General features: G+C 43.3%; 1 protein-coding gene across 2 annotated transcripts; it reads right to left on the bottom strand.

Moving 5' to 3' along the window:
* Nucleotides 1-12,482: 12,482 nt before the first annotated feature.
* Nucleotides 12,483-54,758, bottom strand: LOC129332787 (cytochrome P450 2J2-like). Of its 2 annotated transcripts, XM_054984037.1 has the most exons (9): nt 54,510-54,758; nt 48,601-48,763; nt 47,348-47,497; nt 27,343-27,503; nt 23,300-23,476; nt 17,436-17,577; nt 15,968-16,155; nt 14,461-14,602; nt 12,483-13,575 (listed from the first exon to the last, which is right to left on the bottom strand). In XM_054984037.1, exons 1-9 carry the CDS (start codon nt 54,675-54,677, stop codon nt 13,385-13,387), a joined length of 1,482 nt encoding a protein of 493 aa, XP_054840012.1. In that variant the 5' UTR covers nt 54,678-54,758; the 3' UTR covers nt 12,483-13,384. The 2 variants fall into 2 exon arrangements, with proteins under 2 accessions (XP_054840012.1, XP_054840013.1); XM_054984038.1 differs by lacking the exon at nt 47,348-47,497.
* Nucleotides 54,759-69,745: the final 14,987 nt, after the last annotated feature.

The raw sequence follows: 69,745 nt of genomic DNA, 5'->3' as shown, positions 1-69,745 counted from the left end.
TAGAAGTAGCTGTAGGAGGATACCAGCTGAACTTTGTTCTAGAAAACAAGGATGCAAAGAGAAGGACTTGCATCCTTTCCCCTAGATCAGCAGAATGTGTCAAGGACATGAAGAGCTCCCAGGCATCAGCAGGGAGCCTAAGTAGCTTCAAAGAACAAAATAGCATTTGCTTGCAAAGCACAAAATGTTGCTAATGCAAGAAGATGATCCTTGATAAGATGTTAAGAAGTATGCATATTGTAATGATGTCCAGAATCGTTTAGCCAATGTGTGACCACTGGACTAGTGGTTGGTCACTTGTTTTGACCAGTGTAATCCCAAGGTTGTAACTTATATAACTTATGCTAATTGACCCAAAGGTCTGAATTCTTATGTTGTAGTATCATAGCTTTGAAGAACTGAGGAGCTTGTACTGTTCTTCCTTTGCCTATAAGCAAATAAAAAGGCCTATGTTTATTTCCCTCGGTAGGACTCCTGCGTATTCTCCTTTACTAATTGAGCTAAAATAAGAAGGCATTGAATTGTGTACAACAATTTCCTCAAAGATGAATTTACTTGTTGTTTCCAGTTCTGAGCTAGAGTCATCTTAGCCATAATAACCAACTGCAAAAAGTGCTTTCTCAGATGTCTTCCAGTTCTAGCTGGTAGTTCACCTAAAAGTCTTTGGTGTTAGATCAAAAATATATTTCAATACAATGTATCTTTCTTTATGTACCCTGTTCCAGAATTTTTGTACCAATGTATAAGACCACAATAAATGAAAAAAAATATCCCCACACTTCCAAATTAACTCTGATTCACCTGAAGTTTAGGCTAATCACACTGGCATCAAATGTCATCTATAAAACTTTTTCAGACAGTTTTCTCTGATCCCTATATAAAACGATACTCTAGCTGCCTCCGGGAGTGCTTTTTCCCATGTCTTTAGTGGGATAATCTGCCCTGAATCCACTTTGCATAACTTTTATAGTCCCATCTTATTTTAGAATACTCTTGAAAGTATAAATACATCTTAGCTAATAAGTATTTTGACTGTCTTTGACCAATCAAACTTATTTCAGCTCCATTCAGTTATCTAAATACATAGTCATAGATCCAGAGGAGTTAGCCGTGTTAGTCTGTAGTAGCAAAATCAAAAAGAGTCCAGCAGCACCTTTAAGACTAACCAATTTTATTGTAGCATAAGCTTTCGAGAATCAAGTTCTCTTCATCAGATGCATGATCCAAACTGGTCAAATACCCCTCCTCTTCTGTATTTGACCAGTTTGGATCATGCATCTGATGAAGAGAACTTGATTCTCGAAAGCTTATGCTACAATAAAATTGGTTAGTCTTAAAGGTGCTACTGGACTCTAAATACATAGGGTTACCATCCTCTAGGTGAGCCTGGAAATCCCCTGGAATTACATCTGATCTCCAGACTACAGAACAGCTAGGACAATGGCAGCTTTGTAGAGTGGACTGGATGATGTTACAGTCCATTGAGATCTCTCCCCACTCCCAAACTCTGCCCTCCCTAAGCTTCACCCCCACATCCCAATGAATTTCTCAGGCTAGGGGTGGCAGCCCAATAAACACATTAGTTGTTCTTGATAAAAATTGAATGCCATGCTGACATAAAGGAATTTTAACCGGCATGATTCTTCTTTCCAGCTCAACAAAAGACATAAAACTTCCTCCAAAGTTTTGCATTTAAAGCATTTAGATTTTATTTCTGCTTGCAAATGTGGGTTTTTTAAAGTTGTTAAATGCAGGACTCTGGGAGAGAGGAACATTGCAATCCCTCCAACGCTCTGGGTGGAATTGCAAAGTTCCTCTCCTCCAGTGGTCTCGTGCCACTCTGTCTTTCAAAACTTTTATTTTAAGACCTGGAAGATACCACCCAGAGTGAGGAGGGGTGGGGAGTAGGGGTGTGGAAAGGCACACTGTTTCAGGATTCTCGTTTCGGGTATACCCAAAACGAGAATCTGTTTCGGCAACAGCTAAATCCGAAACGGCAAGCCGTTTCGGGTTTAGTGGTTCGGGTATCGTTTCGGGTTGTTTCGGGTTTCTTTTCAATGGGAAAATGCCTCCATTTTCCCAGACGTCTGGGGGAGGCATTTTCCCACCGAATCAAGCCAATATTGGTGAGGACCTTCCGCTAACTCCTCTCTAACAACCCTCCAAGTTTCAGACCGATTGGACTTTGGGGGGGCATGTTATGCCCCCCCAAACCAGGTCCCCTATCCTCGCCTAAAAAAGAGAAACGTGAACATATTTTTAGCTTGCTGCTGCTAATCTTCTTCATTATTTCCTATGGGGAAAAAATGAAGAGGCAGGCTTGTCTTGCCAGAGGTGGCATTTTGCATGCAAAATGCCCCCCAACCCTCAAGGGCCCTTCTCCAAACTTTCCTCCCACCCCCCACCAAGGCTCAGCCTGCTCCCACTTGGGGGGGCCATTTCATGGCCTCCCCAAGTAGGTGCTCTTTTCTCCACCGATTCCACCTGGGGGAGGCTTGTCTTGCCAGGGGTGGCATTTTGCATGCAAAATGCCCCCCAACCCTCTGGGGCCCTTCTCCCACCTCTACTCCCACTCCCCACCAAGGCTCAGTCTGCTGCCACTGGGGGGGCATTTCATGGCCTCCCCAAGTAGGTGCTCTCAGCCCCCAAAGTCCACCCCCCACAACCCCACACAAACCCAATCCCCCCCTGCAGCCACACACAGACTCAAATCCTGATTCCCCACATTAGCCCCTCACAGACCCAAATCCACCTCCAGCAGCCCCACTCCCATAACCCCAGGAACAGGCTGGCAAAGGCCAGCCCTCCCCCTTTGTTCCCTATGCTGAGAACTTCTAAACTCTCTTTCCCAGGGCAATTCCGCACAGCCCAGGGTTGCCACAATGGTGGGCAAACTTCTGAGTTGTCATGAGTCAGCCCCAGCCCCGACTGGCCACCTTACCTAGTGCCTCAGAGTCCTTCTCAGAGTCCTCCTCAGAAGATGAGCAGGAAGGGCCAGCAGGATCTCCTCTAGAGTCGGAATCCCCTGCAGAAGCTATGGGAGAGGAGGAGCAGTCAGAAACCACTGCTGCTGCTCCAGAGGGAATTCAGCAAGAACAGCCTGGAGCTTCTGCAGAGACTGTCAGGGACGAGGAACAGCCAGAAACCTCCACAGAGGCTGTAAGAGACAAAGACTCCCCCAGGGCAAGAGCGAAATCCGAGCCTCTGGGGCCAGCTGAAAGGAGGAAACTTAGAGATAAGGCAGCACTGCTGGAGAGGCGTAGGAGTGGCTGTCTGCAAGCACAACGCCGAGCTGAGCTGTTCGAGGGAGAGGCAACAGCTGGCCCTCATTAGGACAGCAATAAAGGAAGACGCTGAGGAAACCAAGCGTGGAAGCAACTCAGCTCGCCACTCCCTGCTACCTGTACGTTTGTGTACCCTGCTCTACTGCTTGCTTGGACTTTGACCTTGGCCTGCCTACTGACTACTCTTCTGCCTGCCCCCCTCTCTCTCTGACTGATAGCCTGACCCTGACACCTGGCCTGACTCCTGGACCCTGGTTTGCTGTCTTCTGTAATACTGAACTCCTGCCTGCTGTGTTCAGCCCTGCAGTACCAGTGAGCCTCCTGCCTGCTGTGCCCAGCCCTGTGCACGACATGAGTGCCAACTTGTCCCTGGGAAAGAGCACCTGACCTGACACACAGACAACCACCCCCTGACACCCCCACCACCTACAGAGAAGCCTGGCCAGCCTGCCGTACTGTTTCCTATGATGGGAACCAACTGCACATCAAAGAATAAAACACGAACAACACAAAATAAAATTTTTTAAAAATTATTTTCTCACTTTCAAAGTACAAGTAGGCAAAGCATTATGACACATTACACCAGCAGTCCCCCACACAGAAAAATAACATGACTCACTTAACATCAGAGAATCACAAAAACACAATTCCTGTCAAAAACACTTTATTTCTTGAACAGCTTTAGGTTACACAGCAGTGGGGCACACCAAAGGGTATGCCAGAAGTATCTTACACAAAAATAACACAACTCACTTCACATTAAAGAATCACCCGAAAACACAATTGCTTTCAAAAACACTTTATTTCTTTAACTGTTTTAGGTTACACAGTAGGAGAGCACAACAGGGCATGAAAGCAGCATACTACACAAAATAATACAGCCCACTTCACCTTTTTTGACAGCAATTGTGTTTGAGTGATTCTCTGATGTGAAGTGAGTTGTGTTATTTTTGTGTAGTAGACTGCTTTTACGCCCTGTTGTGCCTTCCTACAGTGTAACCTCAAGCAGTTAAAGAAATAAAGTGCTTTTGACATCAATTTTTGGTGTGATTCTTTAATGTGAAGTGAGTTGTGTTATTTTTGTGTAAGATACTGCAGCCATGCCCTTTGGTGTGACCCCCTGCTGTGTAACCTAAAGCTGTTCAAGAAATAAAGTGTTTTTGACAGGAATTGTGTTTTTGTGATTCTCTGATCTTAAGTGAGTCATGTTATTTTTCTGTGTGGGGGACTGCTGGTGTAATGTGTCATAATAATGCTTTGCCTACTTGTACTTTGAAAGTGAGAAATGTTTTTTAAAAAACTTTGTGTTGTTCATGTTTTATTCTTTGTTGTCCAGTTGGTTCCAATCATAGAGAACAATGGGGCTGGCTGGCCAGCCATCTCTGAAGGGTTATTTCCCAGCTGGAAATAGTACAGAAAGGGGGGGCACTTACTTTGGGAGGCCATGAAATGCCCCCCCAAGTGGGAGAAGGCTGAGCTTTGGTGGGGGGTGGGAGGAAAGGTAGGAGAAGGGCCCCTGAGGGTTGGGGGCATTTTGCATGCAAAATGCCCCCCCTAGAAAGACAAGCCTGCCTCTTCATTTCCCCCCCATAGGAAACATGGAGATCAGCAGCAGCATCAACAACGTAAGAGATCAGCAGCAGCAAGCAAAAACCTTTCCCTTTTAGGTGAGGATAGGGGGACCTGTTTTGGGGGGCCATAACTTGGCTCCCCAAAGCCTAATCTTTCTGAATCTTGGCGGGTTCTTGGAGGGGAGTTAGAGGAAGGTCCCCACCAATTTTGGCTTGATTCGGTGGGAAAATGCCTCCCCCAGGCATCCGGGAAGCCTGGGGGAGGCTTTTTCCCATTGAAAAGAAACCCGAAACAACCCGAAACGTTTTGGAAATCGCTGTTTCGGATTACCCAAAACATTTCGGGTTTTCTGCAAACAGGTTGTTTCGGGGGGTTTTCAGGTATCATATACCCGAATTGCACACCCCTAGTGGGGAGACTAGAGGCTTAACTACATTAGAAAAATGCTTCTAACCTAATTTTGCTTGTATTTTCAACTTTCACAGCGATCCCAAGTGACACTTTTAAAATTACAGATCCCAGGAAATATTGTGTCACCTGACATTTGAAGAACACATGCCAGATGTCTTGTGTACAGAGACTTGTAGATGTTCTGATATTAGTTCAACACTGTTTCTCCCTTAACAACAGACCGGGGGTCCTTCTTAGACCCCAACCCCCCTTTCTAAACTGGTCAGGAATTATTCTTCTTTTCCTAAGAAGAATTAAACCTTCGTCCTTTTTGGCTGGAAAGAGAGTTTCCACTTATGACCCAATCTCTCTGTTCCAAAACCCACCCCCAGCTCTATTATAGCTGCATAAAAAGGTTTCAGTTTGTGCTGGCTTTTATACTGGAAATTCGTCCCCCTCAAAACATTGATGTGACAGTTAGGGCAAATGTTCTCCTTTTCCTCACTTCAAAGGGGTACCAGTCTGACCTTCCTGGTCAGACTCCACACTCTCAACTAGAGATGGGCACAAACCAAAATATGAACCAAAGTTTGTCATGAACCAGGTCGATTTGTGGTTCCCAAACCAGCAGTTCATCAGAGCCAATTTCGGATGAACAGCCATAAACTTTAGGCTGGTTCATTTTTCAGTTCATAACTGCTGACAAAGAAATAAATGAACAAACAAACAAATAAATATAATCTGTGGCTAGGGAGCCTATCATAACAACCTTGTTATTACTTGGAAAACAAGGGCATGTATGGGGTTTACATTCTCAGGGCAGATGGAGATCTGTTTGGATGCAAATGACTGACTCTGTGAACGTGTTACTAGCTACCGTGTCAGAACTTGATTCTCTGGAACTCGTTGTTTATCCCTGCAATATGTGTTCTTTATTCATATCCTTTCTGATAAAGACTATAGGATAATAAATCATCCTTATCAAGAATTATGCTATACTGTGAGAAGATATTTATGCTGTTCTTTGAAAGCTGTAATTAAACAGCTCCTAAATAGGTCAATATGAGTGTTCCTCCTGCAACCATGCCAGGAACCAGGGACCTTTAGTGACACATCCACTGCCCAATTGGGGCCAGTGTCTGAAATGGCTTGTCAGGAATATTACAAAAAAAAATTGCAAAGCCCCAAGCAAAACAACAGAACTTGTATGATGCAGGCACCCGAAATTGAGAATTTGAGGTGTGTGGCTTAGTGATGGAGTTTTTACCAGAGAAAATCAATAAACGGAAAGCAAGCTGGGAAGGATGCTAAGTAATGAGGGGAAAGCCATGGCTTAAAGCCAGATCATGTCTTAAAGGAGATCCAACCAATCAGGGCATAATACAAATTATACAGTTACCTCCCCAAGAAACTTATGAGAAGAAATAAGACATGCTAGCACACAAGCCTTGCCAAGGATGCTGACAATTTGCCTGCTGAAAACTTTCTCAAGCATGTGAGACTGATGTTACTTATGAGACAGCTCTTAAAGCTAATCTGTCATAACAACATGTTTTCTCAGGCCCAGCTTCCCATTCTGACACCTGCAATTTCCAAAGAAAGGTTTTCAAAAAAGTAGGAGGTTGTCCAGAAAAATATGAGATCAGCCCCGACTGATAAACTGCTCTTAAAACAATTTCTGATGCAAACCTATTAACTGACGTAAAACATGATACAAAAGAGGAATGTACCATCCAACAGCTCAAATGGGCTTTAGATTTAACATCAAGTATTGGAAAAACATTCTCATTGAAAAGATGAATTGCTGAAACCTCCCGAGGGTGCAGGGAAAAGTAAGACAGATAAAGATAGAGACAGATATAAAGAATGAGGTAAACACAAAGAGAAAATACAGCAATGCAACTCAATGAAGTGAAAGCTTGAAAATGAAAAGCATCTAGAGAATACTTGGCCTGAAGAAACAATAATAAGTGATGATGTGATTCCAGAGAGAGATGGCTTAAGACACCCACAGTGCAATCCTAAGAAGAGTCACTCCAGTCTAAGCCCACTGAAATCAATGGGCTTAGACTGGAGTAGCTCTGCTTAGGATTTTACTGCCAGTAGTTCTTCTGAGCAGAAAACTGACTGGCACTGAGAAGAACTATTTCTTTATGCAAAAAATATTTGGCTAACAAGTTAAAGAGCTATATTGAGGGCCAAGCATTCATACTACAAACAGACCATCACTCATCAAAATGGCTGCAAAAATTGAACAGCACCAACATGTTATTACAGAGATTGTGCTATATCTAAGAGGACAAATTTTAATATCCAGCATATAAAAAGCAAAGACAACTGTTCCAGATGCTTTATCTCGATGTGAGCAGTTGACCAATGAGCCGATGCAAGTGCTCAGACTAGAGCAACCAATGATGACTAGTGACCAGTGATGAATGACCAGACCAGAGCAACCAGTGATGACCAGTGACCAGCAACAAATGACCAGACCAGAGCAACTAGTGATGACTAGTGACCAGAGGAAAATACCTGGACTAGAACTACCAGTGGTAACCAGTGACCCAAAGTAGACTTTCAGCCCAGACCAAGGAAGAATGATCAGTGGCCAAGGAGTCTAGACCAGATCCATGTAAGTTAAAGTCAGAAGAGAAGATCAGCAAGAGTCCTGAACTGATGTGTACCAACCAAAGTATTGCGCAATGAGGTCTCCTTGTAAACTGGGGAAATTTGCAACAAGGAGACACTTGCAAGAGGAGGGGTAATTTAGGGATCTTTTATGCCTATGTATACAAGGATTCCTTTCTCTAGAGAACTCTTTCAATAAATAGGCACATGTTCAACAAAAAGAGTTTTTTATTTATAAAATAACAAAAATCAATGGCATAAAACACACACAGCACAGACACAGACCTGGCTAGAGAAATAGTGAGGAAATCAGGACTAGAAATTCAAGGATTGGATCATATTTACCAGTTCCAGGAGATATTTAAGAGCAATGAAGTTTCCATTGAGGAGCAGTCTGGAGGACCAGCATCTCATGAACTGGGAGAGGTAACATCTAGACATGGGCACGAACCGCATTACGAACCAAAAAAACTCACGAACTGCCTGATCATCTGTTTGCAAACCGGCGGTTCATGAGCATCCATGGCCAACGAACCAGCGTTCGTTGGAAGCCCGGTTCATTGCGTTCGCCTGCGGTTTGTGAAACCAGACAGTCAGGCACCATCAATCAATTCCCTTGGAAATGGAAACGGGGGAATGCCTGAACTCTGTCTGCACCCTTCTGTTGCCCTGGAAACCCGAATGGAAGCCCAGCTTACCTTGATCAGCAGGTCTTCCTTCCAACCATGGAGCTGCAAATTGGTTACAATTGGTTACATGAGAGAAGACACCTGGGGGGAGGGAGGGGGAAGGGGATGTTCTGTAGCCATGGGCACTCCAATCTCATCCCTGCAAACCCTGATAGGCAGTTCTGACGGCCAACCCCTTGTACACTGGGCCAACATCTACTGGTGGCTCTAATTGTATCGAATGGGAGTTTCCTGGGGACCTCAGATTGGAGAGGATATAACTCCAAGATCCCTATTGCAATCTTGACCAAACTAGGATGCTGGCTGGAGGAGAGCCTGCTAAACACTCCCTGGGAATATGGGCTCTCTAAGTCCAACAGGGGCCATTCTGACGCCCACGAACCACGAACCTCAAACCGGTTCATCAGTGGGAAAAGTTTGTTGTGGTTCGCTGGTTCGGGTTCATCATCGGCACCGAACCATGAACCACTGGTTCATTAAATTTTTTTGGTTCGTGCCCATGTCTAGTAATATCAAGGTAATATCAAGCCACATACTGTCAAGATGCGATCATGTAAAGAAGTATACAGGTTTACATGAGAAACTAGATACACCCTGACAAGCACTCTATGTTTTCTTCAGGTTTCCTTTCATCAAAATGCAGGTTTTGGTTAATAATCAAAGTTTGCAGGGTAATAGCCAACCTTCTAGAACTATCCAGAAATCTGCCTTACAATGTAGTGGTGGTGGAAAGTACTGTCAAGTTGTAGACAACTTATGGCAACCCCACAGTATCTTTAAGGCAAGAGAGGAACAAAAGTCATTTGTCTTGGTGTAGCAACTCTAGACTCCCTTGGTTGTCTCCACACTACAAGTACTAACATGGTCAACCCTTAGCTTCCAAGACGTGACAAAATCATGCTAACCTGGGCCATCCAGGTCAGAGCTTTACTATGCAAACTTCTCTGCAAATTTGATCAAGAAAGTGGCCAAAGACATCAGCTCATCTTCTAGCCTTTATCAAGAGACATTTGTCAGACCAGAAATTCAATAATCTCACCAGATCCATCTCTCCTTCCCATTACCTTATCTCATATTTTTTTCAACCTACATCTTGCAAAAAGAGAAATTTGAATTCATCAATAGGACTTTTCCTCTAGTATCTAAAAGACTTCTAATATTAGCACAATAGGCTTGGTTCCCACTAGGAATTCTTTGATTGGATTATTGTTTATTATTCCCCACATGCTGGTATGATTTTATTTACTTATTTTATTTGTAGCCCGCCATTCTCATTGAGTCTCAAGGTATCTTACTGTAGTGTCGTAAACACCAGACATGCTAACTTTATATCAACTTAACAGATTTTTATACAGGCCTCTCTCTAGCTCAGGCTGCCTTTCAGTTGGCCTCTCTATCGCACACACCAGCACCCAAAATTGTCTACAGGAGCTCCACAGGCCAAAGCTGGATGACATTCAAAGCAGAAAGCTTCCCCCTAGAGGCTGATTGTATTCATTACAACAATTTAAAAATATGAAATGATGAAGACACCATAAGACAAACAATAAACAACATAATAGGTCTAAGATTATAGATTTAGAAAACAAAAGATATTATAATCGATGCAGAAAGTGGAATTACTAAGGTAGAAGATAATGCCATAAAAGCCAGATGATACCTACCAAAAAAATGAACATATTCTATTATAAAGGCATCCTCCTGAACTATTCCATTCCTCTACAGTTCTAATAGCTTTATAATATTTCTTTTTTAATTTCAGCTAAACAATAAAAGCACAGGGAGCCTTCTGGATCTCCATGGCCAGGCTGTTCTGTTACCTGGAATAGGTCTCCTTGCAAGTAAGTGAGGGGGGAATTAGCAGCAAGGACGGCTATGCAAGAGGGATAACGACCAGTATTTATGGTGTCCTTTCCCCAAGGCAGCAGATGAGACTTGGTGCTTTTAAGGTCACAGAGTATTTTCATTTAAAGAGGAAAAACCAACATACATACAAAAGGCAATTAAAATGGTTGGTATACACACCAAAGAGTCCTAGGAAGCTAGCCAGAAGTTGGAATAGAGTGAGGGAGTATATTTGCTGATCAGAAGAGCAGCGTGGTCCACGGAGGAAGAGAGTAGTTTCAAACATCCAGCATTCTCAGCCAGAGAGACTTAGGGAAGAAGTGGCCTCAAGGGAGCAGCACTTGTACACAATAAACGTGCACAGTTTGAATAGGGCAAGAGCCCTGGTTCTTATAAGGCAAAACATGTCCTGAGGCAGGAGAGCCCTCCCAGCTGTTGGGACAAAGACCATAAAGGTCAGTCTCTGAAAATTACAAAGGTTTGATTACCTTGCTTGCTGCTGGGGTGTGTGAAAGGAAATGCAAAGTCTCTCCTGGAGCTGCACAAAGAGGCAGTTTGCTAATGAATATTAGTTGATGAATTTAAATATGAGAGAACATAGGTTCCCGGAGAGAAATTAACTAATTGATGATGATTGATTGCTCCCAAACTTGGGGTAGGAAATGTAATCACGGGAAGAGGACATTGGAATGTGCTAATGGGATGAAAGGGTGAAGTCTGCTATTGTCATGATCTCAGGCCAGTTGCTGGGAAGATAGTAAATCCAATCACCCTAGTCCTTTGCATTTACATGACTATTGCAGGCATACCTGAATCTCATACCTGAATTTTCACACATATCCCTAGATCTCCAGGTAACAAAACACAGATAGTGCTGTCATTTGAAAAAGACTCTTCTCTGAATAAAACACTTCTCTCAATATTTAGGTACTTTTCAAATATTACAGCTACTTGCCATTAATTTCTCCTCATTGAATGAAAAACAACAGCTCTGTGCTGCATTGTACAACTCCAGCAAAGGCCATAGTTTCTGATGGAAATTTAAACACAGTCGGCGAGTCAATTTTTTCGTATTCACGGTATCAGACCAAACTCAAAGTACTTGAGACTTCTCTTGACAGTCCCTCACAGGATAAGAGGCCCACATTAACAGTACTAATTTATATGTGTATTTTAGAATAAAATATATTGGATCAAGCTTTCTTATACCTGTTTTATTTTCAGTAACTCTGCTTCTATGTGATGATTTCATTTTAATAGACCACGCACTCAAAAGTAGTGAAATAAACTTCCATTTATGTTCGTTTATCTTTCTGACATCTGCAGCTAGCTTTAAACTATAATTAAAAAAACAAGTTATGAAACATTACATGACCACTTATGGCTACCAAGATGGCTGCCCATGTTTGTCCCCTGACCTCTAGAGGCATCTCTTTGAGCATGCCCAAAGTGCAAACCAGCACAACAACACCAGGTAAACCTGTACCAGTAGTTTCCCATTCACAAGGTGATGTAAATGTCACTGTTAACCTCTAAGTTCTAACTTGAAACTTAATTAAAATAACATACAACATTTTTCCTTAATGTATCCTTATGAGTCTACCTAAGATTGCCAAATTAATCTCTGTGCTCGTATGTGAAATGCACTTCAGTGATAAAGTGGAGGAGAGTTAGCACCAATGCATGGTTGTGTCAGTGCAGAGTCTTCTTCCCCTTGCAGTTGCAAAAGAGGGTGAAGGTTGAAGCGTAAAGTTAATAAGGCATTTGGATGCTTTTAATGTAACACCGTTGTTAAGTCATTTAACCAAGCAGAGGTCTAAGTATTTGCATTTCCACAACACTTCAAATAAAAATCTACGAATATGTCAAAGAATGGCAGCTTTTTCTCACCTCAATTTTTCTAGAGTTTGTGAATTTCATCAGTACTCTGTTACTTTATTCCTAATTTGACTTATCATAATCATAGATACATTATTGTGAAATTTCTTCTCAATGTGTACATTTGCCTTTTTAGCAGAATCATTTTCAAAATCAGATTTGTCACTTCTAAAAGAACACAGAATGCACAAAGAGCTGATAAAGGTTATACAAGACTTTATTCAGTGAAAGGTGCATAGATACAATAAGCAACATTTAGTTTTGTATATGGCAAGCATCCTGTACTGAGTTTTTCAGCAGAATCGGCAAACTATAATGCATACAGTAGGTGATGATAAGCAAACAATGAACAACAATGTAGATCAGTCTGAATTTCTTCTCTGAATAGCTCTCATCAAATGAAGAAACTCAAGGATAGCATGAATGGTCTTCACCAAAGATCAGCAACTAAAAGCTGGAGGAACACTATTATCTGTCACCCAGCACCTTTGGAATTTACAAACTATGACGGGACCATATTTATCTCTGAGGCATGGAGAAAGCTGGAAGATACTGTAATTTGCTACCCAGCACCTTTGGGAATTATCTACCCAGTTATTATAGAAAACAGTCCAGAACTATTGGTTTATGTAAAACAGACCAGAACTATATTGAATTGAGTATATTGGTTATGTGTTGTGTTTAGACCAGAACTATCGGTTCATGTAAAACAGACTAGAACCACATTGAATTGAATATATTGGTTTATGTGTTAGATTACACATTGGAATTCTAAATTATTGTTTTTGTATATATCGCAATGTTGTACTATTGTTCACTGTTTACATTATATTGAGATAACATTGGCAAGAATTGCTTACTTGGAGAGCTCGTGTTTTACTTTCTTCACCAAAGATCAGCAGAATGCTAGGGTTCCAAGTATCTGAAGAAGGAAGCTTCCACTCTGAAAAATGTGTTGGTCTCTAAGATACCACTGGACCAAAATCCCAATGTTCTACTGCAGACCAACATGACTACCTGAAGCAGAATGGTAGATGACCTTTCAGTGAAACAGGATGAAATGGATAATAACAAATAAACTTCTCTTAATATGTTTGTGGCTTATGATCTGCTGCTGCGGGGAACAACATAGACCTTATAATTATGGGGAGAGGTAACTATTCGTAATACAGGGTCTTCGTTGATTTTTTTCACTCCCTGTGGTGGCTTAAAGGTGAATGACCTCAGCAGGCTGAGGAAGAAGATGAAGACCTCCATCTTTGCCAGCTGCTCCCCAAGACATATGCGGCCCCCTGCAGAGAAAATATGGAAATCAGCAAGTGAGTTATATCTACTTGACACTCCTCTGCTTGAAGCCAGGTGAATGACCTTGAGTCAGGCACAGCTCTTCAGAGCTCTCTCAGCCCCACCCACCTCACAGTGTGATTATTGTGGGGATAATAATAACATTGTAAACTGCTGTGAGTGGGGGTTGTCCTGAACAGTGGTATATAAATCAAACATTATTATTATTACTCTACCTTCTCTCCATTCTATATTTCCCTAACTAACAACTACTTTAGACTTAGAGGAGAGAATGTTAATCGTCACTCCATTGGCATCCCAGCAGTTCCCAGGCTCAGTTCAAGGTATTGATTATCACATGCAAATCCCTTCATGGCTTTGGTCCCTCTGCTCCACCAGGGCAGTGTTGCTCATCTGAACAGGGCCCTCTGCTAGTACCACCCTGCAAATGGGCAAAATGAATAACTGACCATACATGTGCATAACACACTGTTTAATATGTCATGCTCAATTCATTATGCCTTCTTTAATTGTTTCAGCTCTATATTGGACTTCTGCTTGCTTTCAAATCTCTGCTAGTTTTGCCGTCCACAGCCTATAGCGTTGATCATTGACAGTCCTAGCTTTTCATCACATTAACTTATACTGGGTAAGCCACCTTGTGACACAGTAAGAAAGATGAACTATAGACAGACAGACAGACAGATAGTGCCCCAACAACAATTCCCATTGCTACCACTTCTGCTTTTTCTAGAACTCTTTTTGATTGCTAGGTTGGCACCTCACTAGAGATTGACCAGCAACAGGGCCACCAATAGACAGACAGACAGACAGACAGACAGACAGACAGACAGACAGACAGACAGACAGACAGACAGAACTTCTGCATTTACCTGCTCCAAATGGAAGGAATTCTTCTTTCTCCACAAACTTGCCCTCCTTGTCCAAAAAATTATTTGGATTGAATTCCCGAGGGGTCTCCCAAAGCTTCGAATCAAAAAGAACAGAGCGTAAATCTGGAATAACTATTGTCCCCTGAAAGAAACAAACCATTGGATTAGGATGTATCCAGAACATCATATTTCATTTCTGTTCCTCATGAACAAAAATCTAAAATGTAAAAAAAAAAAATAGTGGGTTAAAATTCATCCAAAACAGAATGACAACTGACATTTCGCAAAATTTCATGATATCACATGATCAGTACTATGGAGTTGCCTAGAGACCAAGGCACTGGAGCCTGGGCCTAGGCAACTCCTACAGAGAGGGTTGCCTGGTGGTTTCTCCCCTCCCCCCAAAAAATGGATCCTGAGGAGAGGGGGGCCAACAGTACTCAGTTTAGGTAAGATCTTCTCGGCCTGGTGCACTGACATCATTTTCAGAAGTGATGTCATCGCACCAAGCCACGCAGGCCACAGCCCGTGAGTTTCTCAGTGGCGGCGATGCATGGCCAGGGCCAGTGGTGGGCAGCCAGCCTAGCCCTTCTGGTGGTGTGCCCTTCGATGGGCAGCAGAGAGGAAGGGACACCATCAGTCTGGCCTGCAAGTAGTGCTGGCCACCAGCCAAGTACTTCCTGTTCCACAGCAGTGAAAGGGCCAGCTTCTTGCTGGCTGCACTGTTCCTTCCCCTACCTCAACTTTCCTTGCCTCGTCTTCTCTTCCCCCCACCCAGGTATGTGGAGAAAAGACTGAGAGGACAGAGTGTGGGGGAAATAGGGGGAGGAAAAGTTGAAAAGAGTGGAGGGAATGGGGGTGGGAAGTGTGTGAAGAGAGAAAGGGAAAGGAAAGAAAAACCTGGGGGAGAGAAACGTGTAGAGGAGAAAAGACTGGGGAGAGAAAGGTCTTTATTTATAAAGGTCAATGCAGACTTCAAAAAATCATTATATTAGGAAAGCTATTTTGAAAATTTGGAAAAAATATAAATTGAGACTAACACAGAAGATACCACTTTGGATTTCCACACAGGAAGCATTCTACAGAAGGGAGATGACTTTCAAACAGGGATGGTTGACTTAAGGAGATTGAACAGAATTTTCACAAGACTGCAAATTGAAGACAAGAGAGGAGTTAATCGCTAAAGGTTATAAATGTCAATGGTTTGCATATGCTCAGTTTCTAGAAAGATTTAAATTAGATAAACTATGGGGCTTTGAGCAAGAAAAGACAGAGTTTGAAAAAGAGCTTTGTGCTAAATGCTGGCACTGCACCTCTGCAAACCACTTTTGTACTTATGCATGGAAATCTTCCAGGTGATTAAAAGGGAGGCTCAGTATGACAAAAACTGTGCATTATGAACAAATTGAGTCTGAAGGTCAACTGCAATTTTAGCAATTTTATCAGTTGAAGTGCTCTTGAATGGTGCTCAAGTTACATTCGATACAGGAGAGCAGTCTTCCCTTACCTTAGGGATGAGAAACCCCATAATGTTCACATCCTTTGCACATTGGCGGGGGATCCCAAACAATAAGATGTATTTGAAACGCTGGATCTCATGAATCACAGCACTGGTATAGGGCAGTTTCTTCCTATCTTGGTAGGAGAATGACTGAGAGGAACCCAAAACGTCATCTATCTCCTTCTGGACTTTTTCTAAGGGAAATGAAATCAAAGCTTTACTTTGGACATTGCACTGAGCAAACATTGAAAAATATAGATTGCAAATGAAATTATTCCAAATAGTTCCTTTAAAGAAGCCTGAATGTTAGCTCTACTGCAGGAACTGGGTGAAGAATCCCAACAGTAGCCAAAGAAGGAAGCCGGTTAAGAGAGAAAATGGCTTTTGGACAATTAATCAGTGGAGATACAAAGCACCTATTAGGAAAAATATATAAAATGTGATTCCAATATGACACAAAAACAGAGCAAGTAAAAAAGCTGCATGATAAAATGGATGCAGAACTTTGGAGAAAATATATGCATGAGCCAGCTGGAAAACCTATGGACTAAAGAAATTAAATTTACAGAATTTAAAGGAGAATTGATATAAAATGTTCTTCAGATGATATATTACCCCCAAAGACATCGTAAAAACTAACGAAAAGTGCTGGAAATGTCAGAATATGGATGCAACATTTTATCATATGTGGTGGATGTGTAAGAAAGCAAGGAAATATTGGCTAGAAGTATATGAAGCAATGCAATAGACATAAAAATTTCAGTTTGTGATGAATCCAGAAAATAACATTATTAAATATTTTACCAAGTACTATTACAAAAATGCATAGTGATGTATTTAAGTATATGGTGATGGCACAAGAATAGTATTTGCAGCAAAATGGAAGGCAGAAAGATGTCCAGATCTGAAAGAATGGAAGTTATATGAATATGCAATAACGGCAAAATTAACATCTTATATTGCCAAAATCCTGCAGAAGGAGAAACAAGTACATGTTAACCTCGGAGGACTTGCAACTAGATTTCCAGAAGCAGTTCCCTTGACCAACGCTAAGATGTCTTACTGCTATTTTCTGTAGATTAAGTTTAACCCATGAAATAATAACTGATTTAGGGACTTGATCCATGTCTTCCCTAATAATGGTAAATATATAGAGGGAAGCACCTCTCAGCAACAGTGTGCCACCCAGAAACAAATAGCGTGGTTGAAAAATTCAGTTTTTCAACTGCAGCAACCTAATACTAAAGAAAAAGAGGAGACACTGTTAATGGTTGTATTGTACTTGAAAAATCCAGTTCCAAATGATCTCTAAAGAGGATTGGAAGTGCATTATCCGACGTGTGCGGAATCAGCCTATGTGAATCGGTGTGTCAGCAATCTAATATGTAATCCATTGCATTAAAAAAAGCCAAAGTTAGCATCTTCTCTGTAAATATCAAAGAGGCTTTGTTTACATCGCACAACAGCTTCTCACCTTGGATATCTGGATGATTCGCCATGAGGACTAGTGCCCAGAGAAGTGTATTGGTGGCTGTTTCTGTTCCTGCAACAAATAAGTCACAAATGCACTGGGACAGGTTCTCTTCATTGTAGGTGGAGTTGGGATCTTTCTTGCTCTGTTATTGACGATGGAAAAAGCAAAATAGAGTTTACAATGAATACTACACATTATGCTATTCACATCAAAGCAGTATTCTAAGTTCCAGAAAACTGTAAAAACTGAAAATAATGGAGATTGAACAATCTGAACAATGAAAAAGATCTCAATTGTCTTTGCAGCCACAAATCTAAAATTATATATGATGGACCAAATAAATCAAAGATAAGCTGGAACTAATTAAGGCCTATATGACTTTGGTACTCGTCTTGGTTAATATGGAATAACTGTACTATCTGTACCCAAAGACATAACTGCTAGATCAGACTGAAATGACGACTTTGGCAAATTTCCAAGCAATCTTTTATTATCTCTGTGTGTTTTTCAAATTCCAGATACACTACAGGCCAGAGATTCTTCCTCTCTCGCTCTCTGCGTGCACGCACACACACAGTTAATCACCTGTGTTGACAACTGCCTCATTTCCATGTGTTGATTCATCATTACGATTTTATTCCATCGTGAAATGTATCAGAAATAGTTACAGTTGGCTCAGAGTAGCTTTAAGTAAATAAAGGAGCATTTTTGCAGTAAATCCTCACATTCTTTGTTTTTAAATGCTGTTTCATTTAAGGAGCCAGGGTGGTATAGTGTTGTGGATGACGTTTTTATGATTACCAAAGATGATCAATGCATTGAGGGCTTGATGAGATGGTCTAATGGTTTAAGTCAACATATAAAATTTACGTATCAGAGTAATTCACATTTCATCACCTTTCTGGACGTGGTTGTTTTTAAACAGACAGCCACACGATTGGGGGTTAGACCGTTCCGAAAGTCAACAGATCGAGCGGCGTATTTAGACTATTCGTCTTATCACCGCTCGAATCTAAAGAATAACATATCATTTAGTCAGTTCCTACGTATTAAGAGGAATGCATCATATTCACAAGACTATATGTATGAGGCTAGGAACATGACAGCTGCGTTTAGAGCACGGGGTTACCCTAGACAGGTGATTGTGAACGCAAGGAGAAGAGCGGAGGCTATTCCACATACTGCCCTATTAAAGTATAAAGTCCGTAATCGATCGCCTGATAGTCAGATTACTTGGGCTATGGACTTTTCGCCCATGGCAGGACAAATAGCGGGCATTGTAAAAAGAAACTGGCACATTTTGCAAGACATTCCGGGTTGTAATTCTCCTCCGCGAATTGGGTTTAGATGCACAAGGAGCCTCCGAGACATGTTGGTTCACTCGGACTTAAAGACACAGGAGGTTGCCTCTAGTCTTCCGCAGGGTCATTACCCTTGCAGCCATTGCAATGTTTGTTCACTCAGCATTGACCTCAAAAATATAGTGCACCCAAAGACCGGTCGCCCGATGTTTGCAAAACAGTTTTCAACGTGTGCTACTAAGAATGTGGTTTACCTTATCCAATGCTCCTGCACTTTATTATATGTAGGAAGCACTTCGCGACCAATCAGGTTAAGGATCCAGGAACATATCTCAAAAATTAGAACTCAAAACCAGGAAGCGCCCCTGTCAGATCATCACAGGAATGAAAGAGAATTCAGGTTTACGGTTTTAGAGGTAGTCAGCACTCTGGGCTATGCAAACAGGTTTTTATTGCAGTCCGAAGCGCGCTGGATTTTTAGACTCAATACTTTGACACCAGCGGGTCTGAACAACGAATTGGATTACTCGGTATTTTTGTAAATTTTAGCCTGCCCACTTTTTGTAAGTCTGTTTTATCAAAAAGCCACCAATTGGCAGGTTTACAATGTCATAGGAACGTGTATTAATTGATTATTTATGGAATATGTATTTATTGAATATTTATGAAATGAGTATTAATTGAATGGAGTATTTATTATATAAATTGTATTTGGGAAATATGGTATGTATGGTAGTACTTGTTCAAAAGTAATAGCAAGGGCACTGTCTCTGATTTACTGACATCTTGTATGGAGGTTGTAGGTCTCTTTAAGCACTGATTGGATAATTGAGTTGAACAGTATAACAGCTGTTACTGTGAACGCATGAGTACCCGTTCCATTGTATTATTGACTGCTGTATGTTCGGAGTTTAGATTCGTGGCTAGTAGATGGTGATGTAAGTATATGATTTAGCTACGTATCTGAAATTGACAGTTTCGGTTAGCAGCTTATTTTGTTATAGCTTAATCTGTTACGGCTTATTTTGCTATGGTCTATTATAGAATTAACGGCCTGAAGAAGAAAGTTGCTTGAAACGAGCGAAAAAGAGAAAAAGACCGGTGCAGCTCATCGCCGCTGTGGATATAATCTTTGCCGTGGACAGTTTTTCGGCTGCCAGAACTGTTAAACGTGGACATTATACCTTTGATTATGCATGTATATAGCTAATAGAGCATTTTCTCTACAATAGCAGAACTCATACTGTATGAATTTGTAGTATACCAGTTCATTGTTTGGGCACTACGGTTCTGCAAACTTGGGACTGTATGACATAGCTATTTATTTTGCACTGCATAAATTGCATGTTGCTGTGACTTCCTTGAGCCCGCGTGCTCTTTTGGTTTGGTTTGGAGTATATTGGGAAGTCGTTCCCTTCTGTTGGTTGATCCAACAGAGGTTGGCATGTTAACCTCAGAGGACTTGCAACTAGACTTCCAGAAGCAGTTCCCTTGACCAACACTAAGATGTCTTACTGCTATTTTCTGTAGATTAAGTTTAACCCATGAAATAATAACTGATTTAGGGACTTGATCCATGTCTTCCCTAATAATGGTAAATATATAGAGGGAAGCACCTCTCAGCAACAGTGTACCACCCAGAAACAAATAGCGTGGTTGAAAAATTCAGTTTTTCAACTGCAGCAACCTAATACTAAAGAAAAAGAGGAGACACTGTTAATGGTTGTATTGTACTTGAAAAATCCAGTTCCAAATGATCTCTAAAGAGGATTGGAAGTGCATTATCCAACGTGTGCTTCTGGTCCCACATATTTTTCAACATCTGTGTAAAAGCCATTAAGAGAAGTCATTGAGAGATACGGGCTCAGTTGGCATCAAAATGCATAGGACAAACCAGGGTGTGTGTTTTTTTCTTCGTCTTTCTTTTCTTATGAAGCGATTTTACTTTTAGGTCCTTTTTGTTTTCAAGGAACAAGGAAGTCCAAGCCTGGGCAGGACTGGCATGAAGTTACAGATCCTTACCTGTTGAGAAGATGCACTTTTCCCTCCCATCTGCTGGTTCTCAGGAGCTCACAAGTTAGTGAGGGCACCGTGTCTTCAAACTCATGGCTTGACTAGGGTTGCTAACTCCTGGGGTGAAGCCTGGGGAGGGCAGAGCTCAGAAAGGAGGAACTTGAACGGGGATGTGATTCCATAGTGTCTGACCTCCAAAACTGCCATTTCCTCCAGGAGAACTGATCTCTGTAGTCTGGACATCAGTTGGAATTCTGGGAGCATGTCAGGCCCCACCTGGAAGTTGGCAACCCTGGGCATGGCTCAGTGGAAACCAGATATTATGAAAAAAGTGTGTTTTGCTTTTGAATGCATGTTTCTAAAATATTTAATCCTCCCTCTCCAAAGCTGCTTCCAGTATATTACTTAAGCAACTACAGAAGGGTTTGGGGGTCAAGTTGCAAAGTAAACAAAAGATCTACTTGTGAAGATTTGGTCTGCTGGCGAGCAAAAGGGGAGGGGAGACAAGTTGCATCTGGCCAATCACATCACTTTCTGTATAAAGACCTAATGGGAGGAGGGAGGCATGGTTCCTGTCACTACAACCACCCTCTCCTCCAATATGGCAGATTACGGAGGAGGTTGGGGAGACGATCCTTTCTGATTTCATTTCTTTCTTTGTTTACTTCATTTAGACCCCTCCTTTCTCCTCAGTGGGGACCCAAAGTGGTTTACATCATTCTCCTCGCCTGAATTTATCCTCACAGCAACCCCGTGAGGTGAGCTGCACTGAGAGCACGTGACTGGTCCAAGTTCACCCATCCAGCTTCCATGGTAGAGTGGGGATTCAAACCCAGGCTTCCCAGATCCTGGTTGAACTCTCTAACCATTCCACCATGACAGCTGTTTTAGGAATATATCCCACTTTTCTCCCCAATGAGAGCTCAGAGTGGCTTATACTATCATTTTTCCCTCCTTGGTTTTATCCTCCTAACCACTCTACAAGATAAGGAACAGTGAAAGAGTGAAACTCAAATTTTTTTACTGGCTTTTAGTACTGTGGTTTTTGCAAGTGGCCTTGAGCAGAACTCTGAAGAGACTGCGTAGAAATATCCTATTATATAAAAGGGAAGCCACGTTCCTGACAACTCATCTCTTATCCTTGTGTGCCTCCAGAGGGTGCTGCCATTGAGGGAAGCCCAGTCAAGGCAGCCTGTCCCTCCAGAGAGCACGCTGTGGTGGGAAGCCCAGGCCAGGGTCAGGAGGTGAACAGGTGGCAATTCCAGCCCCCACCCCTTGCCTTCACACAGCCAGGATCAGGAGTGGAGTAGATGGCAATGCCAGCTCCCCCACCATCACCCAGTTGAGATCAGGAGTTGAGCAGGTGGCAATGCCTGCCCCTGCCTTCACCCACCTGGGATCAAGAGCAGAGCAGGTGGCAATGCCACCCCCACCCCCGCCACCTGATCCCAGCCAGGATCTGTCACAGAGGAGGAAAAAATGACTGCCTGCCCACCCTCCCCTTTCTATTTTTTCCCACAATAGGCTTTGTTACTAGTTATAATAATGAAAGAAATAACTAGCCTCAGGTCACTCAACAAACTTTCATGGAAGGCTAGGGATCTGAACTCAGGTCTCTCAGATACTAGTCCAACACTCCAACCAATATACCACATTGGCTCTCTAAAGTTACCCTGAATGGCATTCTCCATTTCTTTCCCACATAAATGCACAACATGGGGAAACAATGTATTGCCAGGAAAAGTATGTGTACTGTGCTCACAAATTATAGCCCGTGCTTTGCAGTCAGTGCTATATATTTGATATACTTCAGGAATATTTTATATGCTCAAAAATGGAAGTACATTATTGCCTTCAATGGATGACAAGACTGTGAAAAAGATGGAGTTAGTGGAGATGGCTAAATGTACAGCTCTGATTATAGATAAAACACTTTGTACTTTCATGGTTAATTGGAAATCCATTATTGATTTCCTGCATGAGACGAAAAAAAATGAATTGATTTGTGGATTTTATTTCTAAGAAGATAAACTTGAGAAAAATAAAAAGAAGGGAGGCAGTAGTGAAAAGGTAAATTTTAGAGGTATTAAAACTACAATTACAATGTATGTACAGATGTAATAGGTGTCGTAGAGGAAAATGGAAACTGAAATATGAATTATTTTTCTTTGTTTTTTCTTTAATTTTCTTTCTTTAATTTTCGTTTCTTTTTCTCTCTCTTTCTATTCTTTTCTTTAATTTTTCTTTTCTCTGCCCCTTTATCAGGCAGTTAATCTTATTAATAAATTAAAAATTATTACAAAAAATTGAATATTATTCCACTCCACACAGCTTCTTTAACCGTATTTTTAAAAAATTGCTTAGTATTACATTTTTATCCCACTCTTCTTCGTAGAAACCCCAAACTAAGTACATAGTGCTCTCTCATTTTATTCTTACAACAGCCATACAAAGTCAATTAGGCAGGGAGGGAGAAAATGCCCCAAGATTATCTATGAGCATGTGATATAATGTTGGCTCAGAAGAGCTGAACACGAAGCCAGTACTTACTTTCTCGATCTGCAGTAGGTAGTAATCGATGAAATCCTGCGGCTCATGCAATGACTGATGCACCTTATGCTTTTCTATCTCCTTCCTTGCAAAGGAATTTATAAAGTCAAGGGAGGCAAATGCCTTCTTGTGAGGCCCTGGGAGATGTTTCATGAGCCAGGGAAGTGTCTCATACAGCTACAAAAAAGGAAAAAGTGAAGTCATGTGACTGCCACAAGTGGGCCCTGTAATACAATCCATAAACCTATTCCTTGGGTCGCCACTTCGGCACGTGAATGGGTGAATAGGCTTATACATTTCTTCTTGGTTTCCAATGGTGTCATTAGCGAGTCTCACTATTAAGCTGCTGCACACACAAGTTCATCTTCTAGTGATACTAACACCCATCTGTTGCTTGCCAAGATGCACACTCATGCATCCTATTCATGTGCACATATCTACAAGAACAAGTACAAGAACAACAACTGTGTGCTTATATACCACTCTTTTGAACAGATGAGTGCCACACACAGAGTGATTAACAAAGTCAGTATTGTTCTCTCCACAAGACAGCTAGGGAGCTGGGGCTGAGAGGAGTGGCTTACCCAAGGCCACCTGCAGAGTTCATGGCAGTCGTAAGAATCGAACTAGCAGACCTTTTCTCTGTTCCAATATACTGGCTTGAAGAGAGTTTCACCACACAGATTTCCACATTTTCCTGCCTGTGCAACTTTGCTACAACAATGAACCAGTATCCCTCATATTGTCAGCCTTTTAGAAGTTTAATAAACCTTTCTTTAATCCATCTAGTGACTCACATGGGTTTTTTTAAAAAAACTTGTGCGGAGTGGGGCATCCTGCTGAAGAGCACCAATGAAGAACCATGGGCTCACTTTGCAGAATGCTCCATCTCTAGTGATGGTTTTTTTTCTTGAAAGTAGAATCGGAAAATTATCTAATACCTCAAATTGAGTGTCTGAAGAAGGCAGCTCTGATTTTCAAAAGCTTACTCTGTGAAAATATTGTTGGTCTCTAAGGTGCCACTGGTCTCTGTTGGAGAAGTGACAGCCTGCTAAGAGTCGCTCTACGCAAGACATCTTACATGGGGACACTCAACTGAAAGATCTTCCACTTGTTCTCCCATTGTGGATACATATGTACTGCTATGTACTGGTCTCTGTTGGAGAAGTGACAGCCTGCTAAGAGTCGCTCTACGCAAGACATCTTACATGGGGACACTCAACTGAAAGATCTTCCACTTGTTCTCCCATTGTGGATACATATGTACTGCTAGGAAGACAGTACACTTAAATATAAGATATCTTGTGCTGAGAGACTCTCAGAGTCTAGTTACTGTAAATACTGCAGAAAAAAATAGTTTAGTCTATGTAGCCTAGGGGGAGCTGTGGAGGTTTTTTTTTAATTTGCTGGGCATTAGTATGTGTGAGTGCTTGTGCTTAGAGATGGGCACAAACTAGGAAAATAGTGGTTTGTGCTTCTTGGTTCATCTTGGTTCACGAACCACAATCCATGAACTTTCATGAACTTGCCATGGTTCATGAACCAGTTCGCAAACCAGTTCGTTCAGTTTGTGGTTCATTGTTCGTTATTCCAGAGGCCCTAGAACAGCTCATGTTTGTGCTCGCTGAACAGGCTCAGTTCATGCCGAACTTAGGGTCATAATTCTGTTCATGCCCATCTCTAGGCCTCTCTTTTGCATTAATGGCCTGCAGTCAGTTATTATCGTTCACAAAAATCCTGTTGCAGTGAATTTATTGAAAGCAAATTCGAAAGCCAGGATTGGATTCTTTCCTGAACTCTGCCAACAGTCTCAAAACCTGCTTCCCCAGAGTGTGAGCTAATTTAGCATGTTTGTTTTGACTTCTATTTACTAACCTTCAACAAGTATTCCATGTTAATTTGCAGCAACCAACTCTTGAACTAAAATATTCAATTAGAAAAATGCACTCTAACATTTAAATGTTCTATTCAAGCAAATTCAGAGTTTGGGGGGATTTTTGGTTGGAATAATATTGGTAGAAAATTAAAAATAAGATAATGAGCACTTCCTTTATATTGTTTAAACTGAATAAGAAAAAAAACCCAAAAGTACTAGAAACTGTTGACACACTGGCCTCTTTTCTAGCATTCCACTGAAGCATTCTTTCAAGCTAAGAAGTCTTCTTCCAACCCAAGTAGCTCTTCTGCCAGAAGATGAGTCACTTAAACTAGAGGAAGGCTCCTTGCAATGCTATCCTAAGCAACTGACACCTTTCAAAGTCCATTGAAGTCAATGGATATAAAAGGGTATAATTTAGTTTAGGATTGTGCTGTGAGGCAAAGAGAATTTTTACTTAAGATGGTTGTGGTGGATTTTCCGGGCTGTATAGCCCGGAAAATCCACAACAACCATCATTCTCCGGCCAGGAAAGCCTTCGACAATACAATTTTTACTTGTTCAATTAATAGGTAATGTTAACAAGTTCTTGTTATTTTTTCAACTGAGGTCTAAATATGATTTGCCAACCTCTGTTGAATGACAATATTTACAATTACAACAATTGTTCAAATATGGCCTGGCAGATCTGAGTGCTTCAGTGTTTACCTCACTTTTAGAGATTCTTATTGAATCGATGCAGAAGACAAACCCTACAATATTTCTTTATAAATGTTTGTGGTCAGTTAATTAATAAGATAAACCGAATCTTAGAGATGAGTGGAACACCCATCTTCAACATCCAACTTTGCTAAAGCAATGGGATAAGGCTTTCAGGCATATTCCTGCTGCTGCTACGAATCTTAACTTGCAACTTATTCAGCAAAAAATTATGCTTAGGATATATTGGACGCCACAGTGTCTTTTTACTAAAGGTTTAAGCACAGTGTCTAACTGTTGGTGTTGTAATTCATAAGACTCATATCTTAAGCATATGCATCAGACAGGTTCAGTCAGTCAGCCTTTTGGGAAGGAAGTTATTAGAAAACTTAGAAGTTATTAGAAGTTATTAGAAAACTCATTTATTTTTGAGGATGTAAATGCACTGTTAAGCTCTTTGCCTGCCTCTGGGAATCTGATGGCCAACGAAATTAGACCCTCTGTGCCCTTAGAGTTGCTAAAAGACTTATATTTCAACGTTGCAAAGATCAAAGATCACTTCCTGTAGACAACTGGAAGTTATCAGCATTGGAATGTATTGCATATAGACAGCAAATGTGTATGGACTTATTTTTAGATATTTGGAAAACTTTTATTGATACCTATGTATAGATTTGCTAATAGTTCTGTTGTAGCCTGCACTGTTTTCTTTGTTTCTGTTTGCTTCTTTATTTTGTTCTGTTTTGCGCTAATAAAATAATAAATATTCAGAAAAAGAAAAAAAGAAGAGCAGACTGTAAATAAAGTAAATATTTCCTTTGAAAGACATCTGAGCATGGCAGCATGGTTGCTATGGACACTGGTGCAGTCATGGGTCACAGGGACTCATCTCTGGGGCTTTTGCTTGCCTCCCAGCCTCTGGCAAGGCCCTTTAGGGAATGGACTAGGAATGCTACAAGAGGACCAGTGGTTAGCCACTTCTGCAACAGTACTCAGGGGCGATGGAAGTGACATACCACCATGACACATTTCTTCCTGCCTGCCTGTCTTACTGTATTTGTTCAATGAATGTCATAGCTGTTGATCATCTGAATAACACTGTGTAATCTGCCTTGGATCTTAGTGAGAAAGGTGGACTATAACTACATACATACATAAAATAATGTTAAATTAAATGGTGTTATCATTAGAACTGAACAAAGCTTGTATATCTCATGTGACTTAAAACTCCCTGTATATACACAAAAATGGACTAGAGGAACCCTCTATAAGTCCTCCACAGAATATCTGATGTCTCCTAGTCAGTAACCATCACCTACCCCTCTCCCCCCTTCACATGCCTCCAACTCTAAATTCAAGGGGATACAAATTTATGTCCTGTCCAGATAAGAAAAGAGATTTGGTTAAATGTTAGTGTCTGTGAGTATATTGTACTGATGAATGCTTTGGAGAAAAAAAGGCAACTCACGAAATGAAAGAAGGTCACAGTAAATTGAACGATATTCTGTAAGCCATCTCTCATCTTGATGAATTCTTCGTCTTCGAGAGAAAATCGTTGACCAAAAGTCAGAGAACAGATCACATTGGTGACAGAATTAATGATGGGTAATGAAGGGTCGAGAGGCTGCCCTGAAAAATGTAATGTTTGTATTAATAATAATTCTGGTTCTCTGGTTAAGTCTGAGAACAGTATTTCACCATGGAGTGATCCCTGAGAAGGTGAAGCCACTGAAATCCCTTACCATTTATTTTTGCGTTAGAAAACAAGGTTGGCGTGTGGAAGGTGCAAGGTTCAACCCCCAGTGTTTCCAGTTAAAAAGATAAGGTAGTAGGTGATGTGAGAGATCTCTGCCTAATACCGTACAGAGCTGCTATAAGTCTGAGTAGACAATATTAACCTTGATAGACTAATGATCTGATTCAGTATAAGGCAGTTTCATACTAGTTTTACCAAGATTAGACATTGTGAATCACAGTTGCAAATGGGCAGTGAAAGACACACTATTGTTGTGTAGAATCATTTATAGGTTATACCTTAAGCAAAGATCAAGCCCTTCTACAAGGGGATCATGTAACACGTGAAAAGGTCTTACACTATCAGACATCTCTGACATCTACCTGTTCCTTCCCTTCCTCTGTATACCTTGTCATTTTAGATTATATACTTGAGAGCTGGATTTGTCTCTCTTAATTGACTAAAGCTGCTTTAGGAATCAACTGTGTGGACTTCCTGTTTGGGATCCATGGAGGTCTAACGCAGCTCCACTTGCGGAGCTGACCGGACTGCCGTTTTAACCGGCCGGCGGGGTGAAAATAGCCCGCGGCCGACTGCTCTCAGGCAGGGAGCAGGCAAAGAACGCTCAAGACCCTAGGGTGAGCTAGATCTCGGACGAGGGGGGGCTCTTCACAACGAGTCTCCCCCCGATCCTTGAGGTCCCACCTTGCGACGGGTCGGCTATAATCTCTGCGGCAGTTTTGGGGCCAATTCGGCTGGCATAAGACCTACATACCCAAGCATCGATTGGGGGAAGAAGCTGAGAGGAGAACTTAAAATCGAAACAGCGATTACAACCCGAGAAAAGTGAAGAGAAGGTAAAGATCATTATCTTCTGAGACGGGACAGATTGATAAAAACAGAGAGGAAAAAAAGTAGATTTTTAAACTGCAACAGACTAGTGAAAAGGAGGGGAAGACTCGGCAGGAATCGAATTTAAAAAGAGACTAAGTTTAAAGAAGTTATTAAAGAAATGGGACTATTGTTTTGAATACCTGTGGCTTTGGAGCTGTGAGAAAAAGACACCATCGCGAGATCTGCTGTGGGAAGACGGGAGACAGGAAGTGCGTAATAACAATAGAGTGGCTGGAGAGAAGCGGCCCTTGCTGGAGGGCAGGAAGTAGGGAATCGCCATTTTTGAAAGGGGAAGGGTCGCGGCTTCAGCGGAAGAGGAAGTAGGCCATCTTGGATTACAAAATCATAGAGAAACCATAGAGAAAAGACGCCCGACATTTTGGACTCTTTAAAATTTAATTTCTATAAGAAGACCGGGACATTTAAAATAGAAAAACGTTAAATTTTACGCCACGGAGTTAAGGAAGAGAGCGGATTCGTGGGAGCGAGCTAAAGCAAGCCCCACGATGTCAAAAAAAGAGTGGCAATCGGCAATAGAAAACCTGGATAAAAACCTGGACAAAAAACTTTTAGATATGATTAAAGAACTTAAGGACACGAAATTGGAGCTGATAAAAGAGGTTAAAGAGGTTACACAGACAGTAAAATCGGAGCTGTCAGAAGTGAAAAAAGGTATGGAAACAATACGAAGTGAATTACAAGGAACGCAGCAGAGAGTTAAAACAGTAGAAGACGCGATGGAGAATTTAGCAGACACGCAACAAACAGAGATGGGATTGGTGAAGGGGAGAATGTCAGTTGCAGAAACTAAACATATGGAGAAGCAGCTACGTTTTCGTGGCTTGCCAGAAGTGGAAGGAAAGTCAGCGCAAGAACAGATGACTGAGGTGTTGGCTGAGTACCTGGGGAAGAAGGAGGAGGAAGTTGTGGCTATCCTAGATGTGGCATACCGTGTGAATTCGAGAATAGCAACCCAGAGGAAACTACCAAGAGATGTGATTGTGCAGTTTACAACACGAAATATGAAAGAGAGGATTGTGACAAAACAGTTTCAAGATCCATTGGAGATTGATGGCAAGACGATTATTATAATGAAGGAACTGCCCAGATCAGTGTTACTGGACCGGAAAAAATATAAAGTGCTAATTCAGATTTTGAAAGACATGAAAATCAGGTACAGATGGGAGTTACCGGAAGGAGTGTCCTTTGAGTTTGGAGGGGCCAAAAAACGCATCAGATCTGAGCGAGAGATGGAGCGATTTATTAAGGACAATGAAAAAGACTTACCAACAAGATCATGAGTATGGAGTGTAAAGTATTATCTTGGAATGTAAATGGACTAAACTCACCGAATAAGAGGAAAAATACTTTTCACTGGCTACTAAAACAAAAATGTGACATTGTTTGTTTGCAAGAGACCCATATCAGAAAGCAGGATGTAAAATATTTAAAATCTGGAAAATTGGGCAAAGAATATGTAGCGGCCTCCAACAAGAAAAAAAGAGGAGTGGTGTTGTACATAAAAGAGGAGCTACAGCCAAAATTTGTTATGAGAGATGTGGAAGCTAGATTTGTAGCAGTGGAATGTATTTGGAATTTAAAGAGAGTGTTGGTAGTCGGACTTTATGCACCTAACGGTGCAAAAGAAAGCTTCTTTGAGGATTTAAGGAAGCATTTAGACGATCTTGCATACGACCAGATAATTCTTGCTGGAGACTTCAATGGAGTGACAGACTTGGAACTAGACAAAAAGACTACAACGGCACAAAAGAAAAGAGGACTATTACCAAAGCTTTTTTTTGAGTTGATTCAACAAGAGACTCTTGAAGATGTATGGAGGAGAGAATATCCTAAAAGCAGACAGTTTACTTTTTATTCTGCAAGGCATTCTACATTACCAAGAATTGATATGATCTGGGCCTCAAAAGACTTAGCATTATGGACTAAGGAGGTAGAAATAATGCCTATGGTAGGCTCAGATCACAACCCAATTATGTGGAAATTTGGAAAAAAGAGAAAAAGGAAAGCATGGAGAATAAATGAGGACTTGTTACAGGAAAGAGAGAATATGGAAATACTGAGAAGAGAGACAAAGTTTTTTATACAATACAACGTGAATAAAGAAGTACCAACCAATAAAGTTTGGGATGCTTACAAGGCGGTTGTAAGGGGCATACTAATGGACTTAAATGGTAGAGCAAGAAAGAAGAAAGAGGAGAAAAGACAAGAGATTGAGGAGAAAATAAAAGCCAAAGAAATACAGCTAAAAAAGAGACCAGGGAAAAAGAAGGTATACCAGGAAATTAAAATACTTCAAGAACAGCTAACAGCAATGAGCAATAAAGAATTGGAGTGGAATCTCAAAAGACTGAATCAAAAAGCGTTTGAGGGTGCTAATAAACCTGGGAAGTACCTGGCATGGCAATTGAAGAAGAAAAGGGAAAAGAAGATAATAAATAAAATTTGCAAAGATAACAAAACGTATTTGGAGCAGGCTACCATTAGTAGAGCCTTTTATAAATTTTACGCTAAGCTGTATAATAAAAAAGAAGTAAACAAAGAATCAATAGCGTCATATTTGGAGAAAACCAAACTTCCAGAAATCTCGGAAGCTTGGAGAAATAAGTTGAATAGTGAAGTAACTGACGAGGAAATAAGTAAGGCAATACAATCTGCAAATCTAGGAAAGGCGCCAGGGCCAGATGGACTTACGGCTAAATTCTGTAAGACAATGGCTAATGAACTGGCACCATTCCTAAAAGAGGTGATGAATGGGGTTTTAAGGGATCAAAGGATTCCAGAAACTTGGAGTGAAGCGAATATATCATTGATCCCAAAAGAGGGCCAAGACCTGACTAATGTGAAAAATTATAGACCTATATCGCTACTCAACAATGACTATAAAATTTTTGCGAAGATATTGGCGGAGAGATTGAAGGGGTGGCTCTCGGAAGTCATAGAGGAGGAACAAAACAGGGTTGACATACCTGTAACTTATGTTCATCGAGTTCTTCTGTGCTGACACACATGGGACTGCGCAGGCGCAGGCCAGCCGCCGGAGAATTTTCCATAGCTTCTATAGCTCCGAAGGGGCCGTTTGTCGCGCGCCTCAGCGACCGTTTTCCCGCCCAAACGGTCACGTGCTCCTCCAGCGACCAACGGCCCCTTCCCTCAGTTCTCCTTGCCGCCGCTTAACCAATACACATAGCCACAACCTGCATAGACATCAATATTTGTTATAGCCCACACAGCATTGTGCATTGGAATTCACAGCGGGGTAGGAGGGAGGGTTGTGTGTCAGCACAGAAGAACTCGATGAACATAAGTTACAGGTATGTCAACCCTGTTTTCATCTTCGTTCTTCTGTGCCTCCACACATGGGAGTGTACCAAGCTTCACAACAATAAGGAAGGTGGGGTGAAGTCCAACACAATTTTATTGTATCACACAAGAACCATCAACAAGTGTAAACAACATATAACTATACACAAATATACATACAAAAATAACACATATATACAATATACTCCCATATATACACACTTGTATAAGGATATATCCAATAAATATATATAAGCATATATACATATAAAACATACAACTACAAAATTGTAGCATGATAGCGTAGCATCCCAGAACCCCTTAGGAAAAAAGGGAATGCAATACAGCCCTGGCCACAGCCACATCTCGCCCTGTATCCACATCTACAGCATAATGCCTGACAAAGGTGTCAGCCGTGGACCAGGTGGCTGCCCTACAGATGCTAGCCAACGGAACCCCCCGGAGGAGAGCCGAAGAGGCAGCCTGGGACCGCGTGGAATGGGCCCTAACCTGCAGCGGGCAACTCGCCCCAGCCAGGGAATAGGCCTTACTAATGGCCGTCACAATCCACCTGGACAGAGTCTGCGAGGAAGCCCTATTGCCCTTGTCCTTGGCCCCAAAACACACGAACAGGTGAGGACACTTTCTGAAGCCCTTTGTCCTGTCCAGATAGAAAACTAGCGCCCTCTTCAAATCCAGAGTGTGCAGCGCCTTTTCCCCCTTGGAAGAGGGGTGAGGAAAGAATGCAGGAAGCGATATCTCCTGCGACAGATGAAAAGTGGACACTACCTTAGGTAGGAAGCCCAGGCAGGGACGCAATACCACCCTATTGGGATGGAATAAAAGGAAGGGGGGGGGGGTCAGACCGTAGCGCAGAGAGCTCACTGACCCTCCTGGCAGAGGTTATAGCCACTAGGAATGCCACCTTGTACGATAGCAGGTCCAAGGGGCAGGTCGCCAAAGGCTCGAAGGGAGGCAACATTAGCCGTGCCAGCACCAAAGACAGTGACCATTGTGGTACAGGAGGCGACACTGGTGGGTAGAGGTTGAACATTCCCTTAAGGAACTGGCGGGACTTTGGGTGGGAAAAAACCGTGCTACCATCAACACGAGAGTGGGTAGCAGAGATGGCTGCCAGGTGAACCTTGAGGGAGGTAACCCTTAATCCCTGGTCCCTCAGGAGGCACAAATAGTCAAAAATCAGCCCTAGGGAGCTATCCGTAGGCACCACCCCTTTCTCACGTGCCCAGGTCTCAAACCTCCGTCACTTGGCCTCGTAAGAGCGCCGGGTAGATGGCTTGTGGGCATTCAAGAGGACCCGTTCCACCTGCGTAGAAAAATTCAATGAGGAGGGACGATCCGCCAAGCTGCCAGATGCAGCTTCCCGGGGTCGTGGTGAAGAATGTCCCCGTTCCTCAAAAGATCCTGCCAAGGGGGCAGCCTCACATAGGTCCGCTGAGATAGCTGCAGGAGCCTTGGGAACCAGACTTGCCTCGGCCAAAAAGGAGCCACTAAGATGCAGTCTGTCCTGTCCTCCTCTATTTTGCACAGGACCTTGGCTATCAAGGGGAAGGGCGGAAACATGTAATGCAATCCCTGGTTCCACGTAAACAGGAAGGCATCCCCAATAGAGAGCAGGTCGCTCCCTGCTCGGGAACAGAACGTCTGGGCTTTGGCGTTCGCCGCCGTAGCGAACACATCTATAACCGGGTGTCCCCACATCTGGAAGATCAGCCCACTGCACCCGTCGTTGAGCTCCCATTCGTGGTCTAACAACAGAACCCTGCTCAGGGCGTCCGCCCGAGCGTTGTCTGACCCAGCCACATGTATGGCTCGCAGAGTGACGCCATTCTTGACTGCCCACTGCCAGGTGAGCGTGGCTTCCCGGCAGAGAGTCATGGACGCTGTGCCCCCTTGCTGGTTCACGTAGTACATGGCAGTGGTGTTGTCTGTCTGTACCAACACGTGACGATTTCGCAGCAGAGCTGTAAGGGACACAAGCGCAAAACGAATGGCTCTTAGTTCCAAAACATTGATATGGAGCGCCTTTTCACCTTCAGTCCAGACGTCCTGGACACAGACATCCCCACAGTAAGCCCCCCATCCCACCAGAGAGGCATCAGTGGTCACCGTGATGTCAGGATGTTGATAACCGAAAGGGAAACCTCCAAATAAATTGCCCTCAGACAACCACCAATCCAACGAGGACAGTATGCTCCTAGGAACGGAGAGCTTGAGGGACGGAGGGTGCTGAAAAGCATCATACCTTCGTACAAACCAGTTCTGGAGAGGCCGCAAATGCAGCCTGGCGAGGGGGATTACAGAAGTAGCAGCAGCCATATGGCCCAGCAAGCACTGGATAGTGCGTACCGGTTGAAAACGGTTCCTCTTAAACATGGACACAAGACCCTTTAGGGACCTAGCCCTCTCCTGGGGGAGCAGAGCCTTACCCTTCACAGAGTCCAGAAGTGCACCAATGTAGGAGACCGTACGACTGGGAACCAATTTAGATTTTTCTAGATTAACCACGAGGCCCAATCGGTCGCATGTGGTAAGCACCAGATCAAGGTCCTGGGCTAATCTGGGCTCAGACTCAGCCACGATGAGCCAGTCATCAAGGTACGGAAAAATTGAACAACCCTGCTCCCGAAGGAAGGAGACCACAGGAGCAACACACTTAGTGAACACCCGTGGGGCAGTGGACAGGCCAAAGGGGAGCACCTTGTATCGAAAAACCCTTTGCCGGTAGACAAAACTCAGGTATTTCCTATGTTCCTCACGTATCCCCACATGAAAATATGCGTCCTTCAAATCCAGGACCGCAAACCAGTCCCCCTTCCTGAGCAGGGCAAGCACAGTTGCCAACGTTACCATTTTAAATTTAGTCACCCTCAAATAGGCATTAAGGCCTCGCAAGTCCAGAATGGGACGCAACCCCCCGTCCTTTTTGGGGACTAGGAAGAACCTGGAGAAGAACCCCTTCACAGAGCCTTCATAGGGCACCTCCTCTATAGCTCCCTTGGCCAAGAGCGATGTTATTTCAGTGTCCAGCTCGGCCATAGTGTTATTGACAGCGGTCAGCGGTGAACAGCATCTCGGCAGTTCAATGAATTCCAGCCCGTACCCCTTCTCAACAATAGTTAAGACCCATGAGTCAGATGTTATTGACTCCCACTCCGAGAGGAATGGCCTCAGTCTGTCCGAGAAGTTCGGTGGTACGGCTGGGTTGACCCGTCAGTACTGCCTCCCAGGGCCCTGCTGCTCCTTCTGTTGGGACGGAGGCTGCGAGGAACGAGGTTTGAACGGCCTACGCCTCTTGGGCTGCTGCTGAGGAGGGTAGTGCCGCTGTTGATAAGCCGGGAACGGTTGGTAACTCAGCCGCTGCTGTTGGTACCTGCCCTGGTAGTGGTAAGGGCCGTACCTGGGAGTGTATCGTGGCTTGTAGGCGGGTTTGTCAGTGGGAGCTAGACCCAAGGACCGTGCCGTCTGTCTGTCCTCCTTCTTTTTCTTTAAGGCCTCATCGGTGGACGCGGAGAATAGTGATTCCCCTTCGAAAGGAAGGCCTTCCACCCGGGACCTCACTTCCTGGGAAAGTGCCGTAGACCGCAGCCATGAATGGCGGCGGAGGACGATGGCGGAAGTCATCCCACGAGCTGCCGTGTCGGCCGCATGGCTCCCTGCATTTAGCTGTTGTTTCGACAGGCGGACAGCTTCTGTCTGCAGGAGCGACACCACTGCCTTCTGTTCAGGGGGGAGGATGCCAACATAGGATGCCAACTTTTCCCAGAGGTAGAGTTGGTACCCAGCCATAATCGTCTGGTAGTTGGCAATCCTCAGCCCTAGGGACGCGATGGAATACTGCCGTCTACCTAGGGCATCTAGCTTCCTCCCCTCCTTGTCAGGTGGCGCTGAGGGTGCTCCCGAGCGGCGAGACTGGAACTCCTCCGTGACGAGCGATGAAGGCGGAGGGTGCTTCAACAATGATGGCCAGGTGCCCTGTTTAATCTTATAAAGCTGCTCAATCCTCCTCGAGGTGGCAGGTTGGTCACAGGGCACCTTCCACACCTTCTCGACAATTTCCTCTATCCCCTCAAGCATAGGGAAGCCAACGGTTGCAGGATTGTCCGCATAGACCCTTCTGAGCAGCTTGTCCTTGGTTTGGGGAACAGCTGAGGAGATATCCATTTCTAAAGCTTGAGCCATCCGAGCCATCTGATCTGCGTAGATTCTCAAATCTTCATATGGAGAACTACTGCTCGGCGCCACGTTGTCGTCTGGCGAAGGTTCGGAACAGGACTCGGAACCGTAATCTCCGACGCTGCCGACGTCCTCCCCTTCGGAACTGTGTGATTCCTCTCCCCGGGCCGGCGGAGGGAACCATGCCTGCCTAGAGGTCGAGGGCCTCGGTTCCGAGTATGCGAAACCAGGAGCCCCTTCCCATTGGCAATGGAAAGCGGGAGGCAGATCCGAAGCTTGACGATGACGGGAGGCCAACGAGCGCACGGAACCGACACTCCCCTCCTCGGACCGACGTCGCTCACGACTGGAAGCAGCTGCTGGTGAGCGGTGACCAGAAGACGACCGATCCCGCCGACTCGGAGGCGGGCCTGGATCAGCTACTGGGGAAGGTGCCGATGGTACAACCTCGAACGCGCCCGGGTCCGGCACATCCTCCGGAACCGGAGAGCCCAGGTGAGGAGACGGTGTGCGCGGAATCAGGATGACCTCCTCCGTCGGAACCGAGCGTGGAGAGCGATGACGGTGCTTGGTCTTTTTCTTCTTTGCAGGTGGCTCTGAAGAAGATCTCGGTACCGACGTAGCTCTGGATGACGACGAGCGCGGCTTAGCCACCGGAATCGACCCAGCCGTCGGTTCCGACCGAGGGCTCGGAACCACGATCTTCGGTCCCGAGGCGGCAGCTCTCGGATCCGACGCGGTGGAAGAAGCGCTTCGGGGCGGCCGCGCCGAACCCTGCGCTGGAGAGGTTGTCTTCGACGCTGCGGCACTTGCGGGGCGTGCAGACCGAGCGGAGGACACAGAACCCGCCCTCGAGCGCCCTCCGACAGAGGGGCTTGGGCCAGCCTTGGGGGAGGGCAGCGGTGTTGCCGTTGACATGACCGCTTTCCAGAGGGAGGAATTCAGCCGGGCCTGCCGATCCTGACGGGCCTTATTCGTGAACCCCTGACAGATCTTGCAGGCGGTCACAGTGTGGGTCTCCCCCAGACAAAAAAGGCACTGGTCGTGGCCATCGGTCTGTGCCATTTTAGTATGGCACTTCAGGCAACGCTTGAAGAGCGCCTTTGAGGCCATCTTCAGGGGCGCGCAAATAAGAGAGGTCAACCAGTCCGAGTCAGAAACCGTCCGTTAATTACCGTCCAAATCAGTATCCAAAAGCGAAGTCCGAAGTCCAAACCGATGTCCAAATAAACCAGAAGATCAATCACAAGCAATAAGCGCAGAGCAACGAAGCTAACGTTCTCTCCCAGCGGCGGCAAGAAGAGAACTGAGGGAAGGGGCCGTTGGTCGCTGGAGGAGCACGTGACCGTTTGGGCGGGAAAACGGTCGCTGAGGCGCGCGACAAACGGCCCCTTCGGAGCTATAGAAGCTATGGAAAATTCTCTGGCGGCTGGCCTGCGCCTGCGCAGTCCCATGTGTGGAGGCACAGAAGAACGAAGATGAAGCAGGCTTTTTGCCAGACAGACAAATAAGAGACAACTTAAGGATAGTGATCAATGCTATTGAATATTATGACAAGCGTTGTGACAAAGAGGTTGGTTTCTTCTTTGTTGACGCTGAAAAAGCGTTTGACAATTTAAACTGGGACTTTATGTTTGCCACTATGGAAAAGCTACAATTGGGAGAAAGATTCATCAGAGCAATTAAGGAAATTTATAGAGACCAGACTGCAGCAATTGTGGTGAATGATGAATTGACCAAGAAATTGACGATAAGTAAAGGAACAAGACAAGGTTGCCCGTTATCTCCATTGTTGTTCATTTTAGTATTGGAGATTCTGATGATACAAATACGTCAAGATGATGAAATTCGTGGAATAAAAATAAAGGACTATTCATACAAGGTCAGAGCATTTGCGGATGACATAATGTTAATTGTAGAGGACCCATTGGAGAACATGCCAAGAGTGATAGATAAGATCAAGGAGTTTGGAGACTTGGCAGGTTTCTTCATTAACAAAAAGAAGTCAAAGATATTATGCAAAAATATGACTAAGCAGAAACAACAATTGTTAATGGAAACAACGGATTGTGAAGTAACAAGTAAAGTGAAATATTTGGGAGTCGAATTAACTGCAAAGAACATAGATCTATTCAAAAACAATTATGAAAAACTATGGACTCAGATAGAGAGAGACTTGATTAAATGGAATAGATTGAATTTGTCATGGTTGGGCAGGATTGCAGCAGTTAAGATGAATGTGTTACCAAGAGTAATGTTTTTGCTACAGACAATACCAATCATCAGAGACTCCAAACAATTTGAAAAATGGCAGAGGAAAATATCAGATTTTGTTTGGGCAGGCAAGAAGCCTCGAGTGAAAGTGAAAGTTTTACAAGATGCAAAGGAAAGAGGCGGAATGCAACTGCCCAATCTGAGACTTTATCATGATGCAATCTGCCTAGTTTGGTTGAAAGAATGGATGACATTAAAGAACAAGAAACTATTAGCCCTAGAGGGATATAAAAAAATATTTGGATGGCACGCATATTTATGGCATGACAAAGTAAAGGTCAACTCGATGTTCCTGCATCACTTTGTTCGGAGAAGTCTATACATAATCTGGAAGAAGTACAGAATTTATCTACAAGAAGGAACCCCTTTGTGGGTGGTTCCATATGAGGTGATAGACCCGAGAGCTGTTGATAATGAACAACAATGTTTAACGTATAAAGAAATAACTAAAACTGAAGCATCCAAACTTAGAATAAAGACACAAGAGGAACTATCACCTAACTACGATTGGTTCCAGTATAGACAGATCAGAGACTTATATAATTCGGACTCTGTAAAGGGAGGTATACGAATAGAGAATTCGGAACTAGAGCAGACCCTTCTTAAAGAAGATAAGAAAAGAATATCCAAGGTATACCAAGTACTGTTGAAGTGGTATACCGAGGATGAGATAGTTAAAACACAAATGGTGAAATGGGCTATAAGCTTTAATAAAGAAATAACAATGGAGGCATGGGAATACTTGTGGAAAACTACAATGAAGACAACGACATGTATTAATATCAAAGAGAACATTTATAAAATGATCTATCGTTGGTACATGACACCAAAGAAGATTGCGCTAGGGAATTTGAATACTTCTAATAAATGCTGGAAATGTAAGAAGCATGAGGGCTCCCTCTATCATATGTGGTGGTCGTGTGAGGTAGCCAGGCAGTACTGGGGGGAAATAATAAGAGAAATGAGTGAAATTTTACAATTTCAAATTAATAAGAACCCAGAACTCCTGCTACTGAACTTGGGAATGGAGGGAATTCCAGCCCAACACAGGACGTTGATATTTTATATGACAGCAGCAGCTAGACTTTTGTATGCGCAAAAATGGAAAGTACAAGAAGTGCCAACTATTGAAGATTGGACTTACAAATTGCTGTATATGGCTGAAATGGACAAGATAACAAGAAAATTGAGAGATCTGGACTCAGGGCGGTTCAACACAGACTGGGAGAAGCTGAAACAATACCTGGAGAAGAAATGGGAGGTGGGAGGAAAACTGTGGCAGTTTGAGAACTACTGAAGTATTGAAGTAGAGGGGGGAGACTTTACCGGGGGGAGAAGAGATAAATGTGAATTAATAAGCAGTCAGATTAATAGATTGACATATATATAGATATATATAGGTTAACAAACAGAACATAGAGAAAATAATTAATTATAAGGACTAAATATAAGGAGCGATTAACTAACAATATTTTCTTTTTTTTCTGACAAGTTTTGTACCAAACTGAATGTCTGAAGATATAGATGGGTCAAATTGATTGACTACGTGAGGAGAGATATATAGAACTATTATAAAAAGATAGAATGAGTAATATATATAGAGAATAAGTCAAATTGTTTGATATAAACGAATGTATGATCTATATGGTTTATGATATATAGAAATACCTGAAATTGAAAAATTGGGATAAATTGTTTATCTAAGATGGAAACAAAGGCTTACAGTTTGGGCATATAATGTTAAAAATAGTTAAGGATGTACTGCTTAGAATAATGGAGAATATATATTTGTTTTAGATAGAGGAAGCTAATAAAAGTAAGGGAAAGGGGACAAAGGGTTGGAAAGCTGTTGGAAGTCAACAAAAAGGGGGGGGGAAAGGGAGGGGGTTAGAGATGAAAAAATTGGGGGAAATTGAATGTAAATGTGGAAATAATGGATTCTAACCCAATAAAAATTTTTCAAAAAAAAAAAAAAGGAATCAACTGTGTGAAAAAGGGGGAGACAAGGAAGGAAGGAAGGAAGGAAGGAAGGAAGGAAGGAAGGAAGGAAGGAAGGAAGGAAGGAAGGAAGGAAGGAAGGAAGGAAGGACACTTGCAAAAGCTCCCTTTTGGCACTCCAGAAGAGTGGTAGAGTCAGTAGCGTAACAAAAACAACACACATTTTTAAAACAAACTTAAAAATGGAACACCTTGAAAATGCAGTGTTAGAATGCCTTGTGCTCCAAGTGACTTTAAAAATAGAGAGAAAGAGACTTCCGGAATGAAACAGTGACACCACAGCAGCTGTGGTGCTCCCTGCTGTGACCTTCCTTGTTCCTTGGGACCTGAGAATTCAGGCCCCCAAGTCCCCCCACCCCCAGAGAGGGGAGGCAGGATGGAACAAGGTGAAGAGCTCAAGGGGTCTGGCAAACCCCAAGAAGTCTCAGCACCGGTTTCAAAAGCAAGGACCAACTGAAGGGCCTATGGCCATAAAGCTGCAAAACCCGAAAGTCCAGCAAGATTAAAGCATTTTACAGCTAATACAAGCATATTCCAAACAGGACAGATAAACCTCAAGACAGCACAAAGGATTTACGACCCTTTCTACCAGTAAGCAGATTGTTTTTATGGCTTTATTAGGGCAACCCAGCCAATGTCTGAAGCGGCTGTTGGATTGAAGCTGGGAGGAGGAGGGGGAGACGGAGAGAGCGTTCCTCCCAGCAGACGGCTGGAAAGGCAATAAAATTTTGAACATAATTAACAGAACAAAGCTTTTTACCACTGTGATGAGAGACTAGCCATAACTGAAATGGCTTCTTGGGAAGAAGGTCTATTTACCAAATTACAAGAAGCCTCTAAGCTAATGATTGAAATATTAAATAAAGCAGATGGGATATTTGGAGCGGAAGTGGACAAAAATAAGATAAAAAGCAACAACACAGAGCAAATCTCTAAGGAGACAGATCCATTTGAAGGAAAAATAGAATAAGGGGAGACAAATTTACAAAATCTACTGAGTCTACAAAATGGACGCTCGTACCAGTACGTCACCTTTAAGATACAAGGCAGTACAAAGGAAAGAGCAAAACCACGAAGCAGACCTGCAAAGAGAGAATCCAGCATTTTACTACTGAATGGAGAGGCTCCCAAACAGAGAATTAAACAGAGAAGAAATAACATTCTTGTTGACCCCCCCCCCCCCAACTGGATGGATGATAAGAAAATCCACCTTCGCCGGCCCAGATGGAATAAAGACTGGATGTATCATATTACAGGAAGAAGGAGGAAAAAATAGAGAAGGGACAACATTCTTGCTGATCCTCCCCTGAACTGGATGGAAGATAAGAAAACTTACCTTCGGCAGCCCAGATGGAATAAAGATTGGATATACCATTTTACAGGAAGAAAGAAGGAAAAATAGGGACAAATTACAGAATGAGTAACTAACAATCCAGCCCTAACACCTTGCCCCTATGACTTCTTTCTTCCCTTCTTTCTTTTTCTCTCTCTTTATTTTGTGTGTATGTTTGTATAACACCATATATTTTGTATGTGCTTTGAAGGATTAAGAGGGGGGACTGAGCGAGCTAAAGTGTTTTCTTTCTTGCTATTGTTACTGCTCTCTTTTCTGGAGAAATGTGGATTATGATTTAGATTCTTTCTATGTGTCAAATGATATGCAATATAGATCTAATGAAAGCTCTAGAGGCTCTGTATTATGATAGCTTTTGAATGTTTACTGTCGAAGGTGATGTGATGGCTGGGCCCTTGAAGCCTTCTATCTGTTCTTGATTTTAGTCTTTCTTTTTAGAATATAAATGAGTGGTTAAGCTAAGTAACTGACTGCTCTTTATAATTTTAAGATTATGAAAACCCAAGTAATAGGGCAGATGGTCAAGATAAAGCAGATGAAGGACCTAGTTTTCCTTTCTCTTCATTTTTTCTCTTTTTTTAAAAAAAAATGAGAAACTGTCTTCTAGTCTTGTAGTTTATATAGACATTAGGGATGTGTGTTTCGGCATTCAGAATGCCGAAAGAATGCCGAAACAAAAGTGTTTCGGCTTCTTTCAGGGAATGCCGAAACGTTTCGGGGAATCCCGAAACGTTTCGGGTAGCCGAAAGAAAAAAGCCGAAACGTTTCGGGATTCTTTCGTCTTTCATTCGGCTTTTCAATGGGAAAATGCCTCCGTCTTCCCGGACGTCTGGGGGAGGCATCTTCCCACCGAATAAGCCCAAAATTGGTGGGGACCTTCCTCTAACCCTTCTCTAACAACCACCCAAGTTTCAGACAGATTGGACTTTGGGGGGCCATGTTATGGCCCCCCAAAGCAGGTCCCCCCATCCTCCCATAAAGGAGCATCTTCTTCATTATTTCCTATGGGGAAAAAATGAAGAAGCAGGCTTCCTTTGCCAGGGGTGGCATTTTGCATGCAAAATGCCCCCTTACCCTCAGGGGCCCTTCTCCCACCCCTCCTCCCACCCCCCACCAAGGCTCAGCCTGCTCCCACTTGGGGGGGCCATTTCATGGCCTCCCCAAGTAGGTGCTCTAATCTCTACCACTGACAGCTGGGGGAGGCTTGTGTTGCCAGGGGTGGCATTTTGCATGCAAAATTCCCCCCAACCCTCTGGGGCCCTTCTCCCACCCCTCCTCCCACCCCCCACCAAGGCTCAGCCTGCTCCCACTTGGGGGGGCCATTTCATGGCCTCCCCAAGTAGGTCCTCTCAGCCCCTAAATTCCACCCCTTACAGCTCCACACAAACCCAATTCCCCCCAGCTGCCACACACAGACCCAAATCCCCACATTAGCCCCTCACAGACCCAAATCCACCCCCACCTGCCCCACACCCATAACCCCAGGAACAGGCTGGCAAAGGCCAGCCCTCTCCCTTTGTTCCCTATGCTGGGAACTTCTAAACTCTCTTTCCCTGGGCAATTCTGCACAGCCCAGGGGTGCCACAATGGTGGGCACACTTCTGAGTGCCAGCTGGTCCCTGTGAAAGAGCACCTGAACCACAGACACCCTCCCTCAAATTCCCCCACCACCTACAGAGATGGCTGGCCAGCCAGCCCCATTGTTCCCTATGATGGGAACCAACTGCACAACAAAGAATAAAACAAGAACAACACAAAATAAAGTTTTTTAAAAATTATTTTCTCCCTTCCAAAGTACAAGTAGGCAAAGCATTATGACACATAACACCAGCAGTCCCCCACACAGAAAAATAACACAACTCACTTAACATCAGAGAATCACAAAGCATGATTCCTGTCAAAAACACTTTATTTCTTGAACAGCTTTAGGCTACACAGCAGGGGGGGAACACCAAAGGGCATGGCAGCAGTATCTTACACAAAAATAACACAACTCACTTAACATCAGAGAATCACAAAAGCACAATTCCTGTCAAAAACACTTTATTTCTTGAACAGCTTTAGGCTACACAGCAGGGGGGGAACACCAAAGGGCATGGAAGCAGTATCTTACACAAAAATAACACAACTCACTTAACATCAGAGAATCACAAAAACACAATTCCTGGCAAAAACACTTTATTTCTTGAACAGCTTTAGGCTACACAGCAGGGGGGGAACACCAAAGGGCATGGAAGCAGTATCTTACACAAAAATAACACAACTCACTTAACATCAGAGAATCACAAAAACACAATTCCTGGCAAAAACACTTTATTTCTTGAACAGCTTTAGGTTACACAGTAGGAGGGCACAAAAGGGCATGATAGCAATGTACTACAAAAAATAATACAACCCACTTCACCGTTTTTGACAGCAATTGTGTTTGTGTGATTCTCTGATGTGAAGTGAGTTGTGTTATTTTTGTGTAGTACACTGCTTTCCTGCTCTGTGGTGCCTTCCTACTGTGTAACCTAAAGCAGTTACAGAAATAAAGTGCTTTTGACAGCAATTTTTTGGGGTGATTCTTTAATGTGAAGTGAGTTGTGTTATTTTTGTGTAAGATACTGCTTCCATGCCCTTTGGTGTCCCCCCCCTGCTGTGTAGCCTAAAGCTGTTCAAGAAATAAAGTGTTTTTGACAGGAATTGTGCTTTTGTGATTCTCTGATGTTAAGTGAGTTGTGTTATTTTTGTGTAAGATACTGCTGCCAAGCCCTTTGGTGTTCCCCCCTGCTGTGTAACCTAAAGCTGTTCAAGAAATAAAGTGTTTTTGACAGGAATCGTGCTTTGTGATTCTCTGATGTTAAGTGAGTTGTGTTATTTTTCTGTGTGGGGGACTGCTGGTGTAATGTGTCATAATGCTTTGCCTACTTGTACTTTGGAAGGGAGAAAATAATTTTTTAAAAACTTTATTTTGTGTTGTTCTTGTTTTATTCTTTGTTGTGCAGTTGGTTCCCATCATAGGGAACAATGGGGCTGGCTGGCCAGCTATCTCTGTAGGTGGTGGGGGAATTTGAGGGAGGGTGTCTGTGGTTCAGGTGCTCTTTCACAGGGACCAGCTGGCACTCAGAAGTGTGCCCACCATTGTGGCACCCCTGGGCTGTGCAGAATTGCCCAGGGAAAGAGAGTTTAGAAGTTCCCAGCATAGGGAACAAAGGGAGAGGGCTGGCCTTTGCCAGCCTGTTCCTGGGGTTATGGGTGTGGGGCAGGTGGGGGTGGATTTGGGTCTGTGAGGGGCTAATGTGGGGATTTGGGTCTGTGTGCGGCAGCTGGGGGGGAATTGGGTTTGTGTGGGGCTGTAAGGGGTGGACTTTAGGGGCTGAGAGGACCTACTTGGGGAGGCCATGAAATGGCCCCCCCAAGTGGGAGCAGTCTGAGCCTTGGTGTGGGGTGGGAGGAAGGGTGGGAGAAGGGCCCCAGAGGGCTGGGGGGCATTTTGCATGCAAAATGCCACCCCTGGCAACACAAGCCTCCCCCAGCTGTCAGTGGTAGAGATTAGAGCACCTACTTGGGGAGGCCATGAAATGGCCCCCCCAAGTGGGAGCAGGCTGAGCCTTGGTGGGGGGTGGGAGGAGGGGTGGGAGAAGGGCCCCAGAGGGTTGGGGGGCATTTTGCATGCAAAATGCCACCCCTGGCAACACAAGCCTCCCCCAGCTGTCAGTGGTAGAGATTAGAGCACCTACTTGGGGAGGCCATGAAATGGCCCCCCCAAGTGGGAGCAGGCTGAGCCTTGGTGGGGGGTGGGAGGAGGGGTGGGAGAAGGGCCCCTGAGGGTAAGGGGGCATTTTGCATGCAAAATGCCACCCCTGGCAAAGGAAGCCTGCTTCTTCATTTTTTCCCCATAGGAAATAATGAAGAAGATGCTCCTTTATGGGAGGATGGGGGGACCTGCTTTGGGGGGCCATAACATGGCCCCCCAAAGTCCAATCTGTCTGAAACTTGGGTGGTTGTTAGAGAAGGGTTAGAGGAAGGTCCCCACCAATTTTGGGCTTATTCGGTGGGAAAATGCCTCCTCCAGGCGTCCTGGAAGACGGAGGCATTTTCCCATAGAAAAAAGCCGAAAGAATGCCGAAATAATGCCGAAAGAATCCCGAATCCCGAATCCCGAAAGAGATTCTTGTTTCGGCTTTCAGCTTTAACGATAGAGAATTTTCTTTCGGCTTTCTACTTTCGGCTATAGCCGAAAATTTTTGGCTTGCACACCCCTAATAGACATTCCAGCCTTATCAATATGAAAACACAAGCAAACAGCTCTGGTTGGACTTTTCTTTTCTTGAATTAAATACTGATATGGCCTTTCCACCTTTACTATTATGAAAATCTAAGAAGATAAGATTGGAAGGTTTGGCCAGAACAGAGGCAAGAAAGAGGAAAACTAACATAAAAAGGCTTCCTTCTTATATAGGTTATACCATTCCTTGATTGTTATTTTATGTCCTATTATTCTTACTCTTTGCTCTTAGAATGACTCATCTATAATATATACAACTTACCTCTCTTTTCTTTTTTAAAAAATGTAAAATTGTGTTTTAGCTTTGTAGCTTATGTAGACACTCCACTCTTATTAATATGAAAATCCAATTACATAGCTTTGGTTGGACTGCTCCTCTTTTGAATCAAATACTGACCTGGCCCCCATACCTCTACTATAATGAAAACTTAAGTACATACGTTTGGAAAGTGTGGCCAGAACAGAGACAAGAAAGAGGAAAATTAGCACAAAAATACTTCCTGCTTATATAGATATAGAGTGGAACTACAAGTGGCAAAAGGCACAGGTTAGACACTTGTCAGCTTCCCTCAAGTTTTGATGGGAAATGTAGGCAGCTTGGCGGAATGTTGGACAAGTGACAGATGAAAAGTCCATTGGACAGCAGTCAGAGAGCCAAGCTGCAAGACTAGGATGCCTACATTTCCCATCAAAACTTGAGGGAAGCTGAAAAGTGTCCAACCTGTGCCTTTTGTCACTTGTAGTTCCGCTCATAGACCATTGTTTGTTTGTTTGTTTGTTTGTTTGTTTGTTTGTTTGTTTGTTTGTTTGTTTGTTTGTTTGTTTGTTTGATTGATTGATTGATTGATTGATTGATTGATTGATTGATTGATTGATTGATTGATTGATTGATTGATTGATTGATTGATTGATTGATTGATTGATTGATTGATTGATTGATTGATATATACTGTTCTGCTATTTTTACTTTCTGCTCTTAGAATGACTCATCTATAATATATATAAAGGAAACGAATGTTAGAAATGATATAAGAAATAGGATAAGTGGATTAAAAAGCATAATAAATAATGCCTATAGAAACAAAGGGAAACTTGAAGGTATATGGGACGTTAACTACATATTTAATGGCTTTCTGTATTTGGACTGATGTATATCTGTCTTGTGGTGAACCTGCTAAAGACTGGTTTCTTGTTGTAACCCCTTCCCTATCCTATAAAACTCAATAAAATTGATATATACAAAAATAGAGAGAAAGAGAATCCACAGACAGACTTCTGCACACTGGGACAAATCTCAGGGTAATCTCCTAGTAGGTAGGTAAAGGTAAAATCTCCTAGTAATGCATACCCTTTTCACGTGCAAGAGAACGAGAAGCCACAAAGTTTTGCATATTGGGACAAATGTTAGAGTAACTCCTTGTAAGGCATACCCTTGGCACGTGCAAAAATCTCAACAAGCTGATGGGCCTCCTCTTCTATTTTGTGCTCTATGCCTTTCTTCCCCAGTCCCAGCTTCCGCAGAGTAACCAGCCCAAACTTCCTCTGTTGTTTCCAGGTGTGACCGTTTGAAAGTCCAATACCTGAAGATACCAGTGAAAAAGTATAACAACAATTTATGTAAAAAATATTTCAGGTTATTAGCCTAGAAAGTGCAAAATGCAATGCCTTTGCACTCCTGAACATTCCAGAATTACTGATCCTTTAAGAACTGATCCAGAATTACTGAATTACTGATCCGAAACATTGATTTGGAATTGTTCACAGTCTTGTAGTGTTACATCTCTGAGACATGCCCTCTCTGTATGCTTACGAACATTCAAGGGCCCCATTTACTTCCAGTTCTGACTACTAAGAGATTTAGTGCTTGTTCATAAAATAGTTCTAAAAAGTCCCTGTTCTTTTTCATAGTCATATTGCTTAAAAGATACATAAGAGACCATTACAGACATACCTATGATCAGAAGCCATATTATGGCATCTCCATATATTACAATTTCTGCAAGTAAATGTATAATTCATAGATATCTCCTCTAAATGCTGAATACATGTGTACACAACATGAGTAAGATTTGAACAGTTTTCATGGAGAAACAATGTACTAAGTGAATGGGCTTTGGAGACAACATAGTCTAATTCTATCTATGAGAAAAAGAGAGATAACCCATACCTAAAAACATATATAGTGATCCATGCCTTCAAGCTAGAGCACTGTAACATAGTCTCCATGTCTCTGGTGCCTTCTTTTAGCATCATCAAATGCCTTCTCCACTAATTTAACTCTTTCCAACTGACTCCAACTGCCACTGGCCCAGCATTCTGCCTCCTCTCATTGGCTGTTTCTTAGGAGAGGCACAATAGGAATCTAAAGCGGCCTGCACCATCATTTCTCCCTTCCTCTATTTTAGCCTCATAGAGCCAAGCTACAAGTGACGAATGTGATGAAGTGGAGCGCAAGTGGAGCGCAACTGAACAGGGAGTTATACATGTGAGTCTGTTCACTTGCCGTTCAAGTCCCTTGGCCCACAACAAGAACTCCGTGAGTAGGATTACCAGGTGCCCGCTGGTGGGCTCCCATTGGAGAGAAAATGGAGGAAGTGAGAACAATGGTATTTTGTGTGATATTCTTTGAAGAATTGGCTGGAAAGAAAACAGAGGAAACCTTTTCCTCTTCACAAGAACTTACCCATTTCTTTTCCTAAATATTTATTAAAAGGAGTCATTGGTCGATCATCAAAATATTCTGAATGTTTGACCATACTTTCTTTCACTGCTTCAAATCCAGAAAATACCACCACAGTCATAGGCCCTGCCCAAATGGTGTAAATGTTTCCGTGCTCCTTTGCCAGCTGCCGTTTGGACCAAAAGAGAGAAGAGAAGCATTATCTTCAAGCAGACAAAATGATTCCAAATAGATATGTTAACCTCATTCTTCCTCAGCTCCTCGGCTGCCTTTTGAAGCTCTTCTCTCTGCCTATTCTCCCTCCTAGTTGTCTTCTCTTCCTTCACATCTCCCTCCACCCCTTGCTTCTGGGACACTTTCTTTCAAGCTACCTGTTGCATCCCCTGTGATACACAGTACAGCCACTTTAAATGTAGGAATTCATTCAGTATAATTATTTACTTGAATATTTACATAACTGATACCCCAGCCAATCTTAGCTATAATAATAAATGATTAAGTGTATGCAGATGGCCCTAACACAAGCAGTGATTTCTTATGTGTTTGCAATACAATTGCTCACAATTGCTTAGTAACTTTTGAGTAGTTGTGTTTAGTTACATTGAGTACTGAAGGCAAGATAATGGTACAGGTTAGCATTGTGTGTTTGCCAGATTCAGGCAGAAAGGAATTCTTGAAAAGTAACATATTCAGACAATGGCTTATTGGCTCTGGGGGAAATCGTGTAGTCTCTGCTACCTCTCCACAGCAGACAGCAGAGGAAATACCTGGTTTGAAATTGACTAATGTTACATTGGAAATATAGAATATGTGTATTATCTTTGAAAAAGGAACGCCAAAACAGGATTAATTGGAGCTAGCAATCCTGTCAGGTTGGGCTACCCCGGAACATGTTCTACTGAAGTGAAGACCAAAGGATTATTGCATTGAAGAATCTTCATCTGTAGAAATCTTTGGAGACAACAATACTACCTCATATGATTCCATTCTTGGAGCATGTAAGTACTTTGAAGGAGTTTGTATACAACACTTTGGACTTTGAGGGGAACTCGCTTTCTTGTGCAAATTATGAACTTTTCTGCACTATTCTATTTATGAATTTCTTGACTTTAGCATTTTAAAAATTGATTGAAATGTGATCACTGTTTGTGAATATTGTTGTCAGGATTGTGAGAGGTTGCGTCGTTGATTAGAAGAATATCTGATAAGGATGTGATAAATGATACAAACAATTGATATTGAATAATATTTATGCAGAAAAGCATTTTCTGTGGAGTATTACTCAGGGTGTGGTTCTACTGGCTGCTGGTTACTTTCAGCCCCTGAGAGCCTCTCTGTTTTGCAAGGAGGGTAGGGGGGCCTGGCAACCTTAGCTGCAAGCCACATATTCTTCTATGCTGCGTGCCTATGTTTGTTAATGCATTTCTTTTTCATTTGTATTTCCTAGTTTATTTACCTTATATACTGAAATTTGTATGGTTATGTTGTACCTGAAACAGCTAACCCTCTGTGCCCTTCCCAATTACACAGAAAGGGCGGGAATGAAGGGAGTACTTTTTAGAACTTTAATTGCAATTATATGAAAGAAAACAAAATGCCGAAAATGGTTCCCTCTGGCTCCTCCCTTGAGCAGCAGAATTTTTATAGCAATCATAATTTCACAATATGTGTGTACCTAATTACAATACGATTGGTTCACAGTTTGTCGCAGTTAGAAATTTCAGTATGCATGTCACCTTTTTTAGTGCAAAGTCAACTCACGTTACATTTGTGTATGTGTGATCCTACAGAAATCCCATTGTTCCAAATATTTCTGTTAACCAGAGAAAGCCTTGTAGTTCCTTGCTGTTTAGGAAGATTTTGGGGGTCCCTTTTGAAAATAGTGCACAAATACGCATCCAAACAGGTTCACTGAGAAATTTATGGGAACCCTATTTTGAATCAGCTGATGTTTCCAAGAGACCTTCAAAGACTTTCCCACATAGACCACAACTGTTAACATGCAGCCTAGATCCCAGCACAGGAAACCCTAGAAAGTGCTGCACATTTATTTCTTAATTTGGTCTCTCCCAAGGTTTGGAATAAAATGTGTAGCAAATTAATGAAGGGATTCCAGAGGACAACACACAATCTGAGGAAGCAGCCCATTGCACAAAATGCTCCACCTAGAGGTAATCATATCAGTCTCCCCCATGTTCAAAACTATAGCAATGCCTCAATTATTAGACCTAATAATGGCTTGATACAAGGAAGGATCCATCAAGCAATCGCCCTTATCATAAACCCATCAGCATCCCTCGATACAGACTCAGTTTTTTGTCACTTCTGCAGCATTTGGCTCCAGCGGTCATCATTTTATTGACTCTGACAAAACTTTCCTATCCAGCTGTTAGAACTCAAACCTGCTAATCAAATTCAAACTTCTCATCCTTTATGCAGTCCCTGCCCAGGAGCATCCACATCCCTGAGCTCTCAGGACTTACTGGCCGTTTCCACACACGTTGAATAATGCACTTTCAATGCACTTTAGTTATCCTTTAGAAGTGGATTTTGTTTCACACACGAAAACCCAGTTCCAAATGTTCACTAAAGAGCATTGAAAGTGCATTATCCAACATGTGTGGAAGCAGCCGCTATCTACAGGAAAAGCCACAGAAACCCTGGTACTTCACCGTAGTTTTCCACCAGACTTTCCTACAACTTCCCTGGTGACTGTCCAAAGAACCCTCAGAGATTTTGAGTGAGCCTCAGTCTCAGCCCTGTTTTTTCTTTTCATTCGGCACCAAACCACCACTTGGGATTGGCTCAATCAGCACACTTGTATTGCTGTGCCTTCTACACCCTTCTTTGGACACTCCAGCCCTTTTCAGGACAAGCTTCAACGTCTCTCCCTTCCAGAGCCAAACTGCATGAGGCAAATGGCACGTGATCGAGCGAGTGTCCAAAATCCCACCTTCATGTGTCCAGCATTCCAGGCATGACCACGTGTCCTGGACTGGGCACACGTCCACAGATCCCGGCTCGATGTATAGCTGCAACGGCGCGTGTGCAGGTTCACCATCAGCAAGTTGGCTTTGTAGAGAGGCCACTTGCTTTCTGCTTCTTCTTTTCACTTTCCAATTTCTCTACATAGTTATCCACAGTTGCAGTTAGAGGGCACTCAAGCATATGCGATGGTTTGTCATGGGCTGGGATCAGTGGCCCACCAATCCAATCTTAGCCGTCTGCCCATTGGCTGTTATTCCTGGATATCACTTTTCGCCAGCCTAACTGTTCAGCAATTTGGCCATGATGCTATATGACCGTTGCAGTCTGACTCCTCAAGACATCATGAAACAGCATCTTCCATCTGGAAATTTCCCAGGTAAGCCATCAACAGTTTCATTTTTATGTGTTCGGCATAGTGTTGGTTGGGCTGTGCATCTGCATTTGAAACCAGAGCTGCTTTTGCAGCATCATTGGGGATTTATATAAAGAGGGTCATTGAAGGAGAGGATTTTTCTGCGAGTGCTGCGTTTCAAGGATCCATCAGTTGCCCTTTCCCCACCACCCCAGGCCAAGTCTCCCTTTAGTTCATCAGAATGAGTGTTAAGGTCTGGTGTCTGTGTCTGCTCCCTCCCGGCTCCTCCCACGTAGACCAAAGAATATTTAAGGGCCAAGCTACAAGTGACGAATGACACTTGAACAGCAAGTGTATTTCTCCCTGTTCACTTGCCCTCCACTCAATCCACTTGCCGTTCAAGTGTCATTCGTCATGTGTAGCTTGGCCCTAAGTTACAATTGCCTTGGGAGTTCATGCCTGAAGGTTTGTGCAGTTTCACATATGGTCACAGGAAGGACAGGACTTGTGGTATTGTGCCTTGCACAGGACTGTGCAAGGCACCAGGATTTGTGCTATACTGCTCTTTCAATATGTAAGATTTGACCTGTGATAGGCCGTATTTCTTGCCCGCCAATTTACTTTAAAAGACATTGGTTGAACTTCTTGGTTACCAAATTTGAAAACCTGTAAATAGCAAGCGTGCCTCCAAATTCCCTTTGCCTGAGGAGATCAAGCACTTCAAAGACTCTCCACCATGGCCCCTCAGAGAGCAGTTATGCTACTGACAGGGCAACTGGTGGTTGATCTGATCCTGAGCTCTATGGTTCTCTGTCAGCCATACCTTTGGTACATCATCAGAAAGAGAAGGACTTCTGCCCAAATTGTCCACTCTTCCTGACCGAGAACTGCTGCCATCATGTTCCTGCTCAAAAACCAGTTTGCATTTATTTAGTGGATTTGCACAATTGCGCTCTCACTATGAGAAAATGAAAAAAAAAAACCTGGCTGGGGGCATTCCATTATTCGGAAAGTAAAACTTTAACAGTAGACATTTAATTTCAATGTTCGTCAATTGTCGGCTGTGTTTGTTATTGATTCCTATTAAACAAGATGTCACAAATAGAGCAATAAAGGTGTCCATTTAAAAAAAAAATTGGCATCACTGTTGCCAGGAACCTGGAAAGGCTTCTGCAATTCCTGGTCTTGGGTGGGAAAATCTCTTCCTAGGGTACAGAAGCTGAAAAAGGAGGAGGGGTTGAGTTGGCAGTCTCTGGAAAAGTGTTTCCGATTGTTTTCATGCAGGTGAAAAAACAGCTAGAGAAGCATTACAAAGCATAATAAACAGGAAATCTGTGTGATCAAAGAAAATGCAACGATTACGGGAGGATGACGGGTTTTCATGGGTGGATTAAGAGGATGTGTGTACAGCTGTGATACTATGTGAAACTACGGTGCTACAATATAATGGTGCTATATAAATGGGATGTTGTTAAAGTTGTTGTGTCAGTCCTAGGCAGCCAGATCCCCAAGTCCCTCACAGCAAGCACTCGGTTGCATTGGTTGAAGTAACTTTCATTGGAGAGCCATCCAGTCCTAGGTGTTCACTCAAAGGTAGTAACTAGCATAAGTGATTATTCAAAATGGAATCAAGCTAGTTACAGGGAGACTTCCCGCCCTTTGGGTGTGTTGATATTCTGGTGCGAAACCCACAAGTTGTTACATGGGAACTGATTGTTTTAGTTAGACATAGCACACAGTGAAATTAGCACAGCTTTGAGAAAAGATACAATGCTTGTTATTCACAGCCCGTGTCCAAGGACACTTGCTCCAGAAATGAAAGTAAATACTTTTGCTAGATAACAACCTCACTAGTAGACAACCCCCTTTAGCTCAGTACATTTCATGTTAGCAGTTTAGTACAGATGTAAAACATAGTAATGGCAGGATGCAGGCTGGCATACATGACGTTGTTAAAATAAGGACAAGTGAAAACGGCCAATAACTTGCTGCTTCCTCTGCAGATGTTTCTGTTACAGACCTGCCCAAAGATTCTATTTGACATCAATTATCTTTATGAAAGATTGTGCCATTTATTTACGTACCAAAGCTGGTGCTGCATTTGTAAGAGCAGTTCCTCCACCCCTGGTTTTCTTGCGCCCACTATTAAGTTTGTCTCATTCACAGCCACCAATATGATGGATGGCAGAAACCCCATAGAAGGAGACTAGGTTGCTTACTTGTGATTTATTTTTAGAGGTTACCTGTACACAGCCCATTCCCCCTCCCTTATGCAGGTGTAAGTCCTCTGATTTGGGCATTATATGCTGGTATTGAAGAAATGGAAGGAAGGCAGTCTCCCTTCCTGTGGCAGATGCAGAAATATCCTCCTACGAAGAGGGACCAAAGCACCTAATCTGTTCTAAAATCCATAGAATTATTAAGGTTATCTTGGATTGGGGCAGAACTTAAATAAGTGGCAGCATAGAACAATTTCAGCTAAGTAACCTATTTTTACCATAGGGAGGCTAGAAGTCAAAAAGCTCTTTACTCATCCTCTTACTCAGCAGATTAACGATTCTAAAGGACATACCTTAATGAAAGTATCCTGAGAAAAGTTCGGTATTATCCGCCAAACGTTTCCAATGAGAGGAAGCCGAAGAGGCCCTGGAGGATAGTTCTTGTGTGAGCAGAGTTGTTTCAGAAAGTGCACAATCAGAAGACAGGCCAGCACTGATATCAAAGTTGCCGGTATCCACATTATCTTTTCCCCCTCTGTGTTTGTAGCTTTCCTGTATAACTGGGAATATAGGATGCTTTTTCTCTAGGTGCTTTTTGTGCTCCTCGGAGATATTGCTGCTTCTCTGAGATTCTTCTATTAATGTCCTTTAATATATCCCAGTTATTAAAATGAATGTAGAAACATTGCACACCGAAACTACCATTCCCTTGGAATGTGATCCTCCAGGTGTGTAGTATAATATCACATGTAGCTATTGACACACTAATTGTAATAAAATTCATGTTGTGGAAGAGAGTATAACATCAAATATCATTATGACCTAACCCTAGGCAATGGGCCAATACATGCCATAAAAAATCTTCTGAAAAGAACTTACTACAGACTAATGATTTATAAACAGAATTAGGGAAATGTTAAACCAGATGCTTTATTTTTGCAGAGTTTTCTGCTTTGCCTTTGAATGCTCTCAGATATGCATAGAAAGTCTGTGAAATATCTCATATATTCTGTGTTCTTTAATGCCTGCAGTGCGCATTTGAGTTTATTGATTTTTCACTGAAAACATAGTAAGGCAACCTGATGATGAATTATTCAGGAGCGCTTTTTGCTCAGGTAACTGGCTCAGGGAGATGTAAAGGCACAGCTACTATAGACTACACTGTTGGTGTAGATATGCTCCTACTGGGAGTTTCCAGGGCATTTAATAGGCCATGTCAAATTACTTTTATCTTGTTTCTGCAATGTTTTATATCTGTATTCAGATCTATGCTCGCTATCAACTTTCTGCAATCTGTACCTTATTGTATTTTTATTCAATGTCCCAGACTTTGCTCATATTGACTTATACTTTGCAATCCACCTTAAGTCTCAGTGACAAAAGTGGACCATAAATAACATAAATAAAATAAAAATGGTCCAGCAAATGTACTTTAATTATTTCAGTGAGGAAATACATGCACAATATTTCTGGTTACTCCACAATATCTATCTAACTTGCTGCCTCTGCTTAACGGTTGAACAAACAAAATTGTATACACTTAAGCTCTGGTTTTAATTGTTTTGATACTGTGTTATTGGTGGCTTTAATGGTTTTCAAGATGTGTTATTAATGTATGTTTTAATTTTTTGCCACCTCAGTGGCAGGGTATAAATTTTATAAAATAAATTAATAAAATAAATATGCTGATCGGGAACTTATAACAACCTTGTTATTACTTGGAAAATAATGGCCTGTATGGAGTTTATATTCCCAGCAAAGATGTGGATGCATAGGACTGGCTCTGTGAACATGTTGCTAGCTACCGTGTCAGAACCTGGAACTCTGGGAAAAGGTTTTTATCCCTCCAATATGTGCTCTTAATTCATACCCTTTCTGATAAAGGCTAAAAAGTAAAGGTAAAGGCGAGGGGTAATAAATCAACCTCATCACACTTTAACTGAAATGTTTATTGAATGGGGAATACTACATGAGGAGAAATCTGTTAAGATTTAGAGGGTATCCCTGGTACAGCACCAGGCCAAGGGAAATGGAACAGTAGTAACTTTAGGATGTTCTGAGGTAATTTCTACATCCCCAGAGTACACAGAGATTCTGAAAGAGAAAAACGGATGAATATCTTTGAAATTACAAGAGCAAAAGATAAAAACAGAAGCAGAAGAACGTAGATTTCAGGAAAAGAAATTACGTTTGGAGAGGGAAAGGCTGAAACATGAAAATATTTGGAAGGAAAAACAGCTTGAACAAGAGAAGAATTGAAGCTTCTCCAGCAGAAATTGTATGTAGGGAGACTTCTATCAAAATGGATACACATGAGGGTTCTGAGGAGAAGATGAGGTGTGGTGAAATGTTTGAAGTAGGAAACGCAGCAGCTACCACTCCACTGGAAGATTCAACAGAGGGAGAAAGTAGAAACAGGGCTGAATTCCTGCAGGAGTTAAACTCTGACCCCCCCAAGCTAGAACCTCTCAGATAATCAGTTATAATTTGGCTTTTTAGCCCAGCCCAGAAACTTGATAAGAGAGAAGCACTGGAGGCTGAGTAACTCACAAAAGAAATAGCAACCTTATTAAACAGACAGGGATGGAATATGGACAGTCAGGGGATGAAATTGCTATGATTATATTTGTTAGTAGAACAGAATATGTTAAAAGTAATAGTCACAACGATTTGCTTGCAGCTTGGGTTCAATGTTTATAATACTTAAGAGGGAGAGGTTTGTATTTTCATACTTTGGTTAAAGAAATAATGTTTCTCCACAGATTTCCCTTTACAACTTAGATGTTCTGACATTAGTTCAACATTGTTTTTCCCTTTACAAAAGACCTGGGGTCCTCCTTAGAGCCCAAACCACCTTTCCAGACACTGGGCAATCATTATTATTCTCTTAAGAGCAATTAAGTCTTCTTCCTTTCTTGCTAGAATAGGAGTTTCGATTACTACCCAATCCCTCTGTCCTAAAACACCCCCCAGTTCTATTGTGGCTGGATATATAGGTTTCAGCTTGTGCTGGCTTTTATACTGGGAATTCTTCTCCCTCAAAACACTGATGTGACAGTTTGGGAAAATTGTAGAATCATAGAGTTGGAAGGTATCTTTAAGGTAATCTAGTCCAACCCCCTGCACAATGCAGAAACTTCACAACCCCCCCTCCCCACACCCCCATGCCCATGCCCTGCTCCATGCCCAGAAGATGGCATAACACCATCAGCATCCACCAAACCAGCCTGGGGAAAATTGCTACCTGACCCCAAGATGGTGATAGGCATTACCCTGGGCATGTAAGAAGGGGCCACGAGCACTGGTGTAACCCTTCCTGCCCTCCCTCTCATGATCTGCCTAGGTTCACAGAATCAGCATTGCTGTAAGACAGCCATCTGGCCTCTGCTTAAAAAACTCCAAAGAAGGAGAGCCCACCAGCTCCCGAGGAAGCCTGTTTCAGTGAGTTATAACTGTCAGGAAGTTCTTCCTGATGTTTAGTTGAAAACTCTGAAAAAGCTGATTTACTTTCAACCCGTTAGTTCTGGTCCGACTTTCTGGGTCAGTGGAACACAGCTCTGAGCCATCCTCTCTATATGATAGCCCTTCAAGTACTTGAAGATGGTTATCATATCACCTTTCAGCCATCTCCTCTCCAGGCTAAACATACCTATCTCCATCAACCTTTCCTCATAGCACTTGGTCTCCAGACCCCTCACCATCTTCATTGCCCTCCTCTGGACATGTTCCAGCTTGTCTATATCCTTCTGAAATTGTGGTGCCCAAAACTGAACACAATACTCTTGGTAAGCACTAACCAGAGCAGAGTAAATGTTCTCTATTCCCTTACTTCAGAGGGGTACTGGTCTGACCCTCCTTGTTAGACTCCACAGTCTCAACTGAACTCCAAATTGTAACTGAACTGAAAAATCCTGTCAGCAACAACTGTCATTCTGACAAGCCAATCGGGGGCCTGTCAATCAATCTCTCCTTCCATGTAGTTATTAAGTTCTTTCCTTTCTGAGTGCTGCACTGTGGGAATTTTCGTTTTAAAGTCAGTTCCATCACAACAGCCTACTCCCTTATGAACCTACCTGAACACTGCAGACATCTTTGGAGGCCCTGTTTCAGAAGACCCCACTTGCTGAGATTAGGCAGGTGGCAACCCTGGAGAGGGGCTCCTCAGTTGTGACACCAAAATTATGGAAATATCTCCCCAGGAAAACTTGCCTGCCCCACTCTGTTGCCATCTTCTGCTAGCTGGTGAAGACATTTTTGTACCATTTGCTGTTGCCTCAGTGATCCTACTTTCTGCCCAGTTTTAATTGTTTTATGTTTTTGTATGCATTTGTATTCTGATTTTAATTTTTGAGGCTGTGTTATTGTTGGTTTTAATGGTTTTCAAGATGTTGATATATTAATGTATGTTTTAATTTGTTAGCCCCCTCAGAGACCCTTATCAGGGTAGGTAAGCAGGGTATAAATTTCATAAAATAAATTAATAAAATAAATCTGAGGATAGGGAGCCTATCATAACAACCTTATTGTTACTTAAAAAATAATGGCCTGTATAGGATTGACTTTCCCAGGAAAGGTGGCAACTGATTTGAAGGCAAATGACTGGCTCTGTGAACATGTCGCTACCTACAGTGTCAGAACTTGGTTCTCTTTAACAAGTTGTTTATCCCTGCAACATGTGCTCTTAATTCATAACTTTTCTGATAAAGGCTAGAGGATAATAAATCATCCTCATCACAACTGATGTCATGTTTTGGGAAGAGAGTTGTTTTATTAATATATTTTTAATTTGTTATCCACCTCACTGGCCCTTATAAGGGCAGAAAAGCAGGGTATATATTTCATAAAATAAATTAATAAAATATATGTGTGGATGGGGAGGCTATCATAACAACCTTGTTATTACTTGGAAAATAATGTCCTGTACGGGGTTGGCTTTCCCAAGAAAGGTGGAGACGGGTTTGGATGCAAATGGCTGGCTCTGTGGTGCTAGCTACCATGTCAGAACTTGGTTCTCTGGAACAAGTTGTTCGTCCCTGCAATACCTTATCAAAAATGATGCTATAATGTGGGAAGAGATGTATGCCGTTCTTTGAAAGCTGTAATTAAACAGCTCCTAAAGAGGTCAATATGAGTGTTCCTCTTGGAACCATGCTAGGAACACAGGCCCTTTAATGACCCGCCCACTGCCTGATTGGGGCCAGTGTCTGAGATCGCCTGTCAAGAATATTACAAAACAATATAGCAACACCCTAAGCAAAACAACCGAAGTCATATGATGTAGGTGCCCAAAAATGAGAATTTGAGTTAGGGAACTTAGTGATGGATTTCTTACCTGTGAAAAACAATAAACTAAAAGCGAGTTTATGTAATGAGGAAAAAAGCAAGACCGCCTCTCTTCTGCAATTTCCAAAGAAAGCTGTCAGAAAAAGTGGGAGGTGGTCCACAAAAACAGAGAGATCAGCCATGACCTATATGCTTCTCTTAAAACAATTTCTGATGCAAACCCATTAAATGACCTAAAATAAGAGGCAAAAGAGGATAGTATCATCCATCAGCTCAAATGGTCCCTAGGCGTAACACCAAGTATTGGAAAAAATTGTCATTGAAAGGGAAGCCAAAAAATGAATGGCTGAAACCTCCAGAGGATGGAGAGAAAGATAAAACAGATAAAGAAAGAGATGCATATAAAGAATGTGATAAACACAAAGATAAAATCCAGCAAAACAACTCAATTAAGCAAAAGCTTGAAACTGAAAAACTGAAGTCTAACCCAGCACCTAAAGAATACTAGGCCTAAAGATCAAGCTGTGTTAGTCTGTCTGTAGCAAGAGTCCAGTAGCACCCATAAGACTAACAAAATTTGGGTTAGGGTTTGAGCTTTCATTAATCATAGCTTACTTCTTCAGCTAGTCGTTCTAGCAGAATCTAAAGAAGTGAGTTGTGAGTCCCTAATAAAATTTTTGTTAGTTTTACAGGTGCTACTGGACTCTTGTTTTTTGTAGGCTTAAAGAAAAGATATAAAGTGATGATGTGATTCCAGAGAGTGATGGCTTAAGACACCGACAATGCAATCCTAAGAAAAGTTTCTCTAGTCTAAGCCCACTGAAATCAATGGACTTAGACTGGTGTAACTCTGCTCAGGATTTTACTGCCAGTAGCTCACCTGAGCAAAAAAACTAACTAGCAGGGAGCAGAACTATCTCTTTGTGCAAAAAATACTTGGCTAACAAGTTAAAGAGCTATATTTGGGGCCAAGCATTCATACTACTAACAGACCGTCACTCGTCAAAATGGCTGCAAACATTGAACAGCACCAACGTGTTATTACAGAGATTGTGACGGTATATCCAAGAGGACAATTTTAATATCCAGCATGGAAAAAGCAAAGACAACTGTTGCAGATGCTTTATCTCGATGTGAGCAGTTGAACAGTGAGCAGATACAAGTGCTCAGACTAGAGCAACCAGTGATGACCAATGGCCAGCAATGAATGACCAGACCATAGGAACAGGTGACCAGTGGCCAGCTATGATTGACCAGACCAGAGCAACTAGTGATGACCCGTGACCAGAGGAAAATACCCAGACTAGAACAACCAGTGGTAATCAGTGACCCAAGGTGGACTTTCAGCCCAGACCAAGGAGGAGTGACCAGGGGCTAAGGAGTGCAGACCAGATCGATGTGAGTTGAAGTCAGAAGAGGGGACCGGCAGGAGCCTGGAGAGATGTGTACCAGCCAAAGTGTTACCCAATGAGGTAAATTGGGGGAAATTGCAACAAGGTGACACTTTCAAGAGGAGTGTTAACTTAGGGATCTTCTGTGCCTATGTATACGAGGATACCCTTCCTCTAGAGAACTTTTTCAACAAATAAGCATATGTTCAATCAAAAGGGTTTTTTATTTATAAAATAACAAAAATAAATGTTAAAAAATACACACAGCACACACACACACAGCTAACTAGAGAAATAGTAAGGAAAGTGGGGATAGAAGTTCAAGGATCGGGTTATATTTACCAGTTCCAGGAGAGATTTGAGAACAAAGAAGTTTCCATGGAGGAGCAGAATGGAGAGCAAGAATCTCATGAAAGGGGAGAGAGGGGACTCAGACGTGCAGTCCAAGGGTCCATGGGTGTAGGGTTGTCAGGCCACCTCAACCTCCCGGCGGGGGACAGGGGCCTGGCACTTACCTTTGGGGAAAGGGGGTGCATGCCCCCCCCCACAGGCACGATGATGTCACTTCAGGAGTGACGTTATCACGCGGCCCCTGGGCAGGCCCATTTTCGGGCGCTGCGGATCGCAGGACGCTCTGCAGCACTGGAAACGGGATGTTCTGCCAAAGATTGGGCCTGTTTTTGAGGCGCTGTGGAGCGCAGGAGCATTCCTGCACTTGGCAGTGCCTCAAAATGGGCCCGATCTGCTCCAAAACAGGCCCATTTTTGACGCTGCAGAGCACAGGAGTGTTCCTGCACTCCCACAGCGGCTCAAAAGCAGGCCCAATCTGTGCCAAAACGAGCTCATTTGGGGCACTGCAAAGTGCAGGAGCACTCCTGTGCTCTGCAGCTGCTGAAAACAGGCCTGGTTTGCCATGGATCAGGCCCATTTTGAGTGCTGCAGAGTGCAGGAGTGCTCCCATGCTCCACAGCTGCCCCAATCAGGGCCAAAACAGGCCAGATCTCAGTGGCTGCGGTGCACAGGAGCGCGCCACGGGGAAATGCGCTAGGAAAGTGCGTGCCCCCCCCGCTGCTCAGGTAAGTGGGGGCGGGGTCTGGGGGTCTGGGATCCCTACATGGGTGGGAGGTCCCAGGACATGCTGGGCACATGGAAGGAAAGCCTAAATATAGAACAAAACATATCCTGAGGCAAAACTGACATCTTGCTCCCAAAGATAATAACTTGATGGTTGTTTCCTGAGGTGAGAAAATAGGACCAGGAGGGCTTAGTTGTGCCTTCCTGAGAGGAACTCAAGGTGTTTTTTAAAAAAAGGATTGATGACTCCTGCTGGCTGGCTGGATGAGGCTTATCAGTCCCTGAGTGACTCAGGTGGGGAAATGGAAATAGGAAAGATCAGGAAGGTGGACAATGAGATTAAGTCAAGAGCTTCTGGAGACCCTTTTGTTATTCAGTTTTGCACAACTCTGTGGTGGAGGTTGAAGCTAGTCTCACCTCATGCTCACATTCCAGTAGTTGTCCATCTTAGCCAGACAGCCTGCTTGGGCTTAAAGCACATGAGGAGAGGGACTTAATGATATCTCATATTTGTCAGCTTTCTTAATAACGTGAAAGCAAGCCTGACTACAAATAATGCCCCTGGAATAATTACTCCTAATAAGATCAAAAGTTCAGCAGCCCATGCTTCTCCCTCACACCATAATATCCTGCAGGGCCAAAGTATTTCTCCACAAAAAAGCCCCTGGGTCAGGAGACCTGCTTTAGATACCCATGTGCCCACCTACTTCTCTCTTCTCAAGACATGAAGTGTGTGATATTACAGGAGGGCGCAAGGTTTCATAACAACCTTATTGTTACTTGAAAAATAATGGCCTGTATAGGATTGACTTTCCCAGGAAAGGCGGCAACTGATTTGAAGGCAAATGACTGGCTCTGTGAACATGTTGCTACCTTCAGTGTCAGAACTTGGTTCTCTTTAACAAGCTGTTTATCCCTGCAATATGTGCTCTTAATTCTTCTGATAAAGGCTAGAGGATAATAAATCATCCTCATCACAACTGATGTCATGTTTTGGGAAGAGAGTTGTTTTATTAATATATTTTTAATTTGTTAGCCACCTCAGTGGCCCTTATAAGAGCAGAAAAGCAGGGTATATATTTCATAAATAAATTAATAAAATATATGTGTGGATGGGGAGCCTATCATAACAACCTTGTTATTGGTGGTTGTTGTGGGTTTTCTGGGCTGTATTGCCGTGGTCTTGGCATTGTAGTTCCTGACGTTTCGCCAGCAGCTGTGGCTGGCATCTTCAGAGGTGTAGCACCAAAAGACAGAGATCTCTCAGTGTCACAGTGTGGAAAAGAGTATACCGTATACCCTGCAGCTGTGGACAAGTTTACATCGGGACCACAAAGCGTAGCATCCAGACAAGAATAAAAGAACATGAAAGACACTGCAGACTTGGACAACCTGAAAAATCAGCAGTGGCTGAACATAGCCTAACTCAAACAGGGCACAGTATCTTATTCCAGGACACCAAAATACTGGACAACACTTCCAACTACTTTGTCAGACTGCACAGGGAAGCCATTGAAATTCACAAGCATAAGCAAAACTTCAACAGGAAAGAAGAAACCTTAAGAATGAACAGAGCATGGTTTCCAGTTCTGAAAAACACCAGGCTAACAAAACATTCTATCCCCTACAATAGCCCTGCAGAGAAGATTAGCACATCAAGTACCAATCCATATGCAAAAGAACCTCCTCAGGATACAGTGAAGCCTCCCGCCATTAGCATTCCACACCCTGGGAAATTCTTACAGGATGACTCAGCTCAACCCCACCCCTCCTGAGTAGATGCAAATGACCTACATCTTTTCCACACTGTGACACTGAGAGATCTCTGTCTTTTGGTGCTACACCTCTGAAGATGCCAGCCACAGCTGCTGGCGAAACATCAGGAACTACAATGCCAAGACCACAGCAATACAGCTCGGAAAACCCACAACAACCATCGTTCTCCGGCCGTGAAAGCCTTCGACAATACAACCTTGTTATTACTTGCAAAATAATGTCCTGTACGGGGTTGGCTTTCCCAGGAAAGATGGAGACAGGTTTGGATGCAAATGACTGGCTCTGTGAACATGATGCTAGCTACCATGTCAGAACTTGGTTCTCTGGAACAACTTGTTCGTCCCTGCAATACCTGCTCTTAATTCATACCCTTTCTGATAAAGGCTAGAGGATAATAAATCATCCTTATTGCCAGGTCTGTTACCCACAGTTCTTCCATATTGCTTGTCTAATGTATTTTTCCAGTACAGTTTATGTTCACAGGAGCAGCTTGGTTCCCGAGACAGCCTTACCTTAGATGGCTCACCACAGTGACCTTGAGACAACTCCTTTCGTTTTCCCACCTTCTGTACTAACTGGGTAGACACCAAGGGTGGGGGCTAGGGGTGTGCAAGGAAAAAACTTTCGGCTTTCTTGTTTCGGGATTACCCGAAACAAGATTCTCTACCGGCATTAGCCGAATGCCGAAACAAGAATCTCTTTCGGGATTCGGGATTCGGCATTATTTCGGCATTCTTTCGGGATTCTTTCGGGTTTTTTTGCTGGGAAAATGCCTCCGTCTTTCAGGACGCCTGGAGGAGGCATTTTCCCACCAAATAAGCCCAAAATTGGTGGGGACCTTCCTCTAACCCTTCTCTAACACCCACCCAAGTTTCAGACAGATTGGACTTTGGGGGGCCATGTTATGGCCCCCCAAAGCAGGTCCCCCCATCCTCCCATAAAGGAGCATCTTCTTCATTATTTCCTATGGGGAAAAAATGAAGAAGCAGGCTTCCTTTGCCAGGGGTGGCATTTTGCATGCAAAATGCCCCCCAGCCCTCAGGGGCCCTTCTCCCACCCCTCCTCCCACCCCCCACCAAGGCTCAGCCTGCTCCCACTTGGGGGGGCCATTTCATGGCCTCCCCAAGTAGGTGCTCTAATCTCTACCACTGACAGCTGGGGGAGGCTTGTGTTGCCAGGGGTGGCATTTTGCATGCAAAATGCCCCCCAACCCTCTGGGGCCCTTCTCCCACCCCTCCTCCCACCCCCCACCAAGGCTCAGCCTGCTCCCACTTGGGGGGGCCATTTCATGGCCTCCCCAAGTAGGTGCTCTCAGCCCCTAAAGTCCACCCTTCACAGCCCCACACAAACCCAATTCCCCCCCAGCTGCCACACACAGACCCAAATCCCCCCAGTAGCCCCTCACAGACCCAAATCAACCCCCACCTGCCCCACACCCACCATAACCCCAGGAACAGGCTGGCCTGCCCTCCCCTTTTGGGAACCCCTAAACTCTCTTTCCCAGGGCAGTTCTGCACAGACAAGGGGTGCCACAATGGTGGCAGTGCCAAATCGTCCCTGGGAAAGAGCACCTGCCCTGGCACACAGACAACCACCCCCCTGACCCCCCCCACCACCCGCAGAGAAGGCTGGCCAGCCTGCCCCATTGTTCCCTATGCTGGGAACCAACCTCCCATCAAAGAAGGGAACACAGACACACAATCATTAAGTTTAAAAAACCTTTATTTTCTCATTTTCAAATTACAAGTGGTCAACAAATCACAACATATTACACTTATTGTCCCTCATAGCACAACACAACACAATTAACTACACATCAGAGAATCTTAAACACAATTTTTTTTTTGAAATGGACAAACAGTAAAGTTTTGAACATTACAACAGGTCACATAGTGAGCGGGCACAACAGGGCATGGAAACAGAAGATGATCATAATAACTACCAGCCTAATACAACTCTCCCTCCATAACATGACTTAATGGGGGGGAACCACTGCATCAAAATCCCCCCCCCAACCCTCTGGGGCCCTTCTCCCACCCTTCCTCCCATCCCCCCACCAAGGCTCAGCCTGCTCCCACTTGGGGGGGCCATTTCATGGCCTCCCCAAGTGGGTGCTCTGCTCTCATCTCTACCACTGACAGCTGGGAGAGGCTTGTCTTGCCAGGGGTGGCATTTTGCATGCCAAATGCCACCCTCACCCTCAGGGGCCCTTTTCCCACCCTTCCCCCCACCCCCCACCACATGCATTCCTTGACAATCAAGAAATCTGGAGTTAAATATAATGTGCATGTAAGTCCCTCAAAGACAGAAGCAATATGACCCATTTGATTTCCACAACCTCAGACACAATTAGGGATCCGTTTCCCCTTGGTGGGGGATCCCCCACTCTCACCTATCACCCCGAAGGGGGAAAGTCAGTGAATGAGCCTTCAAGGTACGCTCCAGGGGCTGCTGCCGTGATGTCACTGATGTCATCTGGCTGCCCTGAGAGTATGCCTGTGCTTTGCAGTGGGCTGATTTGGGCCCTGCAGGCCAAAGCAGGATCCCTTGTGGCCCAAATCTGCCTGCTGTGAATTGTGCGTGCTCCCCAGCCTTGTGTGATGATCACATCACTTCCTAGAACAGACATCATCATGCCAGAGCATTGCCATTAAATGATCATGCGTGTGTGAACAGACCCTAAGTATCCTGTAGGCTTCAGTGATGGTATAGTAATGTTTTCACTCACATTATAGAGAGAGAGAGAGAGAGAGAGAAGGGGGGGAGGCACTGAAGCTAGATTATTTCTTCTATTTTACTGTCCCCTTCCAAAGCCAGGGTGGCATTGGCACAATGCCCCCCTCCCCCCGGCCAGAGCCTTAGTACCAGTATGCATTGACAGGCCCATGCATCATAGTCCTTTTTGAGACCCAGCCAAGTTGTGTGCCTTTTGGAGAAAAATGTTCAAGTTGCTGGTGGGGGTATGAACAATTTTTAGATATCCACTGTAGTGCAATGGCTAGAGAGTTGGTCTAGAATCTGGCAGACTCTGATTCTGTGCCTTGTAGGCTTGATGGATGTTCTTGGCTCAGCCTAAGTAAACAATTGTGTTGTGTTTTCCAGAGGCAGTCTAGGTGATTTTGGGGCCCTGGACAAATGTTCTTGACGGGGCCCCAGAACCAGTGCCGCCCCACCACTGGCTCCTTGCCAAGGCCAAGCAATTTGGTAACCTAGGCCCCAGATAGAGTGGGCAGGAGTGCGTTGTTTCCTTCCTCCCCCCCCCCCCTCCACCCCCTCATACAACTAAGAAGGCCATCGGTGGAGTCACTCCAATGTGAGGCATGGAGCAGCTGTCTATTGTTAGCCTGGTTGTGATGAGGGTGAAACAAATCAAGGGAGAACAGCAATGTGTAAACCACTCTAGGTTCCCATGGGGGAGAAAACCGGGGCATAAGATAAACCTTTAATTTGGTGGGGAGGGGGTATATACATTTTATGTGTATGTGTCTGTATGTTTTATGCATTCAAATCACTTGTGGTGTACTTTAGAATTATATTGAGCTCCACAGTATCCCAAAAACCTTGTCCATGTATTGCAAACCGAAGTCAATCTACCACATCTAGGGTATTCTTCTTTTCCCTACTGCCTTCAATTTTTCTTAGCATTATTGTCTTTTCTAGTGAACCTTGTCTTCTCATGATGTGACATAAGCACTATCATCAATTGATATCTTCAAGGGAGAAAGCAGGCCTGATTTGGTCTGGACATGTCTTTTTCGGAGTCCATGGTACATGTAAATTGAAACTTTCTTCCCACTTCACAGTGTGAATGCTTTTTCCTCCTATGAGCTTTGTCTAAATTTTACTGTACTGATACTGCTCATTTGGCCAAAAGGCCTGCCCTTGATCAATGCCACATTAAATACTTCATAATAAAAATATGTTTTTAGAACCATTTAAAAGTGTCCTTAAGTGCCATACGCCGATTTAAAAAACCATAAGCTAAATGTTTGGGAACACAACCAGATATGTGAATGACTGAAATGCAGCCCAATCCCACTGCTACTTAAAATCCATTTTTGATGGAGGTCTGGATTGTCTTACATTGGTGTCATTGGGCTTGGAATCAGGAACCTGGAAGCGTTCCATGGGGGCTACAACTTTCATGCCAAGGCTAAGAGGGTGGGAACGGGATCTCTCTGGGGTGGCAAACTCTGGCCTTGGAAGTTACTGGCAATTTGGGGGTGGGACTTGTGCAAAGGAAAATCTGAGTAGGGATCTCCCCCAGAATCCATGGTCCGCATTTGCCCTCTAAAGAGATTGCCCTTGGAAGCAGCCAGTTTATCTGTAGGGAACTACTCTCTCTAACCTGAACTCAAGCCCAACCAGGAGTTTGGCAGCCCTAGGAAAATTTCTGAAAAAGATGGCAAAGGAGGGCCAGCAACTGATAGAGGCATGGAAGCCCACACCAGGACAGTAGCAGGGGCCTACTTGGGCAAAAGGGACGACCAGTGCTCTCATCCCCCATAGTCCACTCCTTACAGCCCCACACAAACCCAGTTCCCCCACCCCAGCTGCCACACACAGACCCAAATCCTCCACTCAGCCCCTCTCAGAACCAAAACCACCCTCAGCTGCCCCACACCGAGTACCCCAGGAACAGGCTGGCCAGCCTGCCCCATTGTTCCCTATGCTGGGAACCAACCTCCCATCAAAGAAGGGAACACAGACACACAATCATTAAGTTTAAAAAACCTTTATTTTCTCATTTTCAAATTACAAGTGGTCAACAAATCACAACATATTACACTTATTGTCCCTCATAGCACAACACAACACAATTAACTACACATCAGAGAATCTTAAACACAATTTTTTTTTTGAAATGGACAAACAGTAAAGTTTTGAACATTACAACAGGTCACATAGTGAGCGGGCACAACAGGGCATGGAAACAGAAGATGATCATAATAACTACCAGCCTAATACAACTCTCCCTCCATAAAACGACTTAATGGGGGGGAACCACTGCAACAGGGTCCAGCAGAACCTATGTCATTTCCTGTGGCTGTGCTTTCAGTTCAGACACACAAAGCTGAACTGGGCACTTCCAAGGCACTGGACAATGGTATTTCTGGAGCAGTTCTGCAGAGGTCTCCCCCCACCCCCACACCAGCCTCAGAATTTACCTGGGAACATCTGTGAGAGATCATCATTGGCCGGTGCCCATCCACCACTCTTCCCGCATCCCCCAACCATGCAAACCCAACATTAACATCAAATTTTTTTTTTTAAACATGAACATTCAATCAACTTTTAAAAAACATAATCACAACATTTTTTTTTGGGTTTTTTTCCTTTTTTTTACATGAACAGAACATCAACTTTTAAAAAACATAATCACAACATTTTTTTGGGTTTTTTTTCCTTTTTTTTACATGAACAGAACATCAACTTTTAAAAAACATAATCACAACATTTTTTTTTGGTTTTTTTTTCCTTTTTTTTACATGAACAGAACATCAACTTTCAAAAAACAGTACAACAATTCTTCTACAATTTTTTTTACAATGATTTCATCTGATAAAAACACCTAAGCAATCCCTATCTAACCTGTTTCTCCCTCCAGTAGCAATCCATGTTTCTGGGGCATTATTTTTCATAATAAATTTGGTCCCACAGGGTATGTCTCAGTGATGGGAGATGTTTTGAATACCCTGGGGGGGGGGGCTTTCAAATTGCTGGGTGTTTTCCCTTTGCCACTGGTTCCTAACCACCCTCCCTCTACTGGCCGGTTTTAACTGTATATACAGGGTTTTATACAGGGGAGAGCGCGATTCCAAAGGATTGGACTCATAGAGGATGCAGGCCACAAGTTGGGCTCACCTCAGTCACTCTGGAAGTCCAGTCCTGAGAAATCGAAGAGGCGAGAGTTGACCTTCAGGAAGGTCAACTGCTCGACTCTCCATGGGAGAAGGCGAGTGCGATGTGGGCCGACAATGTCGCCCGCATGTGAAAAGACGCGCTCGCTCTCCACGCTCGTCGGAGGGCATGAGAGCAGCCGCTGCGCCTCGAGGGAGAGGTCC

The sequence above is a fragment of the Eublepharis macularius genome, chromosome 6 (genome assembly GCF_028583425.1).
Source record: "Eublepharis macularius isolate TG4126 chromosome 6, MPM_Emac_v1.0, whole genome shotgun sequence".
Taxonomy (NCBI): domain Eukaryota; kingdom Metazoa; phylum Chordata; class Lepidosauria; order Squamata; family Eublepharidae; genus Eublepharis; species Eublepharis macularius.
Note: the sequence above shows the minus strand (reverse complement) of the source record. Positions and strands in the feature narration are given on the sequence as shown.

What these genes read in the sequence shown, in the direction of transcription:
- LOC129332787 (XM_054984037.1), bottom strand. Translation starts at nt 54,677, where the DNA reads ATGTGGATACCGGCAACTTTGATATCAGTGCTGGCCTGTCTTCTGATT. An exon ending in CTGTGACCTTCTTTCATTTC is followed by an intron (nt 23,477 to 27,342) that starts GTGAGTTGCCTT and finishes CCTTTTTTGTAG; the next exon opens with CTGTATGAGACACTTCCCTG. An exon ending in ACCTACTGCAGATCGAGAAA is followed by an intron (nt 17,578 to 23,299) that starts GTAAGTACTGGC and finishes CGTCAATAACAG; the next exon opens with AGCAAGAAAGATCCCAACTC.